The sequence below is a fragment of the Scomber japonicus genome, chromosome 22, assembly GCF_027409825.1.
Source record: "Scomber japonicus isolate fScoJap1 chromosome 22, fScoJap1.pri, whole genome shotgun sequence".
Classification (NCBI taxonomy): domain Eukaryota; kingdom Metazoa; phylum Chordata; class Actinopteri; order Scombriformes; family Scombridae; genus Scomber; species Scomber japonicus.
In genome coordinates, this window is record NC_070599.1 from 25,837,239 (window position 1) to 25,890,265 (window position 53,027).

General features: G+C 38.3%; 3 protein-coding genes and 3 long non-coding RNA genes across 6 annotated transcripts; all 6 read left to right on the plus strand.

Annotated features, from left to right (window-relative positions):
- Positions 1–1,040: 1,040 nt before the first annotated feature.
- On the plus strand, positions 1,041–28,162 carry LOC128383622 (low affinity immunoglobulin gamma Fc region receptor II-b-like). The gene is made up of 5 exons (XM_053343217.1): positions 1,041–1,113; positions 19,801–19,845; positions 26,152–26,415; positions 26,508–26,753; positions 27,963–28,162. Exons 1-5 carry the CDS (start codon positions 1,083–1,085, stop codon positions 28,160–28,162), a joined length of 786 nt encoding a protein of 261 aa, XP_053199192.1. The 5' UTR covers positions 1,041–1,082.
- On the plus strand, positions 8,718–9,579 carry LOC128384218 (uncharacterized). Its single transcript, XR_008324092.1, has 3 exons — positions 8,718–8,760; positions 9,078–9,149; positions 9,524–9,579. It is a non-coding gene; the product is annotated as an uncharacterized LOC128384218 (long non-coding RNA).
- A 1,075-nt stretch (positions 28,163–29,237) lies between the features above and the next one.
- LOC128384198 (uncharacterized) lies at positions 29,238–30,116 on the plus strand. Its single transcript, XR_008324073.1, has 3 exons — positions 29,238–29,274; positions 29,729–29,773; positions 29,943–30,116. It is a non-coding gene; the product is annotated as an uncharacterized LOC128384198 (long non-coding RNA).
- A 625-nt stretch (positions 30,117–30,741) lies between these two features.
- LOC128384197 (uncharacterized) lies at positions 30,742–33,297 on the plus strand. Its single transcript, XR_008324072.1, has 4 exons — positions 30,742–30,782; positions 31,298–31,363; positions 31,801–31,866; positions 32,166–33,297. It is a non-coding gene; the product is annotated as an uncharacterized LOC128384197 (long non-coding RNA).
- A 2,887-nt stretch (positions 33,298–36,184) lies between these two features.
- On the plus strand, positions 36,185–42,808 carry LOC128384102 (low affinity immunoglobulin gamma Fc region receptor III-A-like). Its single transcript, XM_053343682.1, has 12 exons — positions 36,185–36,252; positions 36,700–36,744; positions 36,993–37,241; positions 37,328–37,573; positions 37,787–37,936; positions 38,362–38,382; positions 38,474–38,548; positions 38,969–39,031; positions 40,376–40,441; positions 40,731–40,796; positions 41,717–41,814; positions 42,788–42,808. The coding sequence occupies exons 1-11, from the start codon at positions 36,222–36,224 to the stop codon at positions 41,812–41,814; spliced, it is 1,110 nt and encodes a 369-aa protein (XP_053199657.1). The 5' UTR covers positions 36,185–36,221; the 3' UTR covers positions 42,788–42,808.
- A 3,163-nt stretch (positions 42,809–45,971) lies between these two features.
- Positions 45,972–50,368, plus strand: LOC128384080 (L-amino-acid oxidase). Its single transcript, XM_053343659.1, has 7 exons — positions 45,972–46,023; positions 46,755–46,975; positions 47,179–47,291; positions 47,391–47,592; positions 48,230–48,298; positions 48,930–49,066; positions 49,398–50,368. Exons 1-7 carry the CDS (start codon positions 45,993–45,995, stop codon positions 50,197–50,199), a joined length of 1,575 nt encoding a protein of 524 aa, XP_053199634.1. The 5' UTR covers positions 45,972–45,992; the 3' UTR covers positions 50,200–50,368.
- The last annotated feature ends 2,659 nt before the right edge of the window (positions 50,369–53,027 follow it).

Below are 53,027 nucleotides of genomic sequence, written 5' to 3' on the forward strand. Positions count from 1 at the left end.
AAGGGGTCACATAGGTGCATTGGCTTCATAGGACAAAAGCTGCAGCTGTGTGGAGGCCTTCATTCCACAGTTAAGATAAGGAAGGGAGGACAGCACATAGTGTGGCTTCAAAATATCTTCCACAAATCTTCCCTGAGCAACATTATTTAGTTTTCTCCATCAGCCATTAAAGCTGCAGTTGGTACGTCTTATAAAAGTAACTTTTTGTCATATTTGCTAAGACTGTAACTATGTAAAGACAGCATAACATGAAACTAGTAATCTGTAAAAAACAAAAAAAAAACAGGCTCATTTAGCCCCACTCCCACTGCAAATTGCCAGAATCCATCATGGCCGGCCAAAAAGAACCAATCAGAGCCAGGATTGTGTCTGGTGGAGTGTCTGACAGCTGTTGATCACTGCTCACACACACAGCCCCCTCCCCCTTCCTCCTCAGCTCGGTCAAGCTCATATCTCTGAGTTTCTAGGTAAAGTATAGCGATGTGAAAGTCAGCGTTTTATATCTAGCTGTGTGGAGTGTAGCTCATGTAGGACTGATCGTGTGCACGTGGTCGCACGCACGTCAGCCTCCTCTGGGGGAGGGACTTTGGAGGCAGGGCAGGAGTACAGTCCTCCCTCTCCTCAAAGTTACCAACTGCAGCTTTAAGGCTATCACTTTTTAGCCAATATTTCAACATTTTGTTCAAACGTGTGGTGAATGCTAACACACTAGGTGTAAACAATAGACCAGCTAATATCAGCATGCTGCCATTGTCAGTGTAAGAATGTTAACATGCTTAAGTTAGCATTTATCTCACAACATCACTGTGTCTAAGTACAGCTTCACAGAGGCTTGTTTAAACGTCGCTGATACCAAGAATACTTCCATCTGTATTTTGACAAGAGGATCTTTTCTTTACTAAGTTTGCTATGTTCTTTGACTCCACCCACTGATTTACCTCAACCACTGAGTCTATTTCTACAACGAGAGCAAGAAGTTAATGAAAACAAAATTACAGCAGAAATAGGCCTCACAGGAAGAGACTGTTTCCCACCAACAATACACCTCAGTGTGATGTTCACACAGTCCGCAGCAAGACAACATGGAGGTCACAGCTCTCTGCATCAGACTGTGTAAGTACTGAATTTGTCTCCCTTTCATCTGACTATTTTGAATAAACAAAAGCATAAAAAGTTGTTTGAAGATTCATATAGATAGATATCTTCAAAACAAAAACACTAAAGAATGTATGTATCTGTACCGCTTATAATGAATTAATTTGAGTTTTTAGACAAACTGACCATCGAAAGTAGTCATAGACGCAACAGTAACATTTTGTGCTTTAATTTAGCTTTCAAGTCCTGAGCTGATATTTGGAGATCACAAAAAATCATACATTTCTAGCATTAAAGATTTTAGCATCTCAATGTAGCAGAAATAATACAAAGTATATTGATGCTATCAATAAAAATGTATGATGTTGAGATCTCTTGATATTTCTCATCAGTGGTGACCGTGTTGACCCTGCGTTGTTCATATGCTCAGAAGCATGGTAAGTACGACTTAGTTCCTCATTGATCTTAATATGCACATGTATAATAATTTTGTCGTTTGATGGTTTTAGTAGCATATTATATTCAATTACATAGTGTTCATGTTCATGTTTCAGTAGTTATGAATGGAGCCAATGTCCTTACTGGCTTTCTTCTTCTTTGTCTCAGATGCAGCTCTCTGTATCCAACCAAACAGACTACAGTTCTTTGAATATGAGTCTGTACGTCTTCATTGTCGGGGGTTTGATGGTTCAACAGAATGGAAAATTGTACATAAGGTCAAAGGGGAAATACCCAAATGTGATTCTAAAAGCTCATCCTGCAACATTAGAAATGTTTATCAAGAGGACAGTGGTGAATATTGGTGTGAAGCTGCAGGGGGGAGGAGAAGCAACAGCATCAACATCACTGTCACAAGTATGTTTACAATACAACAACAAGATTGTTTCATAAATGTATGTTCAATATGAAATTAATATCAAACTTGTTACTCAGCTGGTTCTGTGATTCTGGAGAGTCCTGCTCTTCCTGTGATGGAGGGAAATCCTGTGATTCTGCGCTGTAGAAACAAAACTACTTCTACCAACCTTACAGCTGATTTCTATAAAGATGGACTCTTCAACATGAGCAGCTCTACAGGGGAGATGATCATCTACAGTGTTTCCAAGTCTGATGAAGGACTCTACAAGTGTAACATCGCAGGAGCTGGAGGATCACCAGAGAGCTGCCTGGCCGTTAGAGGTGAGACACTGAAGGACTAAAATTTAGGCTTAAAGAAAGCATAATGATTTTTTTCATCAATTTGCCAACAGCTTTAGTTGCTTTCTCTTCATTTTTTAGAACAACAAATTATATTGTTGCTTAAAGAGGACATATTCTGTGCATTATCTATATTAACTTATCCTGGGGCTCTAATTGAATTTCTCTGTATGATGTTCAGTTAAGAACTCCTCATTAAACCTAACTGCAGTCTGTCAATAAAAATGATCCAAATCTTCCAGATCATTAGGCCCATGAGTAGGTGCACTACATCCGCCAGCCAAACTGGCTAATTCTGGTTTATCCATCTGGCTAACTTGGATTCAATTGGACGGCTCCTCCAGATCTTCCAATCATGATTACACTGAATGGCTCAAATTTTGATAGTGATATGAGTCATGAGTTGTGCCATACATGAACATTGTATCCGCTGCTTTCAAAGTCTGTGAGAAATAGTATCATGTGATGTAGTAATTACAGAGTTTGGCCACTCTGTTAAATTGGCTTCAAAATCTGGCACTATTGCTGGGGGTTGCAAGTTGAGTATTAAAAACAACTGAAGCCCTCGCTTTTGACATGTAGGTGTCATTTTTACATCCCAGACAGCATACAAAAATGGACCACTTCAGGCATTGATGTAGCACTGCTACCCTTCTTATGACTTAGACAAAATGGACGTGAGTCTAAAATGGCCCACATGTTGCTGTCTGGGATATGATCAACTTAAGTTTGAAACTTTGACCATTTTTAACATTCACCATTATCACAGTATAAAAATAACAAAATGCATGATATGTCCTCTTTAATGTCTGCCAATATGCTGGAATGTAGAACTAGTACAATTAAATGCAGACTAACCAGACATATTATCCAGCTGCCAAACACTGTAACCCTCTTTATTTTGCTAAATGATGATAAAACAGTCACATTTAAGTATCACTGGCTCATGCAGATCATTTCTGTCATCTTTGTAGACCTTCATAATGCGACTCATCCATCCTCCAGTGATCCTCCAGATCACTGCTCTCATGTTTACCTCCTGACAGCAGTGTTGGCCTACAAGGTGGTGCTGCTGCTGCTGTTAGGATTGCGTCACCATGGGAAAATCAGAGGTACAAAACACAACTGCCGCACTAAAGAGAAGAATGATGTGAATAACAGAAAAGACTCAATGTCCTAAAAGCTAGTTTGGTCTCAATGATATTAAATTTAAAGCTCAATGTCCGCTTTGTTCATCTAAACATGTTTTATGATCTGTGTTGTTTCATATGTATGCATTTGATCGAATGTGCCATTTTTATATGCTTCATATTGTACACAGTCACACTGCATGAAAATCCACTTTAATAATAACTCTGACAGGCATACTAACATCTCCTACTGCTCTAAGGTGTATTTTTCATTAATTGATCGATTTTGTACCTTTTTCTAAGGGTCTATAAGCCTTTTGTTCTGTGCTGTGAGATTCTCACAAGTCTAACAAAGACAGCTGTAGTGTTTCAAAACCACACAAAAAAACAAACTATTAAGTCTACAACCTGCTCAACTCTGACAAACCCTCTGCAGAATAACCACAGCAGCTCTGCATCTCTATGAATAGACTCTGTGTGTGTCTATGTCTGTGCTGTATGTAACAATAAGCTTAAAATGAACCTTTAAGTTTCGAGTTTCATTTTCTGCATGTTTCTTCTACTACCTAAAAATGTCATGAACTTGTAACTATTATAATTTACTTCTTACCTTATTGTTTTATAATATTTAGAGGTGGACCATTTTGTAACATTATTTTCAAATTCTTCATGCAAATAAAAGACCGATATCAGTCAAATGTATGTCTAATTTCTTGATTTTATTGAAATATGTGCATTTACATAGAATTTATGTATGGGTTTTATGATGTAGTGTGAATGAGAGCAGGACTCGTGAAATAGATTAGTTGTACTGTATATACATTATATGCAGAGAGAGAGAGAGAGAGAGAGAGAGAGAGAGAGAGAGAGAGAGAGAGAGAGAGAGAGAGAGAGAGAGAGAGAGAGAGAGAGAGAGAGAGAGAGAGAGAGAGAGAGAGAGAGAGAGAGAGAGAGAGAGAGAGAGAGAGAGAGAGAGAGAGAGAGAGAATGAATCTCATATTTCAATCAATCAATATTGTTTCTTTATTCAAAATCTTATATATCTTTTTCTTCTGTCCTGTAGACCTCCATTTTGTCCACAAACTATTGGCCTAAAGGTTAGAGAAGCCAGTGTGTGACTAGAGGCCTTTTGGTTCAATTCAAGACCAGCAGGATATAAAAATAAGTTTTTAAAAAGCAGAAGTACTTGCCCCTCCCTCATTACATCCACTGAGGTGCCCTTAAGCAAGACTCCTGTGGAACTGCTCAGTGGCCAGCAGAACAGACTGTGGCTGTACTAGAAAGCTTCAATGTGTGGATCTTATCAGGTTATTCCAGAAAAAGACAAGCTTTCTCTCAGTGGCAACACAAATAAGTACCATGTGTTGCAGGCCTACAGCTTCACAGAACTGCAACCATGACTGCAAATTCTTAAGTCTTACTCAAGACATGTTAATACCAAGAAAATGTATACTTTTATCTGTATTTGACCAGAGGTCCTTTTCTTAAGTAAGTTTACTTTGTTCTTTGACTCCACCCACTGCTTTAACTCAACCACTGGGTCTATTTCTATCACAAGAGCAGCTCCGCCTCTCAGAAGGTGAAGTAAAACTAAATGGTCCAAAAAAGTACACAGGAAGAGACTGTTTCCCACCAGCAATAGACCTCAGTGTGATGTTCACACAGTCCGCAGCAAGACAGCATGGCGGTAAGAGCTCTCTGCATCAGACTGTGTGAGTACTGAGTTTGTCTCCATTTCCTAGTGTCCCTGCAGTGTTCATGTATCATTGTTTTAAACAAGACAACAGAAATCATACAAAACATATTAATACTGTAAATAAAAGTGTCTGTATGATGTTGAGCTAAGTTTTTTCTCATCAGTGGTGACTGCGTTGACTCTGCCGTGTACATATGCTCAGATTCATGGTAAATACGACTTAGTTCCTCATTGATCTTAATATGCACATGTATAATAATTTTGTCATTTGATGGTTTTAGAAACATATTATATTCAATTACATTCAGTTCATGTTCATGTTTCAGTAGTTATGAATGGAGCAAATGTCCTTACTGGCTTTCTTCTTCTTTGTCTCAGATGCAGCTCTCTGTATCCAACCAAACAGAATACAGTTCTTTGAATATGAGTCTGTACGTCTTCATTGTCGGGGGTTTGATGGTTCAACAGAATGGAAAATTGTACATAAGGTCAAAGGGGAAATACCCAAATGTGATTCTAAAAGCTCATCCTGCAACATTAGAAATGTTTATCAAGAGGACAGTGGTGAATATTGGTGTGAAGCTGCAGGGGGGAGGAGAAGCAACAGCATCAACATCACTGTCACAAGTATGTTTACAATACAACAACAAGATTGTTTCATAAATGTATGTTCAATATGAAATTAATATCAAACTTGTTACTCAGCTGGTTCTGTGATTCTGGAGAGTCCTGCTCTTCCTGTGATGGAGGGAAATCCTGTGATTCTGCGCTGTAGAAACAAAACTCCTTCTACCAACCTCCCTGCTGATTTCTATAAAGATGGACTCTTCAACAGGAGCAGCTCTACAGGGGAGATGATCATCTACAGTGTTTCCAAGTCTGATGAAGGACTCTACAAGTGTAACATCGCAGGAGCTGGAGGATCACCAGAGAGCTGCCTGGCCGTTAGAGGTGAGACACTGGCTTAAAGAAAGCAAAATGTTTTTTTTATCAATTTGTAACAGCTTTAGTCGCTTTTTCTTCATTTTTTAGTTTTAAAACAACAAATTATATTGTTGCTTAAAGAGGACATATTCTGTGCATTTCCAGGTCTTTATCTATATTTTGGGGCTCTAATTGAATTTCTTTGCATGATTTTCAGTTAAGAACTCCTTATTAATCCTAACTGCAGTCTGTCAATAAAAATTATCCAAATCTTCCAGATCATTAGGCCCATGAGTAGGCGCACTCCATTCCCCAGACAAACTGGCTAATTCTGGTTTATCCATCTGGCTAACTTGGATGGAGATAAAACAATTCAATTGGACGGCTCCTCCAGATCTTCCAATCATGATTAGACTGAATGGATAAAATTTTGATAGTGATATGAGTCATTTCACCGGAGTTGTGCCATACAAGAACATTGTATCCGCTGCTTTCAAAGTCTATGAGAAATAGTATCATGTGATGTAGTAATTACAGAGTTTGGCTTCAAAGTCTGGCACTATTGCTGGGGGTTGCAAGTTGAGTATTAAAAACAACTGAAGCCCTCGCTTTTGACATGTAGGTTTCATTTTTACATCCCAGACAGCATACAAAAATGGGCCACTTCAGGCATTGATGTAGCACTGCTAGCCTTCTTATGACCTAGACAAAACGGACATGAGTCTAAAATGGCCCACATAATGCTGTCTGGGACATGATCATCTTAAGTTTGAAACTTTGACCATTTTTAACATTCACCATTATCACAGTATAAAAATAACAAAATGCATGATATTGCCTCTTTAATGTCTGCCAATATGCTGGAATGTAGAACTAGTACAATAAAATGCAGACTAACCAGACATATTATCCAGCTGCCAAACACTGTAACCCTCTTTATTTTGCTAAATGATGATAAAACAGTCACATTTAAGTATCACTGGCTAATGCAGATCATTTCTGTCATCTTTGTAGACCTTCATAATGCGACTCGTCCATCCTCCAGTGATCCTCCAGATCACTGCTCTCATGTTTACCTCCTGACAGCAGTGTTGGCCTACAAGGTGGTGCTGCTGCTGCTGTTAGCACTGCGTCACCATGGCAAAATCAGAGGTACAAAACACAACTGCCGAACTAAAGACAAGAATGACGTGAATGACAGAAAAGAATCAGTGTCCTAAAAGCTAGTTTGGTCTCAATGATATTAAGTTGAAAGCTCAATGTCCTTTTTGTTCATCTATGCATGTTTTATGATCTGTGTTGTTTTATATGTGTGCATTTGACACTGCATGAACATCCACTTTGATAATAACTCTGACAGGCACACTAACAACATCTCCTAGTGCTCTAAGGTGTATTTTTCATTAATTGATTGATTTTGTACCTTTTTTTCTAAGGGTCAATAAGCCTTTTGTTCTGTCAACTGGAAGCTCAGCATGGACATGACTGTTACTACATAAGAATTAGTACACTATTATAGGCCAAAATAATTTGAGGAGTTGCATGCTCAGTCCTTTAAATTATCCCTATCTTTTGTTGAACTGTGTGAATACATTTTCTGTTATCTATTTTGTTGCTGCTTTAGTGGAGATATAATAACTATTCCTTAATTTGGGTACCTCCTCCCAACCTAATCTAACAGTCTTTGAAGTTGATGGATTTTTCATTGTGCTGGTAATGTTGATGAGTCTGATGTCTGCATTACGACTGTACTATGAGAAGAACATTCTCCTCTTCTCTCTTCTTTCACCATGCCATGCATATCATTTTATTATTTTCTTTTCTTATTTTTCAACTGATGCTGTCATTCTCTCTTTTTCTTACTGTGGTATTACTTTACTGGTCCTCACTGACACTCGGATCAGGCGCAGCTCGGCATCAAAGAGGTGAGGACATAAACCATGCATATATAGTTCATATAGTATACAATATAACTGTGCCTGTATTTGTTTACCTTTTAGTATCTGCTTTTTTTCAGTCACTGTAGAATCAAGTGCAGCTGACACAGACCAACCGGCACATGCTTCAGCAACAAAAACCAGGAAGAGGAAAGGTACATCACATTACATTGTTAGTGTGATACATGTGTAGGTGCTGGTGAAACTTTGAGCTTCCTGGACTCACACCACACAAGAAACCACAGAGAAAACAAGGCTGAAGGGCCCCTCAGACGTGAATGAAGAGGTTATAAGTTGGGTTTATAAAGCACAAGACGCTAACGTTTGGATATACTATAATTCATAATACCCAATCAACACGTTAAAACATATTTCTGTATCATGCAACATTTGTTTTGATGTCACACTCTTTATGGATCAAGCTTAGATTTGTTTAACAGAAATTACATTTATGCGCCATATGAATAATAATGAATTAAAAATATGAAAAAGTACACCTACTGATAAAATCAGTCAAAGTAAAGCAAAAAATGTGGACCAAGAATTGAGTCCTGGGCTTCACCCCAGCAGAACTCCAAACATTTTGAGATAGATACAAAGAAAGGCATTTATGAGAACAAACAAATATTCTAACTCATCCTTTAGTTGATCAAGAGCATCATCAGTAATGTTGATATATTTGTCTATCAGCTGATTTACACTCTCCTTCCTGCAGATGGGGATGAAGTCTTGTCTACCTCTGCTTCCTCCACTTTGGGACTGGATGAGACTGAACAACTGGGTAAGACTAAATTATAATGTGTGGTGGTATATGTACTGCAAAAGTTGGATTGGATTTCATTTCTGCTAAAATTTTAAAAAAGGAAGCTTGTTCGTAAGGGATTGAAATAGTCAATTTGCTAAGTAGAGACAGGATCTACTACATAACATCCACAGTTTTAGCACCAGGTAGGCAGCGCCAGGTAATACATCGTCACAGCCCAGTGACACACATGTCCACCAGCTGATTCTGAGAGAGTGACGAGATAGAAACAAAGAAAAGCATTGAAGGGAACAAACAGATATATTTAGCTGATTTCCAGTTTCTCTCACCTTCAGATGAAGAGGAACTCTCACCTGGGTCTGGAGCTGTTTACTCCACCTTGGGCCTGGATGAGACTCAACAACTGGGTGAGACTTAAAGGAGACCTCCTCTACTTTTTGGTGTGTGTTTTAGATGTATTTGTGTCTCCAGAAGAAGCTGAAATCTGATTCATCGCCTCAAGTGATGTCATTCAAGCTAGAAAGAGGGCCTAGAGGATGTTGTTATATTTTTTACCATGATTTATTACTTTCGTACCTCTGTCGTATCTCTGTGCTGTTCATTGCTTACTTTTGTAAATCACTTTGTAACTTTGTTAAGAAAAAATCTATATAAATAGAGTTTGTTATTATATTATCTGTCATGAAACCTCACCCACCTTACCACATATTTTAACATGTATTGTTAACTAACTGTGCCTGGATTTGTTCACCTACTGTATCTGCTTTTAACATCTCTGTAGAATCCAGTGCAGCTAATGAGGACAACTTAGCATATGCTTCTGTCACAATAACCAGGAAGAAAGGTATTTCACTGGAATTTTATTTGTCTTATATTTACTACTTAATGTCAAGTACAGACAACAAAAGTGAGAAATTGGTCAGGACTGAAGACTACAAAACTACAAGTGTTGAATGTGTAGTGTAGAAAGTGTAAGAATCTGGGCGTGTAAATTAGAAATAGGTGAAGTTAACTGATCTCTGTAGACCACCCCTAATCTCAGCTTCAGGATAGCAGCTCCAGCTACATTAGCTGCTACCAGCTTAACAAACCCAGAACTGTCAACAGTTGAGTTGCATTGTGGATAACGTATATTATATTTTTTTTAAATGTGGACCAAGAATTGAGTCCTGGGCTTCACCCCAGCAGAACTCCAAACATTTTGAGATAGATACAAAGAAAGGCATTGAAGGGAACACACAGATATATTTAGCTGATTTCCAGTTTCTCTCACTTTCAGATGAAGAGGGACTCTCATCTGTGTCTGGAGCTGTTTACTACGCCTTGGGCCTGGATGAGACTCAACAACTGGGTGAGACTTAAAGGAGATCTCCACTACTTTTTGGTGTGTGTTTTAGATGTATTTGTGTCTCCAGAGGGAGCTGTAATCTGATTCATTGCCTCAAGTGATGTCACTCAAGCTAGAAAGAGGGCCAACAGGATGGTGTTATCATTTTTACCATGATATATTACTTTTGTACCTCTGTCGTATCTCTGTGCTGTTCATTGCTTACTTTTGTAAATCACTTTGTAACTTTGTTAAGAAAAATTCTATATAAATAGAGTTTATTATTATATTATTATATTATCTGTCATGAATCCTCACCCACCTTTCCACATATTTTAATATGTATTGTTAACTAACTGTGCCTGGATTTGTTCACCTACTGTATCTGCTTTTTCCATCTCTGTAGAATCCAGTGCAGCTAATGAGAATAAATCAGCATATGCTTCTGCAAAAAAAGACAGGAAGAAAGGTATTTCACTTGACGTGTTATTTGTCTTAAATTTACTACTTAATGTCAAGTACAGACAACAAAAGCAAGGTCAGGACTAAAGACTACAAGTGTTGAACGTGTAGTGTAGAAAGTGTTAGAATCTGGGCATGTAAATTAGAAATAGGTGAAGTTAACAGATCTCTGTAGCCCACCCCTAATCTCAGCTTCAGGATAGCAGCTCCAGCTACATTAGCTACTACCAGCTTAACAAACCCAGAACTGTCAACTGTTGAGTTGCATTGTGGATAACGTATATTATATTTTTTTTAAATGTGGACCAAGAATTGAGTCCTGGGCTTCACCCCAGCAGAACTCCAAACATTTTGAGATAGATACAAAGAAAGGCATTGAAGGGAACACACAGATATATTTAGCTGATTTCCAGTTTCTCTCACCTTCAGATGTAGAGGGACTCTCATCTGTGTCTGGAGCTGTTTACTACGCCTTGGGCCTGGATGAGACTCAACAACTGGGTGAGACTTAAAGGAGATCTCCACTAGTTTGTGGTGTGTGTTTTAGATGTATTTGTGTCTCCAGAAGAAGCTGAAATCTGATTCATCGCCTCAAGTGATGTCACTCAAGCTAGAAAGAGGGCCTAGAGGATGGTGTTATATTTTTTACCATGATTTATTACTTTCGTACCTCTGTCGTATCTCTGTGCTGTTCGTTGCTTACTTTTGTAAATCACTTTGTAACTTTGTTAAGAAAAATTCTATATAAATAGAGTTTGTTATTATATTATCTGTCATGAATCCTCACCCACCTTTCCACATATTTTAATATGTATTGTTAACTAACTGTGCCTGGATTTGTTCACCTACTGTATCTGCTTTTTCCATCTCTGTAGAATCCAGTGCAGCTAATGAGGACAACTTAGCATATGCTTCTGTCACAATAACCAGGAAGAAGAAAGGTATTTCACTGGAATTTTATTTGTCTTATATTTACTACTTAATGTCAAGTACAGACAACAAAAGTGAGAAATTGGTCAGGACTGAAGACTACAAAACTACAAGTGTTGAACGTGTAGTGTAGAAAGTGTTAGAATCTGGGCATGTAAATTAGAAATAGGTGAAGTTAACAGATCACTGTAGACCAACCCTAATCTCAGCTTCAGGATAGCAGCTCCAGGCTACATTAGCTGCTACCAGCTTAACAAACCCAGAACTGTCAACTGTTGAGTTGCATTGTGGATAACGTATATTATATATTTTTTTAAATGTGGACCAAGAATTGAGTCCTGGGCTTCACCCCAGCAGAACTCCAAACATTTTGAGATAGATACAAAAAAAAGGCATTGAAGGGAACACACAGATATATTTAGCTGATTTCCAGTTTCTCTCACTTTCAGATGAAGAGGGACTCTCATCTGTGTCTGGAGCTGTTTACTACGCCTTGGGCCTGGATGAGACTCAACAACTGGGTGAGACTTAAAGGAGATCTCCACTACTTTTTGGTGTGTTTTAGATGTATTTGTGTCTCCAGAGGGAGCTGTAATCTGATTCATTGCCTCAAGTGATGTCACTCAAGCTAGAAAGAGGGCCAACAGGATGGTGTTATCTTTTTTACCATGATTTATTACTTTTGTACCTCTGTCGTATCTCTGTGCTGTTCATTGCTTACTTTTGTAAATCACTTTGTAACTTTGTTAAGAAAAATTCTATATAAATAGAGTTTGTTATTATATTATTATATTATCTGTCATGAATCCTCACCCACCTTTCCACATATTTTAATATGTATTGTTAACTAACTGTGCCTGGATTTGTTCACCTACTGTATCTGCTTTTTCTATCTCTGTAGAATCCAGTGCAGCTAATGAGGACTAATCAGCATATGCTTCTGTCAAAAAAACAGGAAGAAAGGTATTTCAGTTGACGTGTTATTTGTCTTATATTTACTACTTAATGTCAAGTACAGACAACAAAAGCAAGGTCAGGACTGAAGACTACAAGTGTTGAACGTGTAGTGTAGAAAGTGTAAGAATCTGCACGTGTAAATTAGAAATAGGTGAAGTTAACCGATCTCTGTTGCCCACCCCTAATCCCAGCTTCAGGATAGCAGACCAGGAACCCAGAACTGTCAACAGTTGAGTTGTAGTGTGGTTAACGTATTTTTAATACTCATATATTTTATATAATTTATGTACATCGTGTGTGTCTTATAGGTCGTTGAGAGCAGAGACACTCACTGAAAAGGGGGCTACACTTTTCTAAAAAAAAAAAAAAGGTTCCAACAGTAACAGAAGAACTAAACTACATTTACATAATAAAACAGCACTGTTTTTTCAATTGCAAAAGTGCAATCTGCTTTATGTTATGTACCTGGATAGGCATTGTTTAAAGTTTATGGGTAGTTTGAATCATTTCTAAAATGGAGGTTATGTGGTTCATCTTGAAGTATTTCTTTGAGCCCTTCATCTAGTTCACATCATTAGTGTTTATTTTTTAAAAAGCTGTCAGTTTCTTACATGCAACAGTTAAACCACTGGCCTCTCTGCTCTTCCTGTTCACACGGTAAAAAGCTGCCTACAAGAATAGACCTGCTGAAAAGCTGCAGCAACTCTGATCACACACTGAGTTCACAGTCAGCGGTTTAATAATCCTGTAAACACAGTGTTTTATGAAATTCTAAAGACTGTTAATGAGAAGATGTAGAATATCCAACTACAGTGCATATATGGCATTGTTGTACTTGCCTTAATGTCACATTTGTATTTTTGTCTTTGTTCTGCAGTTTTTTCTTTGAGGCGATTGATCTAAACCTGCTTTTAAACAGTATAGTCAAACAACACTGCAGTGTGTGCAAAAGTTTAGATGTGATTCATTTATAAAAAGGAGAGTTGAAACATTTGAAAGTGACTAAGCACATGGCACTGAAAAGTTCTTTCAGAGCTGATTGTCTTACTGTAAAACTTGTTCCTCTGCCCTCCTCCTTCCCTAGGCCAAAGTCACAACTGGGAAAAAAAGTAACCTATTAATGCAAATATTCAGCCACAAACAGTAAATTATGATCAACTGTCAGGTGCTATTTAAAGGTTTAATGTCAAGATAGTCAGAGTCACTGGTGGAGATGGAAAAAAAACATGTACTTTGTGATCATTTCTTATCATTCCTTAATGCTACATCCACTGGTAAAGTCAATCAAATGCATATTCCTGCTAGATTAAACTGGAAAATGATCAGAATAGTAGTTTTGCTATGTATTGCATTTCCTGCCTGCTGGCTAAGGCACAAGTACCAGTTGTTGATGCCATTAGGAATTAATAGAAAAGTTTAAGATTAGGAAAATTACTCAGATGAAACAATTGACCTATGGCTAAGCCACGCCCCCCTCTACTCACTCGGACAAACAATCAACATTCAGTGACAGGCGCTATGGCAGGTGTCACAGTAGGAGACATTTGGAGACAGAAAGATCAGATATCATCTATAAGTCACCGAAAGGGTCTAAACTACACATTGGAGGGATATATTAATCATTGTATTGTTGAGAAGGTCGATAAAAAGCTTCAGTTACAAGCCAAAATGTACAGGGCCCAGTGCAAACGTGATAAACCGCATCTCGTTGCCATCGCCATCTCAGACAACATCGTGGACATCAAGGTGCCACTGAAGTTAAGGTTTTTGGCTCAGAATATGAGAAAAAATATAACAACTTTTTTACCATCTTTACCAAGAGTGTCTCTCCGTTAGTTTGGTGCTACAGTATTTGTATTGGATCATTCAGCATAACGTTTGCCAACCTTTGTTATCTCGGCTATTACAGATAAGTTAATGAAGTTAAGCTCTAGAAGTTAACTTTAGTTTAACTAGATTACTTTGGACAACAGCTAACAATAATGTACGATCACCAAAGTACAAAAACTAGAACAAAACAGACCAATTAACTCCCAGCAAACAAAGGCTAACTTTAGAGATGTTAAAGATAACAAGATAATATTTCTTTCCAGCAAAGTGACAATATGTTGTCTCAAATACGATGTTGACTTACCTTAGAACAGATGTCGACATCCTTGTTATCCTTGGTCTACCGCACAACTTTATCCAAAGAAGACACTTTTCTCGGTTGAGATGTGGCTTAATAAAGAGGTGGGGAGTTCCAGTCCTCTGAAATGAGGCCAACGTGGAAGTAACTTAGAACTGCATTTTATCAAAAGGCCACCAGGGGGCGACCGTCTCTATACAAGTCAATGGAGAATTCACCAACTTCTCACTTGATTTCTAACCTCAGTAAACGTTTTCAAAATGTGTTTATGGTCTCAATCGCTAGTTTAAAGCCTTCTTCAATGCAGTATGATGTTCATTTGGGACATTTTGGCCTCCCTGATTTTATATTTGACGATAAAGCAGGGTATGCATTAGGACGTGGCTACGTCCTGATTGACAGGTTGATTGACCCATGTCCTCGAGATCTAGCCCTCATAACCATAGCAACCTCACCGCTTTGCCCATGGCTCTGCCCACGGCCCCGCCTCATGCCCATATAAGTAGAATCTGTGTTTTTATTTTTCCCTGCATGCATCTGAAATTTTCAAAATGGCGCTGCCTAGATTCGAAACTATTGGCTTCCAAGCAGCAGTCCACAAACCGATGAGTGACGTCACGGACGTTACGTCCATTTTTTTTATACAGTCTATGTTAATAAAGGGTAAAAAATACAACCCGTCGCCCAGCCTTTCAGGATACCTTGTGTCAGAGTTGCATGTACCCCATGAACACAGTTTGACCATTTTTAAACTTAAAATCTCAGAAATACCTCATAAAACCGAACAAAAACTGACTTTCTGCAATGCATTTCAAAGGACATGCAGGCAGAGAATGTCTGAGTGTATGGGAATGGCTATACGCACTGTGATTGGCTCGTCGCGTTTGAAGGTGGGACTTAGCCATAGGTCAATTGGTCGGTCAGGTTTATAAACTGCTACATCTACCTAACACTTCATCATCCTGAAAAGTGCAGTCAAATATGTGCAGGTGTGTCTTCCTGGCAGATTACTTTATTACATGAACATGGTGATGACACTGTTTACCTTGTAGTCAGTGTTTGTCACTTTGATGGTTTGAGAGTTGCAACTAACAGTTGATGTCATTATAGATTCATCTTTTTTTGATTGATGAAAAATGCTGAAAAAGTTCCCAAGCCCATGGCGACTTTTCATTGTTCAATTAACAATCCAAAACCTGGAGATATTTAATTATAGTCATATAAATCAAAGAACACACAACTACAGGAGAAACCTGCTGAACAACTCATCAGACTAACACAATTTATTTTGTTTTGTTTTTCAAAAGCAGCAGGCACATCCAGCTCCACAGTGACACTAGCTCCCTCTGCAGGTACCAAGCCCTTCTAACTTTTACTATACAATCAGTTAGGCAAGGCTGATGATCATACTGTTCTCCATAATCACTTTCCTCTACATTTTTATAGAGGAGACTAATGTGTTGAAGTATATAATTTTTCCCAATATTTTGTCTCCACAGGTCACTGAGAGCAAAAAGACCTGACTGAAGCAGGGAGGAAAGACTACTACTGTCATAAAACCACAGTTAGGACTGAAGCATTAATTTACTGTATTCCTGCTTTTCAATAAATGTTTTACCTTTCACTCTCTTCTGACTGAAATATTTCATTTTTATTACATTTATAATCACAACTGCTGCTGAGCAATGCTTGTGATTATCCAGTGTTTTATGGAGGGGGTTGGTTGTATTGTCCTGGATCTTGAGGAATTTTGTTTTAATTCTGTCCTCAGTCACCTACTCAAGAGTGTTTCAGACCAACCACAGACTTGACGTTCTTTATCAGTTTGTTCAGCCTATTGGCATCTATTTTGTTAACATGTTGACATGTTTCTGGATCATTCTACACTGCATTACAAAATGCTGTTTCTGTTTGCGGATTTTACCATTGAGATAATATTAGTGTACAAAATTGACAAGTTAAACTAGGAGATAGAGGCTGAAATTAGAATTAGTGCTTGAAACCAAGAAGCTATTGTGTTTTAAAATGTGGCACTGCATCAAGAAAAATAAATGTTTTGTAGTTAAGTGTATGTATTTAATTACATTGCAGCACTGAAGCAGAACAATGAGTCGATGTAGATGGCCTGTTTACAATCTCTGCTGCTGACTGAACAGCTATTAGAACAAGCATGGACATTAACTACTAATAATTAATTTAGAGATTTAGTAATGTGGATTTACTGCGTGATCTCTCTAAATATACATGTCAATGATGCAACTAGAAGGAATGGCTGCCATGAATAAATCAATCTTTTTTTTTTAATCTTATTTGACTTTTTAATGTGTGTGAGTGGTAGGGCTTTTTCTGCTTGAGGGGACATTTGGACATACACTTGGTGAAATGAGACACACCTGGGCTTAGTGTGTACAGTATAGAGAGATGATGCCACTAAAAATCAACACAGAGGCAAAAGGGCAATGTATAGCATCTCCCATATTTGATTTATATAGAGAAAATAGGACATGGGGTAAAGGACAACAAAAACAGTGTGAGATATTAAACATCCCATCATGCTTCATCTGAATGCTTCATGTTCCCCTGGTTCATCTGTGTAAGTTTTATGATCAATGTAATGTTATAATTGAGTTGATTTATATACAGTTAATATTTGCTTCCACAGAGTTATACTGCATGAAAAACAACTTTGACTATTACAAACCTTATTATAGCCTAACCCATTCATAACATTTATGTTTGGGGAAACATGTTTATGATGTACAGTGAATGATGCACAGCAGGTGGCAGACTAGGACTTGTAATGAATGAGTTAAAATGTATATACATTCTATGCAAGGAGCAAGAGCATTTAGAGAGGGTCATAAAAAGAAAGAGACAAAATATTGATGTATCTTTATCTTTATTCATAATAACTTAATAATAATAACTTTATTTTGTACAGCGCATGAAGGAAGTCGATTAAGTACTGGGGTGCAACGGCATGAAGAGATTTATAGGTGAGGAGAAGAAGTTTAAAAGTGATGCAGAACTTAACAGGAAGCCAGCGCAACTGTTTCAGTGTGGGGGTGATGTGCTGCCAGGGTTTGGTTCGAGTGAGAACCCTGGCAGCTGAGTTTTGGACATGTTGGAACCTGTCCAGCATTTTATTGGGGACCCCATACAAGATGGCATTACAATTGTCCAGACGTTCGGTGATGAATGCATGTATGAGAGTCTCAGCAACTGAGTCAGAGAGTGAAGGACGGAGTCTGGAAATGTTTGTTAGGTGGAAGAAGGCGGATTTGGTGACAAATTTAATGTGTGTGTGTGTCATATGAGAGTGTGGAGTTCAATATAACACCCAGATTGCGAACCTCAGAGGACAGCGAGATGCAGGAGCCATCAACTTGGAGGACAAGATCCCCTACTTTGCGGAGCAAATTCTTGGGAGCGACAACCATGAGTTCAGTTTTCTGACTGTTGAGTTTGAGCAGGTTGGTGGTCATCCAGCCTTGGAAGGTGATGTGCTGAGATAGAGTTGGGTATCATCAGCAATTATATTGTGGCACACCATGGTTAACTGGGGCAAGGTGGGAGCTGGATCCATTAAAGGTGACAAACTGTTTTCTGTTGGATACACAGGAAATGAACCAGGACAGAGCCGTACCGGTGAGTCCACGGTAAGTAGAAAGGCGGTTAGGGTTAACCCTAACCCTGGGAAACCATATCAAAGGCGGCCGGCAATGTTCCAAGTGGATCTCCTGATTTGATAAACAACTACATTAGCAGCTATATTCTACCCAGCGGCCATCATAATGAGAAAAGATATTTGCTCCTAAACAATCTGCTGCTGCTTGACTTAACTTTCTTGTAATCTGTCATTTAAGAGTATTCACTTGACCTAATGACCTCAAATTCTACAGCATTATTTCTTACATGGACAGAAGTAAACATAGTAAGGCCTCATTTAGATTCTATGCAGCCACGATCTGGAACAACCTTCAGTGCCTTTAAATATATATATATATATATATATATATATATAAATATATTGAAAACTTTGTTTGCAGCTGCCTTTTATTAACTGCACTGTAACATTATTTTGCTATTTTATATCTATTTGTTCTGTTTTAGCTCTCGTTTTAGCAACTTGATCTCCCTTTGTGGTTTTTATTTCTTTTTATATTTTAGCTGTTTTAATTATTTAGCTTGTTCTTTTTAAAAAATAATATTGCCTGTATTTATTTGCTTTTTTATGTTCTCCTTTTGCACTATATGTAAAGCACTTTGAGTGTGGTTTTCGTTTAGGCCGTGGAACTGTGGACCAGCTCTACACACTCTAAAGGATCCTTGCGGGTGCATGGGAGTTTGCCCAACCAGTCCACATGTGTTTTGTGGACATGGAGAAGGCATTCCACTGTGTCCCTGAGGGACACGGTCGAATGCCTTCTCCAAGTTGCATTGCATTGCCGGTAATAAGTCTTTTTGCCACTTAACAACATTGTGAGGTTGACATTTTTGGTTTCGACTGTCAAGAAATTTGCTATAGATAAACATTTCATCTGCTAAATACCAGCATGTTGACATTGTAAGTGTAAGAATGTCAGCATGATGAGGTTAGCATATATCTCACACCACCATATGTTGCAGGCCTACAGCTTCACAGAACTGCTAGCATGACTGCAGACTCTTGAGTCTTGTTTAAGACTTGCTGATACCGAGAAAATGTATACTTTTATTTGCTTTGTACTTTGACTCCACCCACTGATTTAACTCAACCATTGAGTCTTTTTCTAGCACAAGAGCAGCTCCGCCTCTCAGAAGGTGAAATAAAACTAAAGGGGACTGTTTCCCACCAACAATACACCTCAGTCTGATGTTAACACAGTCCGCAGCAAGACAGCATGGAGGTAACAGCTCTCTTCATAAGACTGTGTGAGTACTGAGTTTGTCTCCATTTCCTGTTATCAGTTTGAGATTCTGGAGCACAAAGCCAGACAGTGTTTCACAGGTTTAATGTAGAGGAACCTGTTGGTGGCATACTACTAGTAGCTACTGTTGCTTTAAATTAGTTTTTGACATTTGTAGATCGCAAACATTGATGAAATCAGCCAGCAGTACATTCACAAATGCAGTATGGTTATGTATTCCACAGTGTCCCTACAGTGGTCATGTCTCAAAGTTTGAAATGAGAACAAAAAATAATACAAAGCATATTAACACTATAAATAAAAGTGTCTGTATGATGCTGCGCTTTCTTATTTTTTCTCATCAGTGATGACTGTGTTGACCCTGCCTTGTTCATATGCTCAGAAAGATGGTAAGTACCATTTAGTTCCTCATTGATCTGAAAATGATTTACCATTTTGAACAATACGTTTTGCTGATAAGTTTTTTGTGGTCAGTTATTTTGGAAAAGTGGGAACTCATTTGAAAACAAAAGGTTGGTTTAGTGTCGCTGGAATGGTGTCATTTCTATCCTATAGGTAATTGAATATAATTTCTCTGTTCATGTTTTAGTAGTTCTGAATGAAGCAAATGTCTTAACTGGCTTTCCTCTTCTTTATCGCAGATGAAGCTCTCTGTATCCAACCAAACAGGCTGCAGTTCTTTGAATATGAGCCTGTATCTTTTCATTGTGAGGAGTTTGATGGTTCAATGGAATGGAAAATTGTACATGAGTCCAAAATACCCAACTGTGCTACTGATAGCTCATCCTGCAACATTACAACTGTTTATCTAGAGGACAGTGGTGAATACTGGTGTGAAGCTGCAGGCGGGAGGAGAAGCAACAGCATCAACATCACTGTCACAAGTATGTTAATAATTTAACAATAAGATTGTTTCTTAAATGAATGTTCAATATGAAATTAATATCAAACTTGTTGCTCAGCTGGTTCTGTGATTCTGGAGAGTCCTGCTCTTCCTGTGATGGAGGGAAATCCTGTGACTCTGCGCTGTAGAAACAGAACTACTTCTGCCAACCTCACAGCTGATTTCTATAAAGATGGACTCTTCATCAGGAGCAGCGCTATGGGAGAGATGATCATCTACAGTGTTTCCAAGTCTGATGAAGGACTCTACAAGTGTAACATCTCAGGAGCTGGAGAATCACCAGAGGCTTGGCTTGCTGTCAGAGGTGAGACACTCAAGGACTTGAACTCAAATTTAGATTCAAATTTTCCTCATATATTGTGTGACACCTAGAAAATTCTAATCTGATTGATTAGAATCAATTTTTACGGAGGACATATCAGGCGCCTTTTTTTACATAAGATCACACAAAGTTTTGGAGCATGTTTAACAAAGGACATTACTACAGTTACAGAAAAATCACAAAATGCATGATATGTTCCCTTTTAATGTCTACAAATATGCTGGGTTGAAAAACCATTACTAACAGTACTAACCAGACATATTACCCAATAAGCTAACAAATTGTAATTGTTTTTAGATTTACCAAAAATGTATTTAATTTAATTATTATTTAAAAATATCAATAAAGTAGAATATATAATATTTCAATACCACTGGCTCATGCAATACATTTTGTCATCTTTGTAGAACTTCACGAAGATACTCATCCATCCAATCATATTATCAATCTCGTCCTGAGAGCAGTGTTCATCATTGTGATGGTGGCTCTGCTGCTGCTGCTAGTAGGACTGCTTCACTGTGAGAAACTCTGAGTTACAAAGTGTCCACTCACATGTAAATGTAACTGCCAAACTAAAGATGACAATGGAGTAAGTGACAGCGAAGATTGAGTGTACTAAAAGTTATTTTGGTCACAAACATATTAAACATCCCATCATTTGAATGCTCAATGTCCGCCATGTTAATCTGTGTAATCTGTTTTGATCTATGGAGTGTTATAATTGATCTGAGTTTTATACTGTTGGATGTTAATATTGTGCTTATAGACAGTCATACTGAAAATCCACATGATAAATTGTTTTTTTTCTAAGGGCCTAAAAGCAGATGTGTTGTGTGCTGTGAGACTCTCAGAAGTCAAAAAAGTCCCCAATCTGCTCTGAGCTCAACTCTGACAAACCCTCTGCAGAATAACCACAGCAACAACCCCTCTATGAATAGACTCTGTGTGTGTCTGTATCTATGTGTATTTAAATGTGCTGTATGTATCATAGAACAATATGCTTTAAATTCACCTTGAAGTGTCAAGTTTCATTTTCTGCTTTTCTACTACTACCAAAAATATGTAATGGACTCATAACTGTTACAACTGACTTTTTACCTAATTGTTATAATATTTAGAGAGGACTATTTTTAAATAGCATTTCATGTTCTTCATATAAATAAAAGACCAAATAAAAGACAAATACCAGTCACATTTATGTCTATTTTCTTTACTTAACACTTTTAAAAAAATTAAAATGTTCATTTATGTAGCATTTATATTTGGGAAACATGTTTAAGATCTACAGTGAATGATGTACTGCAGGTGGCAGAGTAGGACTTGTGAAATAAATGAGTTGTAGTGTTTAATCACTCTATGTAGTAAGAGGAAGAATGGAAAGGAGACCAAAAAAGAAAAAAAAAAAATCTTAATATTTTTTGTTACAGCCTGCTCGTTTAAGAGCATAACAAAGGAGGAAGGCCCACACAGATATTGATATTTATGGTTCAGAGGGAAAGGTCTTGAGCTAACCTTTACAGTTCAGCCCTTATCTAGAGATTAAAACTGATGTGTGATCAACAACTACAGCGTGGATTGCTATGAAATTTAGTATAAACATCCATGTTCTCCAGAAGATTAATCCAACTGATAGTGATTCTGGCACAGTCTGTTCTGCTCTTCTCCTGCTGCTGGTAACTTTCCATTCACCACACCCCTGCTCGACTCCTGCTAATCAGCCACACCCACCTCATCAGTTAACTCTGTTCACCTGGGCTTCATCAGTAATCACCTGGACTCTCAGCTGCACCTCATCTGTAATCAAGCCAGCATATATACTCTTGTGGTCCACTGACTCCTGGCTTGATCGTACTGTAATGGGTGGAGGTGGTAGGACCCAGTTGCAGCACAGAACACCAGTGAACAGTTGGAAGTTATCTTTATTTTAGTCTGAATGGGTACAGACAGAATGTGTAGGGCAACAGACAGGGCTCAGGTTCATTGATGATGCAGAAGGCAAGATCATGCCAGTAGCACTCACGGAGTTGAGGTGTATGACCAGGCAGGAGTCTCTGGGTTCTCCTAACAGGATTGAAGCCAGAAGACGCCACACAGCCACAGGCAAACAGGAACAGGCAATATTCGAGGTCAGGGACAGAAGGCTGGTGCGTTCACTGGGGTAGACACAAGGAGAGGAGCTCCAAGGCAAGCAGGGTCGAAACCAGGAAAACAGTCCATAAATAAGTGCTGGCAGGTCTAGCATGAAGCAATAGTCAATGACGATCTCACAAAGAGTGAGTGGACAACAGGAGTACATATACAGGCTTGATTATAGATGGGGAGCAGCTGAGAGTCCAGGTGATTTACTGATGAGCTGCAGCTGAGTGCCCAGGTGAACAGAGTGAACTGATGAGGTGGGTGTGGCTGATTAACAGGAGTCGAGCAGGGGTGTGGTGAATGGAAAGTTACCAGCAGTAGGAGAAGAGCAGAACAGACTGTGCCAGATTCCTTGATTTCTCCAGTAGCACCAACATGAGATTGATGGTTCAGATGGAAAAATCTTGAAAAACTATTGGATGAATTATCATGAAATTTGCTGCAGATATTGAAATGTACATTTGATTGACATTTATTTCATTGAAATACTTTGTTTGTTTTGGATAGATTGCCAATGAATTTGGTATGAACATTCATGGTCACCACAGGATGAATTGTAATAACTTTGATTCTCTGACTTTTCATCTAGCACCACTGGTTGATACACATTTTATTGGATCTCTATCCATCTGCATCATTGAGAAAACAGAGATGGTAGAACAAACTTGACAAAGGATGAATGAGAGACACTGGTGGATTGGCCATTGGCAGTACCAGGATTTTTCCCGGTGGGCCGATCAATAATGGGCCGATGGCTGCCCGTTATTTTTTATTTGTTCATTTAGTTTTTGCTGCGCCTTGCCATGGTAACTCTCCTGGCCCAGAGCAGAGACATTCACTGGCCCACAGAGCTCTGCAGCTTGTTTGTCTAAAGAATACCTGGCCCAACGACCCTATGATAGGCTACAAAGACCCATGATGAGAGAGCGAGGGAGAGAAACACCAGCACACGAAAAGTAAAGCGAGGATTACAAAATGGAGAATGCGGGTAAAAATGAAAAGGCGGAGCTGAAAAACGGAGAAAAGAAAAGCTCTCGCGACTGACGCTGCTAGGAGCTAAAAACTGTCAGAAATGTTTGCTGCGGGGGCCAACGTGGCCAGAGCTAGCAGCAGGTGTGTCAGAGTGAGGCTCCCGCTGCCATGGTGGTGCAGCAGCAGGATGAGGAAGACTCCATGTGGAAATTGTCATACAGTCTTAAGCAGGTGTGATCCTGCCAGCATGGTGTGGATAAACACTCATTAAATGTTCAGAACGGTTACTTAACTGTCTATGAACTTTACTTGACATAATAAATAACTCTGCATAGTGTGGTGTGTTACAACTAGGCCTAAATCTAGTTTTCTAAAGTATTGGAAAACAATCATATTCATATACTATCCTGATGAATTGATTAGTTGCTTTTATTAACCAGTATTTTCATCAAAGTATGCCACATAATTGCAAATCTGCAAGTTTACAACTCACATGTTGCAATGTGATGTGGTTTGAGCATGTACATCTATTTTCACAATTTTTGATCATTTCTACCTATGACTTTTCCCAAATCAGGTCACCAGAGTTAAAATATCAACATGCACCTTTCTTTGTGCCCACAGTCCAATTTGTTCATGAAGGACATTGATCTAACAACATAACACATATGTAGCCTATGCTTTACATATTTTTTTCAGTGTTTTTGGTTTATTGCCTGTTAAACAGTTTCACATTATACAGTTAAAACTAATTCAAGCCTATTCAAGTCTCCAAAATATAAAGGGATATTGTTCAGTATACTGCTGTTATTAAGGGCGTGTGTGTTTAAATGTACATCAACGCGAATTGGCACAGCATCTGCACACGGATTGTAGTGGGCCGGTCTGGACCAAAAAGTCCAGGGCCGAGGTTTTGTCCCAATCCAGGCCTGATGAGAGATCATATAGGTCTATGCCCCTGGGCTTATCAATAGCATTTCAAATACTGTCTTTCTTTCTTTTTTTTTAATCATTCACGTGGTTAGGAAAAACTTAATGAAGACAGGATGGAAGTACATATAAGGCATGTAGCAGAACAGACAGAGTTCACAAAGGTGGTTCACGTAGGTGCATTGGCTTTGACAGGACAAAAGCTGCAGTTGTGGAGCCCTCCCTTCCACAGTTAAGATAAGGAAGGGAGGACAGCACATAGTGTGGCTTCAAAATATCTTCCACAAATCTTCCCTTAGCAACATTATTCAGTTTATCAGCCATTAGGGCTATCTCTTTTTATCCAAAATTTGAACATTCGTTCAAATGTGGGGTGAATGCTATCACACTAAACCAAGATGACGATGAACAATACACCAGCTAAATGCTATTGTCAGTGTAAGAATGTTAGCATGCTTAAGTTAGTGTTTATCTCACATCACCACTGTGTCTAAGTACAGCTGCAAAGAGATGCTAGCTCTTAAGTCTCGTTTAAACCTTGCTGATGCCGAGAAAACATATACTTTCATCTGTATTTTGAGAAGAGGTTCTTTTCTTAACTAAGTTTGACTCCACCCACTGATCTAACTCAATCACTGAGTCTATTTGAACAATAAGAGCAGCTCCACCTTTCAAACCTTATGCAAAATTACCCCATAAATAAGCCCTACAGGAAGACTGTTTCCCACCAACAATACACCTCAGTCTGATGCTGATGGTCACAGTCTGCAGCAAGACAGCATGGAGGTCACAGCTCTCTGCATCAGACTATGTGAGTACTGAGTTTGTCTCCATTTCCTGTGACTATTATGAAAAAACAAACGGATAAAGAATTTGTTTGAAGTTTCATGTCGACGGACATCTTGGTGAGATTTTAGCATCTCAGTGATTTTTATTTCATAGTGTCCCTACAGTGGTCATGTATCATAATTTTAAACAATAGAGCTGAAATTATACAAAATCTATTGATGCTATAAATAAGTGTCTGTATGATATTGATCTCTCTTGCTTTTTTTCATCAGTGGTGACTGTGTTGACCCTGCGTTGTTCATACGCTCAGAAAGATGGTAAGTACCAATTAGTTTCTCATTGATATGAAAATTATTTACCATTTTAAACAATATATTTTGCTGAGAAGTGTTTGGTCAGTTGTTTTGGAAAAGTAAGAACCCATTTGATTTAAAAAAAAAAAAAAAAAAGGTTTGTTTAATCATCGCAGAAATCCTTATCCTTTGCCATGCACATACATAATATTTTTTATAGTTTCATCATTTTAGAAACATATATTCAATTAAATCCAGTTCATGCTCATGTTTAGGTAGTTTTAAATGGGGCAAATGTCTTAATTGACTCTCCTCCTGTCTTAACTGGCTTTACTCTTCTTTGTCGCAGATGCAACTCTCAGTATCCAACCAAACAGACTGCAGTTCTTTGAATATGAGCCTGTAACTTTTCATTGTGAGGGGTTTCATGGTTCAATGGAATGGAAAATTGTACATTGGATCAAAGGAGAATTACCAAATTGTGATACTCATATGGTGGAATCAATCGGCTTAGACTGCAACATTAAAAATGTTTATTCAGAGGACAGTGGTGAATACTGGTGTGAATCTGCAAGGGGGAGAAGAAGCAACCGCATCAACATCACAGTCATAAGTATGTTTCTAATACAACAATGATATTTTTCATATGTATTTATATTAATGTATGTTCAACATGAGATTAATATCAACCACTTGTTACCTTAGCCAGTTCTGTGATTCTGGAGAGTCCTGCTCTTCCTGTGAGGGAGGGAAATCCTGTGATTCTGCGCTGTAGGAACAAAACTACTTCTACCAACCTCTCTGCTGATTTCTATAAAGATGGACTCTTCAACAGGAGCAGCTCTATGGGAGAGATGATCATCTACAGTGTTTCCAAGCATGATGAAGGACTCTACAACTGTAACATCTCAGGAGCTGGAGGATCACCAGAGAGCTGGCTGGCTGTCAGAGGTGAGACACTGAAGGACTTTAACTCAAATACAAAAATATATTTTTCTTTTAGAATTGTTTTTCAATTTTTATCAATTTGCCAATTGCTTTAGTTGCTTTATCGTCATTAGGTTTTAAAACAACAAATAATTTGATCTTGTATTAATTCTTGAAGAGGACATATTCTATACATTTCCAGGTCTTTATTTATATGTTAGAGCTCTATTGGAATATCTCTGCATGATTAACAGTTCAAATCTCTTGTAGCCCTTCACATCAGCTTCTGTCTGAAACAGTTCATTTTAGCTCCTGTCTCTTTAAGACCCTCTTCCACATGAAAACATCTCCATTGATGTACAGATATATGTCTACAGATCTTTCAATTTGTAAGTTGACAAGTCTTTTTGGGCCCAATAGCATCACATGACATTGTAATTACATAATTTGGCCACTTTGTGAAATTGGCCAAAAAGGCTGGCACAGTTCGTAGGAATTGAACTTTGCAAGAAGGACTATCCAAAGCAATTGAAGCCATTGCAGGTGCTATTTTTACATCCCAGATAGCTTACAGAAATGGATCAATTCAGGCATTGATGTAGCACTACTAGCCTTCTTGTGGCCCAGACAAAATAGATGTGAGCCTAAAATGCCCCACATGTAAAATAACAAACATTGGCCTTCTTTGGTAAAGATGCAGTATTCTCTGGAGTGTGGGTTCTGGATGTGGCCCAGTTTGGTTTTAACAGTTTTTTTTTCTTGGTTGACATTAAAGCAATGCTATAGCTTGCCTGTGTCCCTGGTAAACAGAAGTGGACTGTCAAAGTGCCATCATTCTGTGTGGACTGTGGGCCATGTGGGAAAGTGTCGGGTGTGGGTTGGACCCAAGCCACAGCAATTTTGTGACCTGGTATACGTTCATCTCAAGTTTTGAAGCTTTGACCATCTTTAACATTCGCCATTATCACAGTATAGCAATAACAGAAAAATCAATTATATGTCCTCTTTACAGTCTGCCAATTTCCTAGAATGTAGAACCAGTATAACAAGACGCTGTTTGGTAACTAACTGGACATATCATCCAGCTGCCAAACATTATAACCCTATTTATATTGTTAAACAATTCACCAACAATTGATTCCATTTAGTTATTGTTTCAGAATGGTGATAAAACAGAATAGATCACATATACGTATCACTTGCTCATACAGATAATTTCTGTCATCTTTGTAGACCTTCATGAGGCGACTCGTCCATCCTCAGATCACTGCTCTCTTGTTTACCTCCTGACAGCAGTGTTGGCCTACAAGGTGGTGCTGGTGGTGCTGCTGCTGCTGCTGTTAGGACTGCGTCACCATGGCAAAATCAGAGGTACAAAACACAACTGCCGAACTAAAGAGAAGAATGACGTGAATGGCAAAGAAGACTCCTAAAAGCTAGTTTGGTCTCAATGATATTAAATTGAAAGTCCAGTATGCTTTGTTTGTCTGCGCTTGTTTTATATGTATGCATTTGATCGAATGTGCCATTTTTATATGCTTCATACTCAACTTATATACAGTCACAATGCATGAAAATCCATTTTGACAATAACTCTGACAGACACACTCCATTTTAAATACAGTATGTTTGACAAGATGGTGGTAACATCTCCTACTGCTCTTTCATTAATTGATTGGTCTAAAAGCATTTTGTTCTGTGCTGTGAGATTCTCAGAAGTCAAATAAAGACAGCTGTAGTGTTTCAAAACCAACCTGCCCAACTCTGACAAACCCTCTGCAGAATAACCACAGCAGCTCTACATCTCTATGAATAGACTCTGCGTGTGTCCGTGTCTGTGCTGTATGTATCATGGAACAATAAGCTTAAAATTAACCTTTTAAGTTTCGAGTTTCATTTTCTGCTTGTTTCTTCTACTACCTAAAAATGTAATGAACTTGTAACTATTATAATTTACTTATTACCTTATTGTTTTATAATATTTAGAGGGGGGCCATTTTGTAATATTTTCAAATTCTTAATGCAAATAAAAGATTTATCAATCACATTTATGTCTAATTTCTTGACTTAATGCATTTTTCATTGAAATATGTGCATTTACAGAGTATTTATGTTTGGGTTTTATGATGCACAGTGAATGATGCACTGCAGGTGTTAGAGTAGGTCTCGTGAAATAGATTAGTTGTACTTTATACATTATATGCTGTGAGAGTGTTTAGAGAGGACCATAAAAAAAGAAGGAAGAGAAAATCTTGATGATATTAAAATGTTTGCTGATATCAAGAAAATGTATACTTTTATCTGTATTTGACCAGAGGTCAAGTATATTTACTTTGTTCTTTGACTCCACCCACTGCTTTAACTCAACCACTGGGTCTATTTCTATTACAAGAGCAGCTCCGCCTCTCAGAAGGTGAAGTAAAACTAAATGGTCCAAAATAGTCACAGGAAGAGACTGTTTCTCACCAACAATATACCTCAATGTGATGTTCACACAGTCCGCAGCAAGACAGCATGGAGGTCACAGCCCTCTGCATCAGACTGTGTGAGTACTGAGTTTGTCTCCATTTCCTGTTACAATTACGAATAAACAAAATGGCAAAGAATTTGTTTGAAGTTGAAAAGTTTACAATAAAAATGATTCTGGTGCACAAAACCAGATAATGTTTCACAGGTTTCCAGTAGTAGAAACCTATTGGTGGCATCTAAATGTATTTTTCAGTTATTATATATTTATATTTACAATATGCTGCCCTTTAAGAGCTATTATTGCTTTCATTTAGCTTTCAGGTGTTGAGCTGACATTTTTAGATCACAAACATAGAATCAGCCAGCAGTACACTCACAGATGTCAGCATGGTTATGTAATCCATAGTGTCCCTGCAGTGTTCATGTATCATTGTTTTAAACAAGATAACAGAAATTATACAAAGCATATTAATACTGTAAATAAAAGTGTCTGTATGATGTTGAGGTCTCTTCTATTTTTTTGTCATCAGTGGTGACTATGTTGACTCTGCCGTGTTCATATGCTCAGAAGCATGGTAAGTACGACTTAGTTCCTCATTGATCTTAGTATGCACATGTATAATAATTTTGTCATTTGATGGTTTTAGTAGCATATTATATTCAATTACATACAGTTCATGTTCATGTTTCAGTAGTTATGAATGGAGCAAATGTCCTAACTGGCTTTCTTCTTCTTTGTCTCAGATGCAGCTCTCTGTATCCAACCAAACAGGCTGCAGTTCTTTGAATATGAGACTGTACATCTTCATTGTGGGGGGTTTGGTGGTTCAACAGGATGGAAAATTGTACACAAGGTCAAAAAGGGAATACCCAAATGTGCTAATACTAGCTCATCCTGCAACATTACAAATGTTTATCCAGAGGACAGTGGTGAATATTGGTGTGAAGCTGCAGGGGGGAGGAGGAGAAGCAACAGCATCAACATCACTGTCACAAGTATGTTTACAATACAACAACCAGATTGTTTCATAAATGTATGTTCAATATGAAATTAATATCATTCACTTGTTGCTCAGCTGGTTCTGTGATTCTGGAGAGTCCTGCTCTTCCTATGATGGAGGGAAATCCCGTGACTCTGCGCTGTAGAAACAAAACTACTTCTACCAACCTCACAGCTGATTTCTATAAAGATGGACTCTTCAACAGGAGCAGCTCTACAGGGGAGATGATCATCAACAATGTCTCAAAGTCTGATGAAGGACTCTACAAGTGTAACATCTCAGGAGCTGGAGAGTCACCAGAGAGCCGGCTGGCTGTCAGAGGTATATTTCACTTTTTGTCATTGTCAGTGGAATATTTTATTCCCAACATGGTCATTTTGTCAGTTTTGATCTGCTAATTTTTCCAAATATTTGTATCTTCCCTTCAGTTTGTCATAATTTATTTTTGTGTTTACTTTGAAAACCGCATTTTCACCTCCAGAATCCTCTAATAATGCCCCATGGATCATAGTGACTGTTTTACTGGTGGTTCTGTTGGTGGTGGTTGGCATACAGTACTTTGGCAAAGGTTATTCGCTCAGAGGTAAGAAATGTAAAATTAAGGATTTCACGATTTCACTTTCTACTTTTTTATCTGTGCCCTTTACACTCACCTAACAATCAAAATGTAGATGGCTTTTTATAGGATTCTGTGTTCAAGTTTGAGAGTTTGCTAAAAGCACCTTCTTATTTTTCAGTTCAGTCATGGACGAACTACCTAGTTCTGCCTTTGAAAAGCATTCATGGGAACAAACAGATATTCTTTTTTTTTAAAGATTTTTTCCACATAGACGCCTTTATTTAACAGTAGACAGACAGGAAACATGGGAGAGAGAGGGGGGTGTGACATGCAGCAAAGGACCTCTGGCCGGGATTCGAACCGGGGTTGGCTGCGTATATGGCATGCACTCTAACCACTCAACCACCTGCGCACCTGAACAAACAGATATTCTAACTCATCCTTTAGTTGATCAAGAGCATCATCAGTAATGTTGATATATTTGTCTATCCTTTCCTTGTATATCCTTTATCAGCTGATTTATACTGTTCCTCCTGCAGATGGGGATGAAGTCTTGTCTACATCTGCTTATTACATCTTGGGACTGGATAAGACTAAACAACTGGGTAAGACTAAATTATAGTGTGTGGTGTATATGTACTACAGAAGCTGGGTTGGATACCATCTCCACTAAAAACAAATTTGAAAAAGCTTGTTCCTAAAGGATGCAAATTTCCAAAAAAGACAAAATATGTGCAGAGACTTTCTGTCTTGAGTTGGATAAAAAGTTGTCAAAATCCTGTTTTTAAGCATTCAGGCTGCTGCTTGGTGGTGTTGTTCATACCAACATGAATCATAACATTGTAAACATATGGGTGTTTGCTAAGTAGAGATGGGATCTACATACACAATTTTAGTGCCAGGTAGGCAGTGTCAAGTAATACGTTGTCAACCCAGTGACACACATGTCCACCAGCTGATGAAGTGACAAGATAGATACAAATAAAAGCATTGAAGGGAACAAACATATATTCTGATGATTTCCAATCTCTCTCAGCTTCAGATAAAGAGGAACTCTCACTTTGGTCTGGAGCTGTTTACTACGCCTTTGATGGGACTCAACAACTGGGTGAGACTTAAAGGAGATCTCCACTATTTTTGTTGTGTTTTATGTGTATTTGTGTCTCCAGAGGAAGTGATCTGACACATTGCCTGAAGTGGTGTTACTTGACTTAGCATAATTTGGGGCTGAAGACTACAAGTTTGAAAGTGATAGTAATCTGGGGGTGCAAGCTAGGAAGAAGGCCGAGAGTATGGTGTTATCTGTCATGAATCCTCACCCAACTTTAGGCATATTTTACTACGTATTGATAATTAATTGTGTCTGTATTTGTTTACCTACTGTATCTGCTTTTTCCATCTCTATAGAATCCAGTGCAGCTAATGAAGACAAATCAGCATATGCTTCTGCAACAAAAACCAGGAGGAGGAAAGACACCTTACTTACTTATTTATCTAAGTACAGACCACAGAAGGGAGCTCTGTCAAATCTGATAAATTACCTCAAGTGATGTCACTTGAGTCAGGATTGGGGCTGAACTTAGAAAGACGTGAAGTTAACAGATCTCTGTTGACCACCCCTCATCCCAGCTTCAGGATAGCAGCTCCAGGCTACATGCTTCCAGCTTAACAAACCCAGAACTGTCAACAGTAAAATTGCATTCTGGGTAATGTAGGCGTCAGGTTTTGAGAAAGAAGACAGATACATAAGAAGGATGATAACTCTGGTTCTGCTGCACTTATTTGGATCCTGTTTTAACAGTCCCTTGAGAGTTTGGCAATGTGATTGCAAGGCTTAATTGGTAGAGTACTTTTTTTAAACATGGCTAAAAGGTCCCAAGGTTAGTATGATTTATAATACCGTAAAATTACCAGCAACACCTGTCCTACTGGATTATTTAATACTTCTGTTGGAAAACAAGCACAGGTTTGACCCAAGGAAACATTCGTTTTTCCTCAAGTAAGTGAACATTGACAAGAAAATTACATAATTTTATCTATTTTCGAAGTAGAAACTGGAGTATCCAGCATCAAAACAAGAGCAGTTCCCTAAACAGACACCAATCCACATTTAACAAGGGATGCTTTCTATTCTGTCGTTCAGTAGGTCTGAGAGGGCAAAATACTGTAGCATAGCTAATGTTGTCTTAGACTGCTAACTTTTTTTAGCTCTGTTTCATCCACCAGTTGACCAATTATTTCCTAAAATATGAATACAACTTCATGACAAAATGTTCTCACATTTTTCCAAAAGGTAAATTTAGATTTAAAAGGGATTTTATTCATCATCTAAAACCAATATTTTCTAAAAATGTTTTTCTAGTTTTTAGAAAATTTCAATAGAGTTCAAAATGATGCTGTATCTTTTCTAAATTTATCAATTCTTTCAATCAGACTTCCACTGTATCATGAAACAGCTTTAAAATTGTCACTGTTGATGTGATTCAAACAAAGATTCATTTTAAGGTTAAAGTTGTTGAGTCTTCTTTAAAAAAAAGGATTTTGGGACATGGATATGCAGGTCATTGAGAGCAGAGACACTGACTGAACAGGGGGCCGCACTTTTCTAAAACAAAAGTTCCAACAGTAACAAAAGCTACATTTTACATGATAAAAACAGCACTGCTTTATTCAATTGAGACGGTGCAATCTGCTTTATGTTATGTATCTGGGCATTGTTTAAAGTTTACGGTCGGTTTGAATCATTTCTAAAATGGAGGTTATGTGGTTCATCTTGAAGTATTTCTTTGAACCCTTCATCTAGTTCACATCATCAGTGTTTATTTTTAAAAAAGGCTTTCAGTTTCTTACATGTAACAGTTAAACCACTTTGGCCTCTCTGCTCTTCCTGTTCACATGGTAAAAAGCTGCCTACAAGAATAGACCTGCTGAAAAGCTGCAGCAACTCTGATCACACTGAGTTCACACCACCACTGAGTTAGTGGTTTAATAATCCTGTGAACACAGGTTTTATTCAATTCTAAAGACTGTTAATGAGAGGATGTAAAATCTGCAATTACAGTGCATATATGATACTGTTGTACTCATAATGTCACATTTGTATTTTTGTCTTTGTTCTGCAATAAAAAAAACTTTCTTTGAGGTGATTGATCTGAACCTGCTTAAATTGCAAAGATTTAGATGTGATTCATTTTGAAAAAGGGAAGTTGGAACATTTGGAAGTGACTGAACACACGGCACTGAAGAGTTCTGTGAAAGCTGATTGTCTTACTGTAAAACTTGTTCCTCTGCCTTCCTCCTTCTCCAGGCATAGTTGAGGATTGTGCAGAGACTAAGTCACAAATGGAGAAAAAAGTAACCTACTAATACATTTTCAGTAAATAGTTATCACCTGTCAGCCAAGTCACTCAGTGGGATGACTGGTCTTACATAGAGGCATAGTAATTTTGGCAGAAGCAAACTATCTTCATCCCTAAGATTAAATCTATTTGGTTTCCAGTAGATTACACCAGTGTTGAAAAGCCAACCTCACAGAGATACAGCGATACTTTCTTATCATAGCTGCAGCGTACCTGAAACCAGTTCTGCCAACATTAGTGCCAACAAGAGAGATTCTAAGGGTCAGTAGTCACTTGATTTAAATGAGAGATGTGAGGTACTAAATTACAGGGAATGTGTTTTTCTCCTTAACTTCCAAATAAGTCCAACCAACATTCTAGTACAAAGAACAATAATGAGTATGAGGGTTTAATGGCTGAAGCGTCAATGGTGTAGGAGCTGAAAGGAATATGTTTTGTTATTGATGATAGATTAATTACGATAATAAATATATGGAAATGGACCACTTCAGGCATTGATGTAGCACTACTAGCCTTCTTATTGCTCATAAAATGAATGTGAGCCTAAAATGGCCCACATGTAAAACAACTAAATATTACCCAAATATCACAAATCAAATGTAGGCCTTCTTTGGTAAAGATTCAGTAACAGTTCAACTGTTTTTTATTGGTTGACATAAAGCATTGCTATGGCTTGCCTGGCCCTAAAGTCCAAGTGCCATCATTCTGTGTGGGCCGGGGGCCTTGTGGGAAAGTGCCCAGAGCGTCAGGAGTGGGTTGGATCTGGGCAACCGCAATTTTGCTACCTGGTATGTGTTCATCTCAAGTTTTGAAACTTTGACAATCTTTAAAATGTACCATTATCAGAGTATAAACAAACAGAAAAATCACAAAATGCATTGATATATTGTTTTATATGTATGCATTTGATCAGATGTCCCATTTGTATAAGGTTCATACTGTACACAGAACTAACTCTGACAGACGCACTCATTTTAAATACAGTATGTTTGACAAGATGGTGGTAACATCTACTGCTCTAAGGTGAAAAAATCTTATATATCTTGTTCCTCTGTCCTGTAGACCTCCATTTTTGTCCACAAACTATTCGCCTAAAGGTTAGAGAAGCCAGTGTGTGACTAGAGGCCTTTTGGTTCAATCCCGAGACCAGCAGGATATAAAAATAAGTTTTTAAAAAGCAGCAGTACTTGCCCCTCCCTCATTACCACCACTGAGGTGCCCTTAAGCAAGACTCCTGTGGAACTGCTCAGTGACCAGCAGAACAAACTGTGGCTGTACTGGAAAGCTTCAGTGTGTGGATCTGATCAGGTTATTACAGAAAAAGATAAGCTTCCTCTCAGTGGCAACACAAATAACCCTAACTTTTGCAATTACCTGTAAGTTATCTAGAGTTTAAAACTGCTGCATGATCCAACAACTGCAGGATGGATGCTGTAAGACTGATGAACTCTGCAACACACTGCCTTGTTATAACGCAACATACACACTGTGCTACATTTCATTGCTGTGAAATTCTTGAATCCTATAGAATTCAGTACAATCCCTCATGTCCTGCAGAGGATGAATCCTACTGATTGGACATCTGAAGGGTATTTTGGTGATTCAGAGACTTTTTGCCACTTAACACCATCATGAGGTTGACATTTTTCAAATTAACTAGAAAGTTAGAAAGCACACTAAACTAATGTTGTGAACATGATAAACATTGCACCTGCTAAATGCCAGCATGTTAACATTGTCAGTGTCAGAATGTTAGCATGATGAGGTTAGAGTTTATCTCACAGTACTACGTGTTGCAGGCCTACAGCTTCACAGAACTGCTAGCATGACTGCAGACGCTTAAGTCTTCTTTAAGATTTGCTGATACCAAAAAAATGTATACTTTTATCTGTATTTGACCAAAGGTCAAGTATATTTACTTTGTTCTTTGACTCCACCCACTGCTTTAACTCAACCACTGGGTCTATTTCTATCACAACAGCAGCTCCGCCTCTCAGAAGGTGAAGTAAAACTAAATGGTCCAAAATAGTCTACACAGGAAGAGACTGTTTCTCACCAACAATACACCTCAGTGTGATGTTCACACAGTCCGCAGCAAGACAGCATGGAGGTTACAGCTCTCTTCATCAGACTGTGTGAGTACTGAGTTTGTCTCCATTTCCTGTTACAATTACGAATAAACAAAATGGCAAAGAATTTGTTTGAAGTTGAAAAGTGTACAATAAAAATGATTCTGGCGCACAAAACCAGATAATGTTTCACTGGTTTCATGTAGAGAAACCTATTGGTGGCATCTAAATGTATTTTTCAGTTATAATATATTTATATTTACAATATGCTGCCCTTCAAGAGCTATTATTGCTTTCATTTAGTTTTCAGGCGTTGAGCTGACATTTGTAGATCACATCCATAGAATCAGCCAGCAGTACACTCACAGATGTCAGCATGGTTATGTAATCCACAGTGTCCCTACAGTGTTCATGTATCATTGTTTTAAACAAGAGAACAGAAATTATCCAAAGCATATTAATACTGTAAATAAAAGTGTTTGTATGATGTTGAGCTAAGTTTTTTCTCACCAGTCGTGACCGTGTTGACTCTGCCGTGTTCATATGCTCAGAAGCATGGTAAGTACAACTTAGTTCCTCATTGATCTGAAAATTATTTACCTTTTTAAAACATTTTGCTGTTTGTGGTCAATCATTTAGGAAAAGTAGGAACCCATTTGACAACAAAAAAAGAAAAGGGTTTGCTTGTCATTGCTGTAATGGTGTCATCAAGCATATTATATTCAATTACATACAGTTCATGTTCATGTTTCAGTAGTTATGAATGGAGCAAATGTCCTTACTGGCTTTCTTCTTCTTTGTCTCAGACGCAGCTCTCTGTATCCAACCAAACAGACTACAGTTCCTTGAATATGAGCCTGTATATTTTCATTGTGAGGTGATTGATGGCTCAACAGGATGGAAAATTGTATATCAGTCCAAACAAAAAATACCCAACTGTTATACTAATAGCTCATCCTGCAACATTAAAAATGTTTATCTAGAGGACAGTGGTGAATATTGGTGTGAAGCTGCAGGGGGGAGGAGAAGCAACAGCATCAACATCACTGTCACTGGTATGTTTACTATACAACAACCTGATTGTTTCTTAAATGAATTTTCAGCTTTAACATAAAATCAATATCAACCACTTGTTGCTCAGCTGGTTCTGTGATTCTGGAGAGTCCTGCTCTTCCTGTGATGGAGGGAAATCCTGTGACTCTGCGCTGTAGAAACAAAACTACTTCTACCAACCTCACAGCTGATTTCTATAAAGATGGACTCTTCAACAGGAGCAGCTCTACAGGGAAGATGATCATCAACAGTGTTTCCAAGTCTGATAAAGGACTCTACAAGTGTAACATCTCAGGAGCTGGAGAATCACCAGAGAGCTGGCTGGCTGTAAGAGGTGAGTTATACCAAATAAAATTATAAAATATATTTCACTTTTATGTTTACAGTTATTGTCTGTGGAATATTTTGCTGATCTTTGGTCGTCAGTTCCCAACTGGTCATTTTGTCCATTTTGATCTGCTCTTTTTTCCATATATTTTTATCTTCCCTTCAGTTTGTCATGTATATTTTTTTGTTTTTACTTTGAAAACTGCATTTTCACCTCCAGAATCAAACAACAATGCTCCTCCTCCCTCCTCCAATACTTCTTCCAATACTTCTTTTAATACTGCCCCATGGATCATAGTGACTGTTTTACTGGTGGTTCTGTTGGTGGTGGTTGGCATACAGTACTTTGGCAAAGGTTATTCGCTCAGAGGTAAGAAACATAAATTTAAGATTTCACGAATAGCTTTGCTCCTGTAAGCACTTTCTACTTTTTTCTGTGCCGCTTAAACTCACCTAACAATCAAAATGTAGGTGGCTTTTTATACGATTCTGTATTGAAGAAGTTTGAGAGTTTGCTAGTAGCACTTTCTTATTTTTCAGTTCAGTCATGGACAAACTACCCAGTTCTGCTTTTGTTTAGGTCAAAAAACTGGTTTAGTGTGATCAGGGAAGATAGAATGAGTCAACAACAATGAAAGCAAAGATAATGAATGTTTCATTGACAAAGCTAACAAAGAGGACTGTCATGCATATCATTGTATGTTGTTGTATTTATTATTTTTCAACTGATGCTGTCATTCTCTCTTTTTCTTACTGTGGTATTATTTTACTGGTCCTCACTGACACTCTGAACAGACGCAGCTCGGCATCAAAGAGGTGAGGACATAAACCATGCATATAGTTTATATAGTATACAATATAACTGTGCCTGTATTTGTTTACCTTTTAGTATCTGCTTTTTTTTCAGTCACTGTAGAATTCAGTGCAGCCGACGCAAACCAACCGGCACATGCTTCAGCAACAAAAACCAGGAAGAGGAAAGGTACATCACATTACATTGTTAGTTTGATACATGTGTAGGTGCTGGTGAAACTTCGAGCTTCCTGGACTCACACCACACAAGAAACCACAGAGAAAACAAGGCTGAAGGGCCCCTCAGAAGTGAATGTAGAGGTTATGAGTTGGGTTTATTAAGCACAAGATGGTACCTTTTGGAATTGAGTCCTGGGATACACCCAAGCAGAACTCCCAACATTTTTAGAAAGACACAGCAAGAAAAGTAATGATGGGAACAAACAGATATTCTAACTCTAAACTGTATATTTGATATATTTGTCTATCAGCTGATTTATACTCTCCCTCCTTCAGATGGGGATGAATCTGCTTACTACATTTTGGAACTGGATGTACTGGATGAACAAACAGATATATTAAGCTGATTTCCAATTTCTCTCACCTTCAGATGAAGAGGAACTCCCACCTGGGTCTGGAGCTGTTTACTACTTGGATGAGACTGAACAACTGGGTGAGACTAAATTATAGTGTGTGGTGGTATATGTACTACAGATGTTAGGTTGGATACCGTCTCTGCTAAAATAGAAAAAAAAGGAAGCTTGTTCCTAAAGGATTCAAATTGTCAATTAAGACAAATTGTCTGTAGAGATGAAGACAGACTATCACATATGACACATATGGCTATTTGCTAAGTAGAGACAGGATTTACTGCATAACATCCACAGTTTTAGCGCCACAGAGTGATAAGATGGATACAAAGAAAAACACTGAAGGGAACCTAATGATAAAATCAGTCAAAGTAAATTAAAAAAATGGATCAAGAGTTGAATCCTGGGCTACACCACAGCAGAACTCCCAACACTTTGAGATAGATACGAAGAAAAACATTGAGGGGAACACACAGTCAGTGGCGGTTTTTGCTATGGGCAATGTGGGCAACCGCCCAGGGCGCAATCTACTTGGGGGCGCACGAGCGCCCTCAAAAAAAAAAGGAAAAAAAAGTCCGTCCTCAAAAAAAGAAAAGCGCGCCCTCAAAAAAAAAAAGTTTTCTAGACTAATACCGCTCATTTCCACATCAAGTTGGTGCAGTGGGCGATGAGGCGCCCCTACTATCACGTCAGCTGAGAGTCATGTATACAGGTTGTGTGTGTCAGAAGAAAAGGCAAAGAGGGAGGGGGGGATCAACTTGCGACTGCAGAGTCTGTGAGCAGGTTGTGTGTGAGTCTCACTCTCAGAGGAAAAGCAAAGGGGGGAGGGGGAGGGGGCGGGGGATCAACTTGCGACTGCAGAGGCTGTGAGCAGGTTGTGAGTGAGTCTCACTCTCAGAGGAAAAGCAAAGGGGGGAGGGACTGACCTGTGATGATTATGATCCCAGGCCACACAACACAAACTGCTGCTTCCAAATAAATAGTAATACATTTATAAAATAAATAAATAACTTTACACCTGCACTTTCATGTGGTCAAGTGTTTACATACTATATTTCATTTATTTATCTTATTTTTTGTGTTATGAAGGATTTGTGGGGAGGGGCGCCAATAGTCGGTCCGCCCAGGGCGCAAAACTAGCCAGGACCGCCTCTGCACACAGTTCATATCATGTTCATATCAACATGAATCATAATATGTCGTACACATCGTTCACATATGGGTGTTTGCTAGTAGAGACAGGATCTACTGCATAACATCCACAGTTTTAACACCAGGTAGGCAGCGCCAGGTAATACATCGTCACAGCCCAGTGACACACATGTCCACCAGCTGATTCTGAGAGAGTGACAAGATCGAAACAAAGAAAAGCATTGAAGGGAACAAACAGATATATTTAGCTGATTTCCAGTTTCTCTCACCTTCAGATGAAGAAGAACTCTCACCTGGGTCTGGAGCTGTTTACTACGCCTTGGATGAGACTCAACAACTGGGTGAGACTTAAAGGGGATCTCCTCTAGTTTTTGGTGTGTCTTTTAGATGTATTTGTGTCTCCAGAAAAAGCTGAAATCTGATTCATCTGAAGTGTTGTCACTCGAGTTAGCATAATTTTGGGGCTGAAGACTACAAGTTTGTAAGTGACAGTAATCTGGAGGTGCAAGCTAGAAAGATGGCCTACAGGATGGTGTTATCTGTCATGAACTCTCATATTTTAATATGTATTGATAATTAATTGTGCTTGTATTTGTTCACATACTGTATCTGCTTTTTCCATCTCTGTAGAATCCAATGCAGCTAATGAAGACAAATCAGCATATGCTTCTGTCACAACAACCAGGAAGAAGAAAGGTATTTCACTTGACGTGTTTTTTGTCTTACATTTACTACTTAATGTCAAGTACAGACAACAAAAGGGAGCTTTGTGAAATCAGATAAATTACCTCATGTGATGTCACGTGAGTCACCATTGGTTGGGACTGAAGACTATATGTGTAGAGTAGAAAGTGTAGAGTAGAAAGTCTGTGGGTAATGTAGGCGCCAAGTTTTGAGAAAGAAGACGGATGCATACGAAAGATGATGGACCCAATTGTAGCACAGCGGATGGCAGGCGTGAAGCATGTGTCTAGTCTAAATGTGCTTGTTTCAGTCGATGCAGTTGCTATTTTCTTGCACTGAGCCCACGTTGTCTAAATAGTAAATGCACCTTGTACCTTGTGTGTTGGTCTCAAAATGAGGTATGGTCTGGTGCGTTGTAGGCGCCTTGCTATATTGAGGCAGAAGAAAGCGATTGCGCCACTTCGTGCATCATCAAGATTTTAATAGGCGGGTGCACAACGAATGTGCACTCTGGCAGTTACACACACAGGGACGAGCAGCGGGACTTAAACATACAAACAAATAGAAATAAAAGTATGACATCAACATATTAAAAAATACATGTCATATTGATTAGTCATAATATTTATCAGATTTAATTAATTGTAAAAAAAAATGAGAATGAGCCTTTTCACTACTGTGTATAATAGTCCATTGTGAGTTGTGATTGCAAAGCTAAATTGGTGGAGTACTTCTTTTTTTTTTAAAGTCCCAAGGTTAGTATGATTTATAATACCATAAAATTACCAGTGACACCTGTCCTACTGGATTCTTTAATTCTTTGATTCTTAAAACAAGAACCGGTTTGACCTTGCAGCCAAAGAAATATAATTTTTTTTCTCAAGTAAGTGAACATTGACAAGAAAATGACATAAGCATATCTGTTTTGAAAGCAGAAACCGGAGCATCCAGTATCACAACAAGAGCAGTTCCCTCAACAGACACCAACCCACATTTAACAAGGGATGCTTTCTATTCTGTCATTGAATAGGTAAGACTGAGCAAAATACTGGTGTGTAGCTTCTGTTTTCTTAGACTAGTACAGTTTGTTAGCTCTATGTTTTCATGACAAAATATTCTCACATTTTTCCAAAAGAGAACTTGGACTTGGACTGTCATCTAAAATCAGTATTTCCTGTTTTTTTGGGGTTTTTTTCTGGTTTTTAGAATTTTTAAATTGTAGTTCAAAATTATGCCGTATCTTTTCTAAATCTGTCAAATTTTTCAGTCAGACTTCCACTGTATCATGAAACAGCTCTAGCCCTTTCATGCATGAATTATAATAACCTCAGCCAAGATTTTTCTCCTGATTTTTTTCATTTCTCCTTAGGCATGAAAAAAAGATTTGAACTTAATTTTATGATATACTATTACATTATGATAACATAAATCAACTGATCCTACAACCAAACACATTACTGCAGGTTTAGTGGTAGTGTATGGTGGTGGCTGAAGTGTAACTACGTCATCAAAATCCTTTCATACATAAGAAAACGGCTTTTGAATAGCTGTCCACTGCAGTGAGCACTATGCATGAAAGGGTTAAAATTGTCACTGATGATGTGATTCAAATAAAGACGATTGTTTCTTTCATTTTAAGGTTAAAGTTGTTTAGTCTTCTTGAAAAATAAGTTGAGAGCAGAGACACTGACTGAACAAGGGGCCGCACTTTTCCAAAACAAAAGTTCAAACAGTAACAAAAGAACTAAGCTACATTTTAAATGATAAAAATAGCACGCAATTGAGACGGTGCAGTCTGCTTTGTGTTATGTATCTGGGCATTGTTTAAAGTTTACGGTCAGTTTGAATCATTTCTAAAATGGAGCTATGTGGTTCATCTTGAAGTCTTTCTTTGAACCCTTCATCTAATTCACATCATCAGTGTTTATTTTTAAAAAAGCGTTCAGTTTCTTACATGTAACAGTTAAACCACTTTGGCCTCTCTGCTCTTCCTCTTCACACAGGAACAAGCTGCCTACAAGAATAGACCTGCTGAAAAGCTGCAGCAACTCTGATCACACTGAGTTCACAGTCAGCGGTTTAATAATCCTGTAAACACAGTGTTTTATGAAATTCTAAAAACTGTTAATGAGAAGATGTAGAATCATTGTTGTACTTGTCATAATGTCACAGTTGTATATTGTCTTTGTTATAAAAAACATTAATAAAATAATTTGCAATAAAAAAACATTTTCTTTGAGGTGCTTGATATGAACCTGTTTAAAAATTCTAGTCCAACGTCACACAACACTGCAGTGTGTGCAAACATTGAGATGTGATTCATTTTGAAAAGGGGAAGAGAAAGGGAAGATTCATTTTGGGTAAGAGAACATTTGAAAGTGACTAAACACACAGCACTGAAGAGCTAATTTTTTAAATAGGTGCAGTGTACCTGAAACCAATTCTGCCAACAAGAGGTTAGTTACTGGATTTAAATGAGAGAAGAGATCTGAGGTATTTAACTACAAGGAATGTGTTTTTCTTCTGAACTGTAAACTAGTCCAACCAGCCTTCTGGTACAAAGAACAAAGATGAGTGAGAGGGTTTAAGTGCTGAAGCGTTGATGAGGCAACATGACAATACTGTTGTCATTATGTGTCTTTCGGTTTTTGTAGTGACAAGCTGGAATTTTTTGGGTTGTCTTGATTATGACAACTTGACATTAATCAAAGTGCCATTACCAGAAAATGGGTTACCCTTCCCCTTCATTACACTGTGATAATGGTGTCATGACAGTCAGTTTTGGGTATCCTGTCCGTATCCTGTCAAACATCTATGACCAAGTGCTAGAATTGGTCTGTAACCTTGCACATCTAATTATAATTATTATTATGTCAACTTGCCATAAACACAAAAATAGGTGCATATTTTGTTAATGTCAAGATGTCATGACAAAGACATTTTCTGGCGATTGATCTGAACCTGCTCTAAAAAAGTCTAGTCCAACGTCACACAGCACCGCAGTGTGTGCAAACATTGAGATGTGATTCATTTTGAAAAAGGGAAGAGAAAGGAAAGATTCATTTTGGGAAAGTGACTAAACACACAACACTGAAGAGTTCTGTGAAAGCTGATAGTCTTACTGTAAAACTCGTTCCTCTGCCCTCCTCCTTCCCCAGGCATAGTTCAGGATTGCGCAGAGCCAAAGTCACAACTGTTACACAAAGATGTAACCTACTGATGTAAATTTTCAGACACAACATTAAAATTAAGTAAATAATGATCAGCTGTCAGCCAAGTCACTCAGTGGGATGACTGGTCTTACATAAAGGTTTCTAGTTATAGTAGATTTTTAAAAAGGGTCACGGTTCTGTCATGGTAGTGTAGCGGGTGGACCCAGAAAGCAGACAGTCTCAGGGAAAAATGGGCACTTTATTGGCCAACTCAGGAGAAAACTCAACAGAAAAACACAGACCGAATGAACACGAGCAGGAAAAACCACCTAGTTCAAAACAAGACAGGTGAAACACATCAGGTAATCAACTAAGGCAGGGGAAACACAGGAAATAAAACCAACAAAATACACAAAGGGAGAATAACTTCAAAATAAAACACATGCTACAACAGGATGTGACAAAAAGGAAAAAAAACTGTTCAAAGAATTATTTAAAAAATCTGATAATAAAGCTTTAAAATCTCCAAGTGAAATGTAAGACTCAAGTTTGAGGCCAGGTTGCAGCTCTATTTTTTTAAATAGGTGCAGCGTATCTGAAACCAGTTTTGCCAATAAGAGGGATGTGCACAGTTCAGTAGTTACTGGATGTAAATGAGAGAAGAGATCTGAGGTATTAAATTACAGGGAATGTTGTTTTTCTTAACTGTAAACTAGTCCAACCAGCCTTCTGGTACAAAGAATTGTTGTTAATTGCTGAAGCGTTGATGGGGCAGCATGGCTTGATGCAGTGCACAACATCAAGGTGTCACCATGGTAACACGACCAATTTGTTTAATAAGCTCGACAGCCAGGGGATTTTTGTTTTGGTAGGTTTCGGCTATTTATTTTTATTTATTGTCTTTACATATTTCTATTATTATTTCCATTTATCATTATGTATATTTTTCTGGATTTTAATTGATTTCTGGTTGTGCTGTTTAAATATATTTCAAGTTGAGTTCTGGTGGTTCAATACATGCTTATGTTTACACATCTATGAATAATCGTGTTTTATAATCGCAATTTCAATATCAATCAAAATAATGGTGATTATGATTTTTGTCATAATCGTCCAGCCCTAATCACAGGTCCCCAAAACCCACAGTTTGTCAATGTATGTTTTTTTCTTCATTAATGAGATGATGTAAATATTCGTTGCTTGCTAGAAGGGGAAAATGTACTGACCTGTCTTGCTGTTCGAGTCCAAGTTTTGTTTTAACATCAGAGATCAACAACTAAGTAATTCAGGAGTTCAACATGTTCTCATTAGATATGAATTCTGCACATCTGTTTTTCTGGTCATGTGAAGGCAGGATGAAGAATATCAAGAAATTAACAAAAATCTCATACGTCATCAGCTTTTAAGTTGATATGTTGAATCTCTTAGCAAACTGTTGCTTATTTCCACATCCAGCAGTTATGGAACAAAAGTATCATCACTAGAGTCGTGTTTCTGTCCACCTGTGATTATAAACCACATAGTAATGAGTATTTATGGCAGAAACATGCTTTATAAATGATGAATTCAGTATTTACTAATCCATAACTAATGTTCTTATCAATGATGAATAAAACATTTTTAACTGTGTTTATAAACTACATACTAATGTGTGGTAATGTCAGAAAAATGCGTTATAAATGATGAATTGAGTATTTATTAATGCTTAACTAAGGCTTAATAGTGTGTTCTCATTATAAAGTGTTAGCGATGTTTTCAATACTGAGCATTTAGCATATACTTATTTATGATTAAGAGTGACTAGAATGTGATTTTTTTTTTTTTTTGTATTTATCTTCATAATTACACTTTTATTAATGTAATTTCATTGTTCAGAAGATGATTTAGTAAATGAACACATTTAACCAGAAATTATTTACAGTCAGAATTAAATCATAATGATACTTAGGACTGTTGGTGTTGTCAGTCAGGACTTTCCAGGACTGAAAGAATTTAGTCTAATGTGTTTTTCTCTTCCTTTTGATGTCACCAAAAGGGGAAAGAAAGCTAATTTGCGATGAATCTGCATGTGGTGAAATGGAAATTATGTGAGTATTTTCTTTAACTCTCTTTGAAGCACTGTATTATTGGAATTGTCAATCACATCTAGTTGGTTAATAAAAAGGCTGACGCACTCATGTTGAGAAACTCTCACAATGTGTTTTCATGAAGAAGGGCGTCTGAGACTGTATCAGTTCCTTGATCTTCTTCGTCTGCGGGTTCAAACCCACTGAAGGAATTTAAGTTTCAGTTCTGCTTCATTCAGATTTTTGCTCATACTCTTTGGTTTTCGTCAAAGTGTGATGAAACTAGAAGTAGTCCATTTTTACTGGACTTAACAGAAGTAGATATGACCAACGTACTTCTGTCTCTGATTCTCAGAACTGAAACTTCTACATACGGCACATACGTTCACTGTATTTTCACACGTTTTGTAAAAATATTCTTTTCATTTTCAGCTAAATGTTAAGGAGGAAATCTGTTTTTTATAAACTGGAATAATGAGCATTGCATTGGTAAGCATTGGTAAAATAATTGTGATCATCATAGTTTTTAACATGTTCAAGTTTCAACAAAACTTCAACAAAATGAAGTTTCATTGCACCCAGATGAAAACAAATGACTTAAAAACAGGCTCAAATGAAGAGTCTAATTGGTTACTCAACTAGACCTTGCCTCAAAACGACTCATCACTAAGGTGACTTTAGTCCCGCAGGACAAAAAGCAATAATATGTTAGTAACTGCACTAAAAGTGTGATTTTCTCTTTGTGTTTCCAGCTGTTGTCAGTGTGCTGATCACATTGTACCACAGTCACACTGCTGCTCTCAGCCTGAAGGAGCATCTGGCTGATTGTCTTGAAGACAAAGACTACGACACGCTGCTGCAGACTCTGGATAACGGTCTTCCACACATTAACACGTCTCATCATGTGGTTATAGTCGGAGCTGGCATGGCTGGACTGACAGCGGCCAAGTTACTGCAAGACGCAGGACACACGGTACATTTAAGATTCTGACCCCTTATATGAGACTCAGTGCCCATCACCTCACTCACTTGCATCATTATCACAGATTTACTTTTAAGAGTAATAGTAGGAGTAGTTGCTGTAGAAACAACAGTAGCAGTAAAATCTACAGTAACACCATTGGATATGTATTTCTGTCCTGTATTTGTCAGACTGCATTTATCTTTCTGAACAAGGTAACCATATTGGAGGCTAATGATCGTGTTGGAGGACGTGTGGAGACCTACAGGAATGAAAAAGAAGGCTGGTATGCTGAAATGGGAGCTATGAGGATCCCAAGCTCTCACCGGTGAGTTTATGGGACTACTGTACTGTGTTATACAATAACAAACTTTTTTCTCCCAACCAAAACTTAACTCCACCACCATTACCTTGTTTTTTCCAAAAGCATCGTCCAGTGGTTTGTCAAAAAGCTCGGGGTCGAGATGAATGAGTTCGTCATGACTGATGACAACACCTTTTACCTGGTTAATGGGGTGCGGGAGAGGACATATGTTGTTCAAGAAAACCCTGATGTCCTGAAGTACAACGTGTCAGAAAGCGAGAAGGGAATTTCAGCCGATGATCTGCTAGATCGAGCTTTGCAGAAGGTAATCTGAGAAGTTGGTGGTGTCAAAAATATATTGTCAGGGTCTGTTAGTGTCTGTTAAGAGTTTTAGATGATGTTCTTGTTGTGCCACTTCCTGTTTTATTTTGAAGTACTCGTCTTACCCCTGTCTTCCTGTCAAGTTTCCCGCCTGTGTGATTGCTTTTCCCGCCCTAATGTGTTTCACCTGTGTCTAATTGTCATCCCTCTCCTTGTGTATTTAAGCAGTGTTTCCCTTCCCTTCTGTGCCAGATCGTCTTGTCCTTTGAGTCAGCGGTCCAGCGTTTATTTTTCTTGAGTAGCTTCCTGTGAGTGACCAGGGGGGTATTCCAGAAAGCGGGTTATATGGAAAACTCAGAGTATGTTAACCCTGAGATGAACAAACTCTGTTATCCGTTCCAGAAAGAGGTAACTGAAACTCTGAGTCAGTCACCATGGTAACTGACTCTGTGAACCAGTTTTGATTCCCCGACCTTTGAGTTTAGCCTGCCGATTAATTGTGCCTTTGCCTGTTGTACTGCCTACCTGGTTTTGACCCCCGGCGGCAATAAACGACTCTGAGTAAGCCTGAGCCCATCGGTTCCTTCATTGTGTCCTGACCCGTACCTGATATATATCTTACTTTTTTCTTCTCTTTGCAGGTGAAAGATGAAGTGGAAGCAAACGGTTGTAAAGCTGCACTGGAAAAATACGACCGCTATTCTGTGAAGGTAGGAGATGAAATAATGTGAAATGAGCACACAGTGTTTTGAGTCAATTATGTATGTGAATGAGGGAAAATGCTGTTTTGTGAAGGTTGAACAGGTTTTCCCGCACATGAAAAGATTACCTAAGGCTAAAACTTGACAGACCCTGGTCACCCATCAGGCAGGAGATACAGGATTTTAAAGACAAGGACAAATGGACTAAGAAACAGTTTGAATGCTGCTAAGAACTGAAGTGCAATATGTAATTGGAGTGGGCAATATGCCATTCATTATTTCAAGTGCAAAACATAGAGCTGTTCTTTATGTATTTATCCATAGTTCTTATTTTTGTACTTTTATCTTCATTTTTATGTTTTGTTTTGTTGTTTTTGCACCACTTGTGCAATGACAATAAAGATTTGATTCTATTTTACAAACACACTATATTTTCCATTATAATGCAAACTATTACACAACTGCTCTGATGGAGTGAGGTGGCCAGAGAAATGAAATTAAGCTTTCCACCACCTCCATCACATAATGAAGCTGTTAAAGTAACTGGTAAATGTCTACAGATGAGTGTCAGATACAATCCTTGATGTTTGAAAACATGGTTAGCAATGATGTAGCATTGTGGGAAATATCTGTTTGACAGGAGTATCTGAAAGAAGAAGGTGGTTTGAGTCCAGGAGCAGTGAGGATGATTGGAGACCTGCTGAATGAACAGAGCCTCATGTACACAGCGCTGAGTGAGATGATCTACGACCAGGCTGACGTCAATGACAGTGTCACGTAAGGCCCAAGTCTCACACTGACACTTGGTCAAAATGTATGTGGAAATCCTTCAGCCAGAAACAGTGACAGAAATCTACAAGTCATGAAATTTCATATTAATAGTCTGCCTAGCTGAACATTTTCATTTCTTTGCAGTCATTACATCTGTATACTTTTTATATTCACATTCCCATAGAATATTACCATATCTGTGGTTTACAGATGGTACAGTAACATGTTTTTCAGATAGCTTACTGTCAAAGTTGTTATCATATTTGTCATATTGGCTATCGACTTGTTTCACTGCATGAATACAATAAGAATGGACACTTTTCTTTTTGTTTTGAAGGTATTTTGAAGTGACTGGTGGATCAGATCTTCTTCCCGAAGCTTTTCTTTCTGTCCTGGATGTCCCCATCCTCTTAAACTCCAAAGTCAAACACATCAGGCAGTCAGATAAAGGTGTAATCGTGTCATACCAGACAGGCAATGAGTCCTCTTTGATGGACCTTTCTGCTGACATTGTTCTGGTAACAACCACAGCCAAAGCAGCCCTCTTCATAGACTTTGATCCACCTCTCTCCATCAGTAAGATGGAGGCCCTCCGGTCAGTCCACTATGACAGCTCCACTAAAATCCTCCTCACCTTTCGCGATAAGTTCTGGGAGGACGATGGCATCCGAGGAGGCAAGAGCATCACCGATGGACCTTCTCGTTACATCTACTATCCCAGCCACAGTTTCCATACAAATGAGACCATTGGAGTCCTCCTGGCATCCTACACCTGGTCTGACGAGTCCCTCCTCTTCCTGGGTGCGAGCGATGAAGAGCTGAAAGAGCTGGCCCTGAGAGATCTGGCAAAAATCCACGGTGAGCAAGTCTGGGATAAGTGCACAGGAGTCATAGTGAAGAAGTGGAGCGCTGATCCTTACAGCTTGGGCGCCTTCGCTCTCTTCACACCCTACCAACACTTGGAGTACGCTCAGGAGCTCTTCAGCAGCGAGGGCAGGGTGCACTTTGCTGGTGAACACACAGCCTTCCCTCATGCTTGGATCGAAACGTCTATGAAATCTGCAATCAGGGCTGCTACAAATATTAATAAAGTGGCAAATGAAGAGTCAACTATAGAACATACAAAAGATGAGCTGTAGGTTCTGAAGAATTTAGTCAAAGTATTAAATGCTTAGAGTAAATATTTAAATGTCTTACATATAATTAATAATGCCAAAAACTATTAAATCTGTCATTATAAAAGTATGATATAATCAAACTGCTTTTAATGTCACAGCTAACAGGCAGATCCCAGAGAATAATAGAGCATCATAGCAACATATAGTATCTGTAGCTGATATTATGAAGTTGAATGAAATGTATAAATCCCACATGCAATTAATATTATATAATAAAGCTTGTATGTCCAATATGAAGTGTTCATTTCACAATTATTTTAGTGTACACAAAGTAATTGAATATGAATATAATGTAATAAAATATGATAATTAATACACAGATGACGAAAAAGAGCTTAATATACATACATATGTACATGGTGGATGTACAATTCAGCCCTGTGTAAAGTTTACATTCATAATTTTGGTAGTAACATGCTGGCTATTAACTTAAGCAAGTTGCAGAAATGTTTTTAAAATGTTCAGTGACAAATTATGTCTCTTTTTTCACATCTGATCCTGCACCATGAGATTCATGAGATTCGATCTAGCATCAATTCCAGGTTTGAATTATTTCTAATGATGAATAATGTCATAAAACAATACAAGAAGTATTTTGTTCCATGACATAAATGTCTGTCGTGATTTTGAGGTATTGTTTGTCTGCAGTTTCCATGGTGGCCCCACCTGTGTTTGTCCATATGGACTTCAAGTGGGTTCTGACCAGGCGGGGAGCTCCGGTCCTCTGAAATGAGGCCAACGTGGAAGTAACTTAGAACTGCATTCTATCAAAAGGCCACCAGGGGGCGACCGTCTCTAAACAAGTCAATGGAGAATTCACCAACTTCTCACTTGATTTCTAACCTCAGTAAACGTTTTCAAAATGTGTTTATGGTCTCAATCGCTAGTTTAAAGCCTTCTTCAATGCAGTATGATGTTCATTTGGGACATTTTGGCCTCCCTGATTTCATATTTGACGATAAAGCAGGATATGCATTAGGGTGTGGCTACATTATGATTGACAGGTTGATTGCCCAATGTCCTCGAGATCCAGCCCTTGTAACCATAGCAAACTCCCCGCCCCGCCTCATGCCCATATAAGTAGACCCAACTGTGTGAGTTACACATGTGGGGCCTATTCTTCTGAAACAATACGGGGTACATACAATTTTCCCTGTTTATGTCCATGCCCACTTATAGCCGTTATGGGGCTCATACAGTCAGTCCACGTGGGCTTCACATGTTGGGCCCATGTTACTGAAACCATGTGGGACCCACAAAATTTGGCCACTTGAAGACCATGCCCACTCAGCACCCACATAGCCACATTTAACCCATGTGGGGCCCACATGGACATGCTGGCTGTACCAGGCTATTGTGGGCTGATTTATGGAAATAATCATGTAAAAATCTTACATGATACTCAAGTCACTACTGAATGCTGGCCTAGACAAGAACTGACTGTTTCTCAATTGACTTCCAAAAAAAGGAATTACAGTATATCATTATTTCTATGTAAACGTTCCTTTGGAAAATGCTTGAATACGAGCACGAAAGAGGGGGAAGAGGGTTAGGTTTGTTTATAAAGGAGCCGGAAGGGGTGTAATTGGGGTGTGTTCCTGCTCCTGAAACTGCGCTTCAAAAGCTTAGATTAAAGAGGATTAATTGCAATGAAGGAATTTATTATTAGGTACTCCTAAAAATATAAAAAAATGTAATACATTTAGGAAAATGTTCTAAAGGGACACAATTCTCCAAGAGCTGACAGCTACATTAAACAGATAAAGATCTCATGGATTTTGTGAAGTGGGTAAAAATATTGAATGACCACAAAAAAGCAGTATGGTCAGTATGATATTGAAAGTATTTTCCTTACTTCCTAAAAAGGGACTGTGGTCACAAGATTACACAAAATGAAAAATAATGAATGATTGAAAACCCTTGTATTTCCTCATTGGAGTTCCTTTTGGCAAGCCCCCCATAAGATTGCACTGTCCTTCTTGGTGGTACTTTTAAAATCATGAGATCTGACCAGTTATTCTAGATCACCTGATGCCCGATCACATGTGTTGGTGAATAATGAAACAAAAAGACAAACCCTGATTTAAATAAAACAAAACAAAATCAAAAAAAAAAATCAGGAAGTCATGGCTTTTATGGTCAAGGCAGTCAGGAGGAGAAAATATTCCCACTGTGAAGCAAAGGTCTGTATAAAAGAGCCAATGATTTCACTTCAAGTCACTTCAACATCTGAGCTCCTTGGAAGGTAAGACTCTTTTATTTTAACAATCAAAATCAAAATCTCACAGCATAAAAAATTATATGTAATTTATTTTTTACATTTTGTAAATCAAGACTCTATTTCCAAAATATATAAATCTTGAGCTTTTCAATTCTGGGTGTCTTGTGCAAAAAGATTTATTGACAATCTTCATCAACTAAAGAGAAAGAAGTCACAATTTAAAGTACCTGTGTAGGTCTAGAGAAATGCCACAGCAGATCTGAAGGAAAATAGTTGAACTACTCTGTTGTACAGGTGACCTTGTCCCTAATCACAATATCACTATAGGATAGTTTACTTTAGCGCTGTCTGTCAGGGGGACTGGGACAATAATTCAGGCAGGAAATTTGACGCCATGCCAGGCCACACTTTTCATGCAGACTTCTAATTTTGTATTCTAACTCTCTAAAGCTATAACCTTCTTGACTGATCTGCCCTCCTGGTGAACATCTCACTTATTTTACAATATTTAGCTGCATCACTGGCAAGGGCTTTGTGTTTTCTGTCCCTCTCCCTCTCTGCTCCACCT

What these genes read in the sequence shown, in the direction of transcription:
- LOC128383622 (XM_053343217.1), top strand. Translation starts at nt 1,083, where the DNA reads ATGGAGGTCACAGCTCTCTGCATCAGACTGT. An exon ending in AGCTCTCTGCATCAGACTGT is followed by an intron (nt 1,114 to 19,800) that starts GTAAGTACTGAA and finishes TTTTCTCATCAG; the next exon opens with TGATGACTGTGTTGACCCTG. An exon ending in TTCATATGCTCAGAAAGATG is followed by an intron (nt 19,846 to 26,151) that starts GTAAGTACCATT and finishes TCTTTGTCGCAG; the next exon opens with ATGCAACTCTCAGTATCCAA.
- LOC128384102 (XM_053343682.1), top strand. Translation starts at nt 36,222, where the DNA reads ATGGAGGTTACAGCTCTCTTCATCAGACTGT. An exon ending in CATCAACATCACTGTCACTG is followed by an intron (nt 37,242 to 37,327) that starts GTATGTTTACTA and finishes CTTGTTGCTCAG; the next exon opens with CTGGTTCTGTGATTCTGGAG. An exon ending in AACAACCAGGAAGAAGAAAG is followed by an intron (nt 40,797 to 41,716) that starts GTATTTCACTTG and finishes CTGTTTTGAAAG; the next exon opens with CAGAAACCGGAGCATCCAGT.
- LOC128384080 (XM_053343659.1), top strand. Translation starts at nt 45,993, where the DNA reads ATGAATCTGCATGTGGTGAAATGGAAATTAT. An exon ending in TAGATCGAGCTTTGCAGAAG is followed by an intron (nt 47,593 to 48,229) that starts GTAATCTGAGAA and finishes TTCTCTTTGCAG; the next exon opens with GTGAAAGATGAAGTGGAAGC. An exon ending in GACGTCAATGACAGTGTCAC is followed by an intron (nt 49,067 to 49,397) that starts GTAAGGCCCAAG and finishes TTTGTTTTGAAG; the next exon opens with GTATTTTGAAGTGACTGGTG.